A 72089-nucleotide genomic window follows, 5' to 3' on the forward strand; every position below is an offset into this window, starting at 1 on the left:
GAACAAGGAGAAAGGTAAGGTTGTTTGTGGGAAGGCCACAAGGGGCATGCCCACTATCATCAAGCCAAAAGAGTTCATGCCTCCATCCTATGTTCTTCGTAATACTAAGGATGGAGAAGTTTGTGCAAAGTTTGTTGGTCCTCGAAATGCATTTCGGTTTTATGCTATTTGGGTCCCTAAGACCCTTGTGACTAACTTGAGAGGTCCCGTTGCAAAATGGGTGCCTCTAACCAAGTAATAATTGTGTGTAGGTTGCCTTCTCCGGTGGAGTAAAATGGGTGATTGATAGTGGATGTACCAATCATATGACCGGAGATAGCAAGTTGCTCTACGATTTCATGGAAGCTATTCAACCATTTATGAGCATTATGTTTGGTGGAGGATCAAAAGGACAGGTACTCGGTTTGGGTAAGGTGGCTATCACAAATGACATGTCTCTTCCAAATGGCATGCTTGTCCAATCCCTTAAATACCATTTGCTTTCTGTTCGCCAATTGGCATCTGTTGGTTATGATACACTATTTGGACTAACGGATATGAAAGTCTTTAAGAGAGATACTCTCGAAGTGGCCTTTGTTGGAGAGTTGGATGGCAACCTTTACACGGTTGATTTCTCAAAAGAGAGCACATTCCATGCAACTTGTCTAATGGCCAAGGCTGACAAGGGGTGGCTATGGCATCGCCGGCTAGCCCATGTCGGCATGAGAAATCTTCAAGATCTCTTAAAGGGAAATCACATCCTTGGAGTAACAAATGTCTCTTTTGAGAAAGATCGTGTGTGTAGTGCATGCATAGCCGTGAAGCAACATCAATCAAAGCACCCACCCAAGAATATTGTGTCTACTTCAAGGCCTTTGGATCTCCTTCATGTGGATCTGTTTGGGCCTCCTTCATGGGATAGTCTTGGTGGGAAAAAGTATGGACTTGTCATTGTGGACGATTACTCAAGATACACATGGGTGTTTTTCCTCAAGTCCAAAGACGAGACGAAGATCACCTTCATTGATTTTGCCAAGCAAGCACAACACAAGTTTGACAAAGAAATCATGGCAATAAGAAGTGATAATGGTTCCGAGTTCAAGAATTACACCTTGGAAGGATTTCTTAGTGATGAAGGGATTGAGCATCAATATTCAGCTCCATACACTCCCCAACAAAATGGTGTTGCAGAAAGGAAGAACCGCACCCTTGTGGAGATGGCAAGGTCCATGTTGGATGAATACAAGTCGCCACATAGTTTTTGGGCCGAGGCCGTCTACACTTCATGTCATGCTTCAAACCAGCTCTTCCTCCGCACGATATTGGAAAAGACTCCATATGAGCTCCTGACCAGGAACAAGCCAAATGTCAAGTACTTTCGTGTATTTGGTTGTAAATGTTTCATCCTCAACAAAAGAGAGCGGTTAGGAAAATTTCAATCTAAAACTATTGAGGGCATATTTGTTGGTTATGGATCAAACTCTCATGCCTATAGAGTCTACAACAAATCCAATGGATGTGTTGTAGAAACTTGTGACGTGGTGTTTGATGAATTTAATGGCTCCCATGGGGAGCAAGTTGATCTAAGTGATGTAGGTGAAGAAGATTCTTCTCAAGATATCTTGACGATGGGTGTTGGTGCACTTCTTCCAATGGAACAAGACCCTCATGATGATGAAGAAGAAGATGAAGGCCTCACACACCATCAAACTAATTCCACACCCATACCACCACAAGCACCTATTAATCAATCAATGCCCTTAGTCCAAGTACAAGATGATGATCAAGTTCCTCTTCATGATAATCATCAAGAACAAGATCATCCTCAAGGGAAAGAAGAAGAAAGTGCAATCATTGACAATGAACCTCAACAGATGCAAGAAGAAGAAGAAGTTTTTCCACCACACTTTAATGATCCATATGTTGAGGACGTGGATGATGGACATGAAGTTGAACCTCGTGAAACCTTAACCTCCATCATGCCTCGAGTGGCCGGTCGTGTTGATATTGATAAAATCCTCACCGGCATATTGGAAGGTAGAGTCACTCGTAAACAATTGACAAAGTTTTGTGCTCACTTCTCTTTTGTGTCTAGTGTTGAGCCTCTCAAGGTACAAGATGCATTGATAGACAATGATTGGCTTATTGCTATGCAAGAAGAGTTGAATAGTTTTGAGCGCAATCAAGTGTGGTAATTAGTCAAGAGTCCAACTACGGAACACAACGTCATTGGAACAAAGTGGATTTTCAAGAACAAGCAAGATGAGAATGGCGTAATCATCCGCAACAAGGCAAGGTTAGTGGCACAAGGGTACTCACAAGTTGAAGGTTTGTACTTTGGTGAGACCTTTGCCCCCGTTGCCCGACTTGAATCCATTCGAATCTTACTTGCTTATGCTGCTTTCAATGGATTTACATTATATCAAATGGATGTGAAGAGTGCTTTCCTTAACAGTCCTCTACAAGAACAAGTATATGTATCACAACCACCTAGGTTCATTGACCCCGATCACAAAGACTATGTGTATAAACTTCATAAGGCTTTGTATGGCCTCAAACAAGCACCTCGTGCTTGGTATGATCATCTTAAGAAGTTTCTACTCGATGATGGTTTTGTGAGAGGGGTGATTGATCCCACTCTTTTTACTAAGAGGGACAAAGGTGATTTGATCTTATGCCAAATCTATGTAGATGATATCATTTTTGGTTCTCCTAACATTCATTTATGCAAGAAGTTTGCGGTATCAATGACCAAGAATTTTGAAATGTCACTCAATGCGGATTTGAAGTTCTTTCTCGGCTTTCAAATTCAACAATTTCAAGAAGGAATTTTCTTGTCCCAAGCCAAATAGCTCAAGGATATCCTAGCAAAAGTTGGCATGTCTGATGCCACCCCATGTAAGACCCCCATGCCAACCAAAACTGTACTCACTGAAGACTCAAACGGTATCCCCTTCGACCCATCTAAATACCGCTCTATGATTGGTTCATTGCTTTATCTTTGTGCATCTAGACCAGACATCATGTTTAGTGTTTGCATGTGTGCTAGATTTCAAGCTTCCCCTAGGGAAAGCCATCATAAGGCGGTTAAGCATATTCTTAGATACCTTGTTCACACCCCAAAGTTGGGTCTATGGTACCCCAAGGATGCTAAGTTTGATCTCATTGGGTACACGGATGCGGATTGGGCTGGAAACAAAGTGGATCGTAAATCCACCTCCGGTGGATGTCAATTTCTTGGACGCTCCTTAGTAAGTTGGTCCTCGAAGAAGCAAAATTGTGTTGCCCTCTCCACTGCCGAAGCTGAATATATTGCAACCACCAGTTGTGCAACTCAGTTACTATGGATGAGGCAAACTTTGAAGGATTACGGTATCACCTATAGACATGTGCCTCTTCTATGTGATAATGAAAGTGCCATCAATATTGCTGAGAACCCCAAAGATCATACCCGCACCAAGCACATTGACATTAGGTACCACTTCCTGAGATATCATGTGGAGAAGGGTGATATTGACATTGCTCATGTTGGCACAGATATGCAACTTGCAGATATTTTCACCAAGCCATTGGATGAGGCAAGATTTTGTCAACTTAGGCGTGAACTTGGTATCTTGGAGCTTGACAACATTATGTGAAAACTAGTACTCATGCATGCATTGTCACTCAACTCATGCGTTCTCTCACCCTATGAAATGCATAAAAAGAACAAACACTCTCAAAGCTACCATGTTAGTCTAACTATGGTGCTTTCAATGATGGGGTAGTGATTATGGACCCAAAGTTCAAATCTTTGCAGTGTCATGTCACGTATACTCATACATGGTGGCATCAGCCACCGCCTTGTCATTAGAACAACATGTGAGCAGTATGTGTGTTTATTATTGTTGGTTTAGGAAACTCATTGTTTCATCTAGGGTGTCCTTGCATCCTACTACATATTTCACTCATCATCTCTCCATCATTGTCATTATCACCAACTATGGCACCCTAGTCTTCCTCGAAAAGATATTAAATAAATAAATTAAAAAATGCCACCGGACGTCCGTCAGGACCGGGCGTCTGTCCAATCCTCTCTGGTGCCCTATTGCCGGTCGTCCGCTGTAACCGGACTTCTGTTAATTAAATGCCACTGGACGTCTGTCAGGACCGAGCGTCCGTCAAATCCTCTCCGGTGCCCTATTGCCGGTCATCCGCTGTAACCGGACTTCCGTTAATTACTGCTCTGTCTAAACGCGACGGACGTCCGTTTTTTGTCGGTCGTCCACTGCTTCTCGTATCAGTTTGCCCTCTCAGGTCTCGGACATCCGGTTCGCACCGGATGTCCGGTACGTTTCTCGCACGCCTATATATACTGGGGCATGCGATCCGGTCGTATCTAAAACCTAATTTCTCTCCTCTCGCCGCCGCCGCACTCTCTCCTTGCTGCGTTCACGGGCTGGGCCACTCGCCGCCGGGACCCCGTTCGGCCCTTCCGGTTGTCGTCGCGCCTCCGGCCGCCCTTCTCTCGACCCGGCCGGCTTCGGGGGAAACATCACATCTTCTCCTCGCCCTTCTGAGGTAGCAACTGCTATTTTCCTCCCCCCCATTGCTCTGACCTTCTTGATCCATGGCAATTGTTAAGATGTGGAGTCTCCTCCTTCCCTATGTAGCAATGCCACGGACAAAGCGCTCTGCTCGCAAGCAGGTCACCGCTGGGGGCTCTCGTCCGTCCCGTCGTGGTGGGTCCGATGATTCGCAGGAGTGCGCTCGTCCTCGGAAGCGTGTCGCTCACCCTCGCAGCTCCACTAGCGCCTCTTCGGCGAAAGAATCCGACTACGAGGATGAATTGGAAGAAATTGAGGAACCCGCTTATGTTGATTTTCGCACCACTGCACCCAAGCCTGGAACTCGTCGGCCCACATTCAAGCCTCCTCCTCCTCCGGTACAACCACAAGGTGCTGCCCGTCGCATCTCTCTTGAACCTCCACTCCCTCATGGCCGCATCGTTAAACGGTTCAATGAGGTTCCCGTTGCTTCTTACCTTAAGCTTCGTCGTGATGTAGATCAATTCACTGTTCTTAGCGATTCACAGGATGCTCGTTTTCGCACAAATGTCCAAGCCGACATTTTCACCACTATAATCATTCCTAAAGGTTTATCTATCCATATGTGCATCGACTTAGAACATATCCGCACTCATCCGGCGAAATATCCGGGAGCTATTGAGCTCATTGAGTCCTCCGGTCTTGCTGCACCATTTGAATTCCAGCATGATTTTAACCATGCTGCAATTCATCAATTCTATGCCACTTGTTACTTTGGTCCCGATAAAACTGTCACTTGGATGACCTCCGACACCATGCTCAAGGCATCATATGCTCAATTTGTTGCTGCTCTTGGTTTTCCTGACACAGGGTTCAAAATCCATAAGGATGACCCTAACCATAAGCCCAAGGGCATAGAGGTCTGTGCGGATCTTCTCAAACCCATAAGTGAAATGTCTGATCAGGAGAAACAAAAGGGCCTGAACCAAGTTTCAATTTGGCGCTCACCCTTCTACATCATTTTTCAGTGTGTTATTCGCACCATATATCCCAAGATGGGTGACAAGGGGTCATGTAACAGCTACTGCATTGATCTCATGCATCGCCTCTATGTGTCTCCCACAGGGAAGATAAATATCCCTCATTTTCTGTGGCATGAGATCCGTCTGGCCTGTTTTCAACACAAGCGAGCCTTTCCTCATGCCCCCTTTCTTCAGGCATTTATCGAGAGTGTTGCTCCGTTTCCCATTGCCCGCACTCACTTGCACGAACGGTGGGTCATTCCATCTCACATGGCGGATGATTGGGTTCCCAAGGACTCTTCTGCTCCTACTCATCGTACCCCGGCTAGTGTTCCCTCTTCCGCCACTCGATCTACTTCTTTCGGCTCCGCACCTTTTGGTCGCATCTCTCGCTTTCTTGGGAAAGCTCACTCTGCCATGATGAAGATGTTTACCTTTCATTTCTCTCAAAACCACGACATTGTCACACGCTTGGTCACCTCCAAGAATGCTTTGAAGGCTCGTCTGAGAGACTCCGGAGTTTACGATGTGAGTGACGATGAACGTCTTCCTGATGATCCACCTTCTGACTTCGGCTTTCCTTCGGGTCCTGAGTGGGCTGACTTCCTTGACGAGGCTGGTGGTAGTGGTGCTCATGATGATGATGACGATGATGCTCTTTGATGCTGTTATGACACCTCCTTTTGGGTATTTGCTGCCAAGGGGAGTAGGCACTTATTTATGTGATATGATGCTATGATACTATCTTATTATCTTGTTATCGAACTCATGTTATGTGATTAACCTGTTATTGAACTTATGGTATGTCTTGTATCGACCTATGTTATATGCTATGAGTGATGAATCTTTGTGAAGCCTATTCTAAATCTGATGTTATCTTGATTATCTTGTGTATGAGTTTCGGTTGTGTTGGTATCATATTGAGGGGGAGCTCACTTCATGCTTACCTATTAGTTATTGCACATATTGAGGGGGAGCTCCACAACAAATCCTTTGATATTCAATGCTTTTTAAATTCTTTCGATATTCAAAGTTTTATTCAAAAAAGTGCATGTATGTTGTCATCAACTACCAAAAAGGGGGAGATTGAAAGTGCAATCATGCCCTTAATCATATTTTGATGCTGATGACAACATGCATATTGGGACTAATCATGTTTATCGAGTATTTCCCAGGATTATGTCTCAAGGGCTATGTGTGTGTGTGGATCACGACTACGGACATAAAACATATATCACTCAAGAGCAGAGACACAAGACAAAGATAAAAAGCTTCGGCTCCTTGTTTTCAGTTTGCTCTTGAGTGTAGGGATCCCGCACTATTAAGAGGGGATCGATGGATTTCGCGAAAGAACTTGCTCAAAACCACAAAATTCCCTCTCACACCATCTCTAAATTCCTCCTCTAACTTGTGCAAAAATGGTAGTAGGTTTCTAAGCTAAAAGGTCCAACTTTCACCGGACGTCCGAAGTCTACGGACGTCCGGTCTCTCTCAACCAACCAGACATCCGACTCTCTCCAGTCGTCCGGTGAGTCTTCACGGAACTGAAATTAGCGGAAGATCGGTCACACCGAATGTCCGGTCACCGGACGTCCGCTCATCTCCGGATATCCGGTGCACTCCAACAGAACTACAATTAACGGATTTTCGACAACACCGGACGTCCGGGCTCCGGACGACCGGCGCCTTTCGGATGTCCGCTACCTGTGCTGTTTTCGCGGTCAGATTTATACTCCAGCGAGCGGACGACCGGCTGCCCGGCCGGACGTCTCGGTCCTATCTGTGTCACCGGTCGTCCGATACCCACCGGACGTCCGACAGCTCCTGAGCCTTAAGTGGCCAAACGGCTAGCTCTTCACTACCACCATATATAGGCTGTCTTCCCCCTCAGGATATGGTTGACCACTCACTTTGAACAAACCCTACAACACATTACTCTCTCTCTCTCTCACTCCTCCACACTAAATCTTAGATCCCCATGGGATTTGAGAGCATTTGAGAGAAGTTGTCCGGCCAAGTGATAGATCCACTCCTTCCCCCTCTTTGCACCAAAGGAATTTGTGACTTGAGCAAATCTTGAGCTTTTCCCATCATTCTTGTTACTCTTGGAGGTTGGAGACTCCTAGGCGGTAGGAGTCTTTCGGAGAGGAATCAACCCTTGTGATTACCCCCGGAAAAGTTTGTGAGGGTTTGGAGACCACCCCAAGGTCTACCACTAGTGGTTGAGAAACGCCTTAGTGGTGTTGTCTCAAAGAGAGAATAGGGTGAGCCTTCGTGGCGTTGGTGTGCCTTCGTGGTAACACCCGCCTCTCTAAACGGTGACGTAGCTTCCCTCCAAGGAAGTGAACATCGGCTTACATCCTCGTCTCTTGGAGTTGCGGTTATCCCTAACCTTAACTCTCTGCTTGTGGTTACTTGTCTCATCTGCACTTACCTAAATCATATTGTGTTAGCCTACTCATCTACTTGTATTACTTGATTATCTTGTTTAGCTCTTAGCATCACACTTGCAATTGTTAGGCTCACTTTCATATTCCGCACTATTGCCTAAAATTGCCAAGTAACAATTAAAATTTGTATTTGTACCTATTCACCCCCCCTCTAGGTCCATCTCGATCCTTTCACCATCGCAACTAGGAAGCTTAAAGGGGTTAATCGGGACAAAGGACACGAGAGGTTTTTATACTAGTTCGGCCCCTTACGATGAAGGTAAAAGCCTACGTCTAGTTGTGTTGGTATTGCTAGGGTTTCAATCACCAAGAGGCTCAACTCTCCGTATTGGTTCTCGATCTCTTGTTTCTTGCCCTAAGTCACCACCGGGTCGTCCCCTTATATACACGCGTTGACGCCTGGTGGCCTACAGTGTCCCGGCCGGCTCATAATCGTGCCCGGCTCGGTGACTTCCTTTACATGCCTTTCCTTACAAGTCTTTCCTTACATACGGCGGTTTATAATACCGGGCCTTAAGCCGCCTCCAGGCTTTTGGGCCTTCTATAAGATTTAATAAACTATCATCTTGAATGTTTACTGGGCTTCTTGTGTAACCCGCCATTGGGGCTGGCCCGGCCCTCCTGGGCGGGTCATAACTGATAGTTATATCCCCAATAGTTATTTCTAGCAATAATTCTTCAAAAGAAAAGAAAATATGTTTTCCATTGTTTGGCAGGAAATATCATATATAGAAGGAAACCAAAGGGAATTACGACAAATCAAGTCAAATGGAGCAACTTCCATGTGGAGAGCCAAGCCACCAGGCGCACCAGAGCAGAAAGACAGCCTTCCATGTGACCGTAAGCACTTGTATGAGCGATCGTATGAGGTGCCAACAGATCCACCACGTCTATACAAGACAATTTCATGAAGGGACCTAGGGGAGAAGAGAACCCTAGCCGCCACCACTACATCTAGAACAAAGAAGAGGAGATCCAAAGAACCTTTGGAGATCTTCTTAGTTTTGGTCCTTTCATCTCCATCATCATATCATTCTTCACTATTGTAAGAGGCATTCCAAGTTGTGAGAACAATTTTAACTCTATTCATTCTCATCCGGAGATCAAGACTATTTGAATTATTCATTTCATCATATTGTTGATCTTCGCGGTATTATCGATATGGTTTTCATGGGTTTAATCTCTGGTGTGATTGGTTTCTCTCTTATGATGCGTGAGTAATCCCCCGTAGGCGTGGGAGATGTAGGTGAGTGGTAAGATTCATTTGTGTCTAATCTATATGTCGTCATTTGTATCTGTAGTTTTATGATCTATCTAGAAAGTTGTTATTTTGTGGTGAAACCTATGCGTGTTGTCCAATTTAAGGGCCCACACAAACACGATCTCAAGACCTACATAGGTAACACATATTGTTTAGGGAATATGTGACCTCTGACGTGACAGGTGGAGATATCTATGAGGATCGAATACAATATGAGATAATGGTGATACACGAAACTTAATGCTTGGTTCCGGCCCAAGGACCTTAATTGTGGAGACGGCCACTCTATGGCAATAGCAAATCACAACCATAGAATGAAATGTTATTTACTTTCACTTTTATTTATGTTATTTACTTTTATGGGTTTTTCCTGTCATTGCTATAAACCTTTTATCCTTGTCATTTTGGTTTACTCGCCCTCTAGGACAGTAATAATATCTGCAGAAGCTCAAGCGGGTACTTCACACGAGAATTGTGACACCTTGTGTGTGATAGAAGCGCCACTATAAATACCCTCATCTGCTCTTCGTTGGGACGATAGCTAATTGGGATACTTCCACGAAAGTGCTACATAACCTTGTTTGGCTTGCAGGCACCAGCCCCTAGGGGGCATGACATGTAAGCTTGTGGGCCCATCATGGCTCCGTTTGACCTAATTCAAAGCCTATAAATTCCCAAATATTCCAAAACCCCCGAAGCTAGACCCGAAACAATTTTATCGCCGCCGCAAGCCTCTGTTCTTCTGTGATCCCATCTGGAGGCCTTTTCCGGTACTCTACCAGAGGGGGGCATTGGGGAGGCAATCTTCATCGACCTTGATGCCTCCATGATGATGTGTGAGTAGTTCCTTCACGACCTACGTGTCCATAACATTAGCTAGATGGATTTCTCTCTCTCTCTCTCTCTCTCTCTCTCTCTCTCTCTGGTCTTCAATACAATTATCTCTTCGGATATCTATTCGATGTAATTCTTACGGTGTGTTTATTGGGATTCGATGAATTGTGGGTTTATGATCAGTTTATTCATTTAAACTATTTGAGTCTTTTGAGAATTAATTGATGTGTGATTTTATAGCTATGTATGATTTCCAATCTGTAAGTCTTCTTTGGCCAATTAGACAAGTAGATCTTCAGAGGGAGTGATGCATAGTAGTGGGTTCGATCTTGCGGTGTCCTTACTCTGTGACAGGAGAAATTGCAAGGCACGTATTGTATTATTGATACTAAGGATAAAACGATAAGGTTCGAACATATTTTTTGGTCTCACTTTGTCTACATTATGTCATCTTGCTTAAAACGTTACTCTGTTTGTCATAAACTTAATACTTTGAGATGCATGTTGGATAGCGGTTTCGGGGTGGAATAATAGTATTAGATGCAGTTGGATCAACAGTCTACATTTCACGGACGTAATGCCTATATACGAATCATGCCATGAAGAATCATAATCATAACTATGTGTTATTCTGTCAATTGTCCAACACTATTTTGTTTACCCACCGATGTTATCCTTATGAGAGAGATGTCTCTAGTGAACCTATGGACCCTGGGTCCATTCTCCATTATTACTAAAACCTAAAATTGCTCGCTGTTTTTATTTGCTTTTATTTTATTTTATTTGCATACTTATCACTATCATATTTAATCCTTGCAATTGGCGAGAACAAGGGGATTGACAACCAACCCTCTTGCCTTCGTCGGGTGCAAGCATTTGCTTTGTGTGTGTGCAGATACGGTTCACGTTGTTTGTGTGTCATCTCCTTTTGGTTTGCTGAACCTTGGTTCTTAACTGAGAAAAATACTATCTGCTACTATAGTACTTCACACTTCCTCTTCAGGGAAGCCCAACAACTCTACAGAGAGTAGCGACAGCAAACATCCACGATGTGAGGCGGGAACCGCTCTTCGCATACAAGGAGGAGGAGACGTCGCCGATGACCAGGAGGTTGACGACTCCGGCAAAGGGTTCCTTGGCGTCATGATTTGGGTAGTTTCCTTTTTCTATATCTCGTTTTATCTTTGTACCATGTACTACATTGCACAAGGTTGTATGGAAATGAGGGTTTGCAAATGGGTTGGGGGGTCTGGTTGCCTTGGCGGACCAATGAGGGCATGTTGGCCCCTATTCGTTGACGCGTCTGCGGACATATACGGGGTCATATTTTCCCAATCCGGTTGGAGATACTCTTAGGACTTGGTCGGAGTCGTGTCCATGGAGCTCAACAACGTTGTCCTCATTCTTCACCACCACGAGTCCACAACCCCATGCCCTTCTCTTCCTTGTTCTCTCCGGCGTCGGATGCAAACTCCGGGTTATTCCGGATGCGGAAGGTGGTATAGAGCACGATGATGAGGACACCACCGGTGATCGAGAAGAGGAGGGCAACGAACAGTGCAGTTACAAGGCTGCATAGTGGAACGTGAAAGTAGATGAATTGCAAAAAACCACCACATTTGGGGCATCGATTGCAGAAAACCACCTAGTCCCTAATTTTGTGCAAAAATCACCGCGTTTCTAGTAAACTTTTTGCAAATTGCACTGATCAGATGATTTAGCCTGATTGATTACTTTCTAATAAGTGGGGCCGGATTGTAAGGAGATGATTTGGTAAAAAGTTGACACACAACTCCCTGGATTTCACAAAAATACCCTTATTCAAAAAATGAAAAAGCAATCGCCCCCCCATCCCGCGGCCTCCCGCGGCGGCGCGTCCGGCGGCTCCACTACCAGGTGAGCCCATCACCTCCTCCCTCTCCCTCCGCGCATAGGGCCGGCCGGCGCAGGCCGGCGAGGCAGGTCAGAGCAAGCGCAAGCGCGCACGAGCGGGGCCGGCAGCGCGCTCTAGCGGAGCGAGCGGGGCAGCTGCTTGCCGACGCGCGCGGGGGGGAGGCAGGCAGGGGCCGCGGCGTGGCTGTGGTAGTAGCGGGGGCGGGAGGTCCTTGGCGCTAGGCATTTCCCTAGGCGCGTGGTCGAGCACCAGCAGCGGCAGCAGCATGACATTTCCGTTGGTTTCCTGCTGCAGGAGCTCCGAGGACGAACGCGAGCTCGACGCCCGCACAGGGGGTGTGCTTCACGGACGCGCCTTCCTCCCCCTCGATTCCCCCGCCGCCAAATCCGAGGGTTTTTTTCCCGCCCCAAATGGAGGAGGTCAAAGCTCGAGCTCCATTCCTGCATCACACGGTCGGATGCAGAGGCATCGTGCCCCAGGATGCCGCCGCCGCTCGCCGAGACGCCGCCACCGGCCCGATCTACAGAAGCCCAGCCACGCGGACACGAAGGCATCGTGCGCTAGGACACCGCCGCCCGCGGCTGCTGCTGCTCGTCGTCGCTCCAGCATCCCCGGCCCAGCGCGAGCACGCCTCCTCCTGTGGCCCAGCGCGCCTCCGCCCACCGTCAGCCCAGCGCATCGCTCCGGCGTCCCAGGCAAAGCAGCGCGGTGGAGGCCAGGAACCCGACGCCCAGCGCGCCTCTGCGCAGGGGTGAGGGGCTGATTGCTTTTCTGTTTTAGATCAAGGGGTGTGTGTGTAAATTTTTTGCTCTTACAATCTGGCCCCACTTGTCAGAATGTTGTTAAATGAGACAAATCACCGTATCAGTGGAATTTGCAAAAAAGTTTACTAGAAACACGGTGATTTTTGGACAAAATTAAAGACTAGATAGTTTTCTGCAATCAATACCCTAAATGTGATGGTTTTTTGCAATTCACTCCGTGAAAGTAAGATAAATATTTCCATGGAGGGACGTAGCAAGAAAACGTGAGAGGGAGGTCAGACGAAGAGGAGCTAAACTAGAACACTACTTATTTTTTTATGTAGGAGAGATAACAGAGCTTATAATTATTATTTTTAGTGAAACCACAGCTTATAACACCGCTAACATGTGACACACGTGGTAAGCAATCCAAACTATTAAAAAGAGCTTATAACTCCGCTCGACAACTCTCTGCAGGCCGCACTGGGCTGACCCACACACACACCTAGCCCAATGCTCAATGAACTTAATGCACACCTAAGACCCAAACAGCTTGGCTAGCCAGCAGGGCAGTTGGAGCCTTTTCCTTCAGCTTATGGCTGCGCCGCCCCCATGTCCAAAGTAGCGGTGCTGACAAAAGCTTATCCAAATAGATATTTCAGACTTTCGGGCAATGTTTAGGCAGCCACACATACAGGAATACTTCGTTCACTGATGCTATTTTATCTCAATAACGAGCGTGTAAAATACTCTATTGACCTAACCCATCCTATAATATATGAAAATCTAGAGCTGACTAGAAATTGGCCTCACATATCAGCAAATAAGTGGTAGGTACTGGAATCCAGTATGATAAGCCTGAGCGCGGCGGCTGCAGCCGTGACCGACAACAAGCTGAACCCAACAACATTCAGCCAGTGCCAACCTTTCTGGAAGGCAGAAAGTTTGGGCCCCTTCACCATCAGGTACATGTGGTTCGCAAGAACGAACGTGAGGGGGAATGTGCTCAGGGCGCCGGTCAGGCTCATGAAGTCGCCAAGGAACGGGAGCATCGCAGCCACCAATGTGTTCACAGTCAGGTAGCCTCCTCTCACACCAACTCTGAACACAACATTATGGATTGCAAAAGGCCCACCGTGTCCGCTGCCGAATCTTGTGTCCAAGTACTCATACATTGGGCTTGCAAATATCTAGAAAAGAAACTCAAATGTTAGTTCAGCGAGGGGAAATATCAACTTTGAGATGGATTGCTTTTTGGACTATGAAGTACGAAGGTAGACCTACATGTAATGCTATGACAGTCTGAAGAAAGGCAGAGAGATTTGCCACAACTTTTATCCAAGCTGGACCATGGACGCTATTCAGTAGATAACTCGAGGTTGACGATCCGTAAGCCCAGTATCCCATAAAGGTCACAGCATACAGAGGCAACGAACCAACAGTGAATTGGAACCAGAGAGCTTTCTCCATGTTCTTGACCACAGGAGGCCTTATGGTTGCCTGCAATGTATATGAGTCACATAAGGTAATCTGATGGCACATAAACTAGTCGGTACCCTTCTGTGCTATTACAATGACTCACTTGAATTTCTGGTAGCATTCCAGTGTTGTACGCAAATACAAGATTTGCTACAGCACCTATCGTAGTGAAGACTCTAGTTGACTCTGATCCAGGAATACTGTAATCTTTTGCAGGTGCTGTTATGCCTTGAAAAAATCAAGTGATGAAACAAAATGTCATGTTGAAGAAACCTAAAGCATATTTATGGTATGTCAACAAATAGAATGCATACGAAATTATGGTACGAAATATGCCAAGACAGCTGAACAAGGCAGCAAAGGGTAATACCATCTCTAAGCGACAGCACAAATGCTATCACGATATAGATGAGACTGAAAACAGTGGAGAATCCCAACCAAATTCGGAGAGCAGATAGGTAAGGAATTCCAAATGCAAAAAGAGCACAGACAAACCCAGATAATGCTATGCAGTAGGGAAGTTTGAGAAGCCCGTCATCTCTAAAGAGTACGTATATTGCCTGAAGACAAGAAATCACATCACAAATAAGCCTTGGGAGGACAAAACATCACAAGTAACTTCGCACAACATAAGATCAACAATTTAACTGTTTTCCATGGAAAGAAATTCAACAGATGGATTCCCAGAAAATGTTTTGAATACAGATATTTTAACCAGAATGGTTAAGTTAGGTGCTAGTGGATACGCTATTCATACCTTCAGTGCTTGGCCAGCTAAGATGATAAAGCCAGTGTTGATCATGAAAAGATTAATATACTGCAGAGCCCATGTAAGCGCATACATTTTTCTTCCTGTAATCACCAAAAAAAAGGTAGACTAATTATGTTGGGACAAACAAATTGCATTTGAATTCCATCCAGATAAAAAAAATCCCAACTGGAGCGGTAAAAAGGGAAGTGGTGTCCAAATGGCAAACAAGTACTCCCTCTGTACCAAAATACTTGTAGTTGGGAGAGCTTGTACTAGTTTCCCCCAGCTACAAGTATTCCGGTACAGAGGTACTCCCTCCGTCCGAAAAAGCTTGTCCCTCCAATGGATGTATCTAGCACCAAGTTAGTGCTAGATACATCCATTTGAGAAAGAAGCTTGGGACAAGTTTTTCCGGATGGAGGGAGTAGTAGATTAGAACGAGGTACTATGTATCTTTGACCCAAACCTCAACAACCACAACATGCACTCTACAACTAGGACATATGGGTGTCCTCAAAATCAAATAGAGCAAACTCCAGTTTATTAAACGTTATGTCTATCTCATTAGAATGCAGGGAAAGAGTGTATGAATATGTACCATATATATGTCCAGCAAGATCTCTGTATCTAATATGGCGTTTCCCGCCAACTTCATGAAGGCGACCAAGCAGAGCATTTGCATACATCGAGATTGCAGCAGCCAGGATCAAGCCGCATGTTCCACCAATCCAGCCCAAAGGGACCATAATCGACCCAGAGTATCCAAGAACATATGCACTATTGACCCCTGTTGTCAGGACAAATCCAACTTGATACCAAGGATCTGAAAACAAGCAGGATCTTTCGTGTGTTAATTAGTCACAGATACAAGAACTGCAAGAAAACGATTCATGCGCATAACATTTTAAGGTTCTGAACCCTGATCAGAGGAAGCAGTGAGACGGGGCATCACCTAAAATGCAGATTAAATCAGCATTTATTTTTTTATTTTATGTCTTCTCATGATCAAAGTATGATGAATGTAAAAAACCCTTGGAGCGTTACAGAAATCAGTTGGGTTAACATGGTATTAATTTGATAGCAGAAGATACTATTGATAGGCATTTGAGTTGATGGCAACAGAGTGATCAAGATGCAGAGGGAGTATCAGAGACACATAGCCGACAACCAGTTTGGTGAGCTATCCTTGTTGTTATCACGGAGGGAAGAGTGAGGTAGAAATGGTTACCAACGCTAATCTGGTGGGCCGTATCATCAGAAACGTCAACCCTGTCGACCTTTTCATCGTCGGCCATCTTGCAGGGCAGCAGCGGCGCCCTGTCTGTGTCCCCTGAGCCAGGCAAGCAAGAGGAGGAAGAGGTTGACGCCCAGGAAGAAGAAGCTGGAGGAGAAGAGTTGGAGAGTGCTTCCTCGTCGTGCTGTTGCTGCTGCCGCTTGGTGGCCTATAAAAAGGAAGCCGCAGACGTCAGAAAAGTAGCATCCGACAACTGAATTTGGGGATTTTCTTTCTTCTAAGAGAGAAAAACTTGATTAATTTCTCCTTTTCACTCCACATCCATAAGAAAAACATGGATATCTATATTAATAATCTATTAAATTCCTCCTTTGTGGTACTACACATGATCCATAGCACACTTTGTGAAAAATAATTAAAGTAGCACTCCATGTCAGAATATTAATAATGATCACAACAATAATAATAACAGCAATATCAGTAATATTAGTAATAATAATAATAATACAACTAATCTTTCTGAATGAAAAATCTATAATACAACACCTGCTATTCAGCTATTTACATTACATACTAATAATTAGTATTATTATTATTATACTATTGAAGCGATCAATCCATGTCAGAATAAAGGCATTAGTCCATTCATCCGATTCTGTAGCAGAATAGGTTCGTTCGTTCTGTGCGCCGAGCTATCTATACTATGTAATCTGGTAAAAGTAGTGGAAAGGGGGGAATGAAAGAAAGAGAATCCCCACTCACATCCATGTGAAAGGCAGCCGGGCGGGGCTTCCTTTTGGATTTGTTATTAATGCCTTCCTCCTTTGATTTCAATCTGAAGAGAAAAAAAGAGAAGGGAATGGAATCGATCCCCTCCCCCTCCCCACTAACTCGACCCCTTTAATTCTCCGCCGACGGTGCCGGCTATGATGATTGATGGCAGCAGCTGTGGCAGAGGAGGCCGCGGCTTGAGATTAGAATAGGGCCGCGGCAGCAGCAACCGCTCGCCGTAGCTGGCTAGTGCTGCACCGCCGCGGCTCTACCTAGGTAGCTAGTGCTATATAATAGGCCGAGGGGGAGGGGGAGGGGGAGGGGGCGAGGGAGGAAGAAGAGGAGGGAGGTTGTGCCCGTCTACTGGACTCTCCGTTTGTTTATCAAGACCACGAGGAGGATCGAGTCGAGTTGCTTCATTTGTTAGTTGGTCGCGATTTTTCTGGCAACGTACCAGCAAGCGGTTAGTTTGTTACCGCGAAAAGATCCCAATATCACTTACCGTAACATATCTATATCTATCTATCTACGAGAGAGGGATTATCTCCCTACAACTTCACATAACCCGTCTTAGAGCATCTCCATTTGGTGGGCATAAACACATTTTAGAGCAAAAGGGGGGTAAAAATGCTGCTCCACAGGTGCCCTACTTAGGGCATGTACAATGATTCTATTATAGCAATGTCACGTAGGATAAATGATGAGGTTGAGGAAAGGAAAATCATAAAAGAAGGCTTGTCTTTTCTTATTTAAGAGAAGACCAGAGATGATCTCTTAGTACAATATGTCTTACCACATTTTAAGGAATAGCTAGTTATTGAAGATAAAGCTAAGAGATGACCCATTGTAGACATATTTTTTTGTCATCTCTAAATTACATGCAAGATTTAAGATAAAACTATTTTATCAACCATTGTATATGCCCTTACAAACTTTTTTACTCTGATTCTAATTTTAAGGCAGGTGCAAAATACAGCACTAAGTGTTGCGACTGTTGTTGCAAAACAAAAAACAGCCTCGCGGGTACCCACCCACCGTATTGAACGTTTCCCTTCCTATTCCCGCCTGACCGGCATCACCATCGTGCCGCCGCCTCCAAAGTCGCCAAATCCCTCCCCCCCTCCCCCGCGCGGATACACCCATGTTAATTGTTGCAACTGAACTTTCCCCTCCCTCATCCCTGCGCGACGGACACACCACCTCCGTGCCGCCGCCGCCTCCAAAGTTGTTAAATCCCACTTGTTGCCGGATCCGCCTACATCGGCCATTGCCACCTGCCACACTGAACTCCCACCTCCACCCCTGCGCGATTGCCGCACCACCTCCGCGCCGCCACCGCCTCCAAAGCCGTTGAATCCCACCTTGTCGTCGGATCCGCCTACATCGGTTGTTACCACCTGCCACACTGAAGTCCCCCCTCCATTCCCCGCGTGACCAACACACCACCTCCGCGCCGTCGCCGCCTCCAAAGCCGTTGAATCCTACCCCGCCGCCGGATCCGCCCAAGTCCGTCGTTTCCACCTGCTTCACTGAACTTTCCCCTCCCCATCCATGCGCGAATGTCGCTCTGCCGCCTCCAAATACGTTGAATCCCACGCCGTCGTTGGATCCGCCTACATCGGCCGTTGCCACGCGCCACACTGAACTTTCCCCTCTCCATCCCCGCGTGACCAACACACCATCTCCGCGCCGTCGCCGCCTCCAAAGCCGTTGAATCCTACCCCGCCGTCGGATCCGCCTAAGTCCGTCGTCACCACCTGCTTCACTGAACTTTCCCCTCCCCATCCCTGCGTGGTTGTCGCACCACCTCCGCGCCGCCGCCTCCAAAGTCGTTGAATCCCAGGTCGTCATCGGATCCGCCTACATCGGCTGTTGCCACGCGCCACACTGAACTGTCCCGTCCCCATCCCTACGGGACTGACGCACCACCTCCACTCTGTCGCCGCCTCCAAAGTCGTTGAATCCTGCCCCGCCGCCGGATCCGCCCAAGTCCATCGTTACCACCCGCTTCGCTGAACTTTCCCCTCTCCATCCTTTCGCGGTTGCCACACCACCTCCATGTCGCTGCCTCCAAAGTTGTTGAATCCCATCCCGCCGGCGAATCCGCCCACGTTTGTCAACGCTGCCCGCCGCACCGACCAAATTAGGCACCGCTCGTGCCCATCACGATGCATCACCACCTACACACCGCCACCACAGCCGCACCAACCAAATCTATCCTTCACGGTCATCTGGTCGCTGCGTCGTGGCCGCAGCGACCGAATCCGTCCACCACCATCGCTTCGTCACCGTGTCATGGCCGAACTGCCCAAATTAGGCCTCCACGCCGCAACCATAGCACCCCACCGCAATCTGTCGTCTCGGCCTTGCCCCTACATCGTCGCTACACCCCCGCCGCCGCCATGCCGCCAAAGCTCAAGTCGAATAGTAAGTCAACCTTCAAGGGCGTGCGGCAGCAGGACTCCGATCGGTTCGGCGTGGAGTTCTAGTGCGACGGTAGTCGCTACTGGCTCGACACATTCAAGACAGTCGAACTCGCCTCATGAGCCTATGACATCGCCGCTTGGCGGTTCAGCCGACCACGAGAGGAGATGAACTTTCCATAGATCGCATCCCGGGAGGATGCGGAGTTCATCGGTCCATTGATGACCATGTTGGGGAACGTAGTAATTTCAAAATTTTCCTACGCACACACAGGATCATGGTGATGCATAGCAACGAGAGGGGAGTGTGTGTCCACATACCCTCGTAGACCGAATGCGGAAGCGTTAGCACAACGCGGTTGATATAGTCGTACGTCTTCATGATCCGACCGATCCAAGTACCGAACGCACGGCACCTCCGAGTTCTGCACACGTTCAACTCGATGACGTCCCGCGAGCTCCGATCCAGCAAAGCTTCACAGGAGACTTTCGTCAGCACAACGGCGTGGTGATGGTGATGATGATGCTACTGACGCAGGGCTTCGCCTAATCACCGCTACGATATGATCGAGGTGGATTATGGTGGAGGGGGCACCGCACATGGCTAGGAGATCAGTGTGAAGGAAATATGCCCTAGAGGCAATAATAAAGTTATTATTTATTTCCTTATAATCATGATAAATGTTTATTATTCATGCTAGAATTGTATTAACCGGAAACATAATACATGTGTGAATACATAGACAAACAAAGTGTCACTAGTATGCCTCTACTTGACTAGCACGTTAATCAAAGATGGTTATGTTTCCTAACCATGAACAAATGAGTTGTTATTTGATTAACGAGGTCACATCATTAGTTGAATGATCTGATTGACATGACCCATTCCATTAGCTTAGCACCCGATCGTTTAGTATGTTGCTATTGCTTTCTTCATGACTTATACATGTTCCTATAACTATGAGATTATGCAACTCCCGTTTACCGGAGGAACACTTTGGGTACTACCAAACGTCACAACGTAACTGGGTGATTATAAAGGAGTACTACAGGTGTCTCCAATGGTACATGTTGGGTTGGCATATTTCGAGATTAGGTTTTGTCACTCCGATTGTCGGAGAGGTATCTCTGGGCCCTCTCGGTAATGCACACCACATAAGCCTTGCAAGCATTACAACTAATATGGTAGTTGTGAGATGATGTATTACGAAATGAGTAAAGAGACTTGCCGGTAACGATATTGAACTAGGTATTGGATACCGACGATCGAATCTCGGGCAAGTAACATACCGATGACAAAGGGAACAACGTATGTTGTTATGCGGTCTGACCGATAAAGATCTTCATAGGATATGTAGGAGCCAATATGGGCATCCAGGTCCCGCTATTGGTTATCGACCTGAGACGTGTCTCGGTCATGTCTACATTGTTCTCGAACCGTAGGGTCCGCACGCTTAACGTTACGATGACAGTTATTATGAGTTTATGCATTTTGATGTACCGAAGGTTGTTCGGAGTCCCGGATGTGATCACGGACATGACGAGGAGTCTCGAAATGGTCGAGACATAAAGATTGATATATTGGAAGCCTATGTTTGGACATCGGAAGTGTTCCGGGTGAAATCGGGATTTTACCAGAGTACCGGGAGGTTACCGGAACCCCCCGGGAATCATATGGGCCTTAGTGGGCCTTAGTGGAAAGGTGAAAGGGCTGCCCATAAGGGCTGCGTGCCTCCCCCCCTCCCCTAGTCCTGTTAGGACTAGGAGAGGTGGCCGGCCACCGCTCTCCCTCTTTCCCCCTTGGGAATCCTAGTTGGAATAGGATTGGGGGGGGGGGGGGGAGTCCTACTCCCGGTAGGAGTAGGACTCCTCCTGCGCCCTCCTCCTGGCCGGCGCACCTCTCCCCCTTGGCTCCTTTATATATGGAGGCAGGGGGCACCTCTAAACACACTAGTTGATCATTGAGATCGTTCCTCAGCCGTGTGCGGTGCCCCTTGCCACCATATTCCACCTCGATCATATCGTTGTAGTGCTTAGGCGAAGCCCTGCGTCGGTAGAACATCAAGATCGTCACCACGCCGTCGTGCTGACGGAACTCCTCCCCGAAGCTTTGCTGGATCGGAGCCCGGGGATCGTCATCGAGCTGTACGTGTGCTAAGAACTCGGAGGTGCCGGAGTAACGGTGCTTGGATCGGTCGGATCGGGAAGAAGACGTACAACTACTTCCTCTACGTTGTGTCAACGCTTCCGTTGCGATCTACAAGGGTATGTAGATCAGACTCTCCCCCTCGTTGCTATGCATCACATGATCTTGCGTGTGCGTAGGAAATTTTTTGAAATTACTACGTTCCCCAACAGTGGGATCCGAGCCTAGGTTATTTATGTTGATGTTATATGCACGAGTAGAACACAAGTGAGTTGTGGGCGATATAAGTCATACTGCCTACCAGCATGTCATATTTTGGTTCGGCGGCATTGTTGGACGAGACAACCCGGACCAACCTTATGCGTACGCTTACGCGAGACCGGTTCCCTCGACGTGCTTTGCACACAGATGGCTTGCGGGCGACTGTCTTTCCAACTTTAGTTGAACCAAGTATGGCTACGCCCGGTCCTTGCGAAGGTTAAAACGGAGTCTATTTGACAAACTATCGTTGTGGTTTTGACGCGTAGGTGAGATTGGTTCTTGCTTAAGCCCGTAGCAGCCACGTAAAACTTGCAACAACAAAGTAGATGACATCTAACTTGTTTTTGCAGGGCATGTTGTGATGTGATATGGTCAAGGCATGATTTGTATTGAGATGATCATGTTTTGTAACCGAGTTATCGGCAACTGGCAGGAGCCATATGGTTGTCGCTTTATTGTATGCAATGCAATCGCGATGTAATGCTTTACTTTATTACTAAACGGTAGCGATAGTCGTGGAAGCATAAGATTGGCGAGACGACAACGATGCTACGACGGAGATCAAGGTGTCGCGCCGGTGACGATGGTGATCATGACGGCGCTTCGGAGATGGAGATCACAAGCACAATATGATGATGGCCATATCATATCACTTATATTGACTGCATGTGATATTTATCCTTTTTATGCATCTTATCTTGCTTTGATTGACGGTAGCATTATAAGATGATCTCTCACTAAAATTATCAAGAAGTGTTCTCCCTGAGTATGCACCGTTGCCAAAGTTCGTCGTGCCCAGACACCACGTGATGATCGGGTGTGATAAGCTCTACGTCCATCTACAACGGGTGCAAGCCAGTTTTGCACACGCAGAATACTCAGGTTAAACTTGACGAGCCTAGCATATGCAGATATGGCCTCGGAACACGGAGACCGAAAGGTTGAGCGTGAATCATATAGTAGATATGATCAACATAACGATGTTCACCATTGAAAACTACTCCATCTCACGTGATGATCGGTTATGGTTTAGTTGATTTGGATCACGTAATCACTTAGAAGATTAGAGGGATGCCTATCTAAGTGGGAGTTCTTAAGTAATATGATTAATTGAACTTAAATTTATCATGAACTTAGTCCCTGATAGTATCTTGCTTGTTTATGTTGATTGTAGATAGATGGCTCGTGCTGTTGTTCCGTTGAATTTTAATGCGTTCCTTGAGAAAGCAAAGTTGAAAGATGATGGTAGCAATTATACGGACTGGGTCCGTAACTTGAGGATTATCCTCATTGCTGCTCAGAAGAATTACGTCCTGGAAGCACCGCTGGGTGCCAGGCCTGCTGCTGGAGCAACACCAGATGTTATGAACGTCTGGCAGAGCAAAGCTGATGACTACTCGATAGTTCAGTGTGCCATGCTTTACGGCTTAGAATCGGGACTTCAACGACGTTTTGAACGTCATGGAGCATATGAGATGTTCCAGGAGTTGAAGTTAATATTTCAAGCAAATGCCCAGATTGAGAGATATGAAGTCTCCAATAAATTCTATAGCTGCAAGATGGAGGAGAACAGTTCTGTCAGTGAGCATATACTCAAAATGTCTGGGTATAATAATCACTTGATTCAATTGGGAGTTAATCTTCCAGATGATTGTGTCATTGACAGAATTCTCCAATCACTGCCACCAAGCTACAAGAGCTTCGTGATGAACTATAATATGCAAGGGATGAACAAGACTATTCCCGAGCTCTTCGCAATGCTGAAAGCTGCGGAGGTAGAAATCAAGAAGGAGCATCAAGTGTTGATGGTTAACAAGACCACTAGTTTCAAGAAAAAGGGCAAAGGGAAGAAGAAGGGGAACTTCAAGAAGAACAGCAAGCAAGTTGCTGCTCAGGAGAAGAAACCCAAGTCTGGACCTAAGCCTGAAACTGAGTGCTTCTACTGCAAGCAGACTGGTCACTGGAAGCAGAACTGCCCCAAGTATTTGGCGGATAAGAAGGATGGCAAGGTGAACAAAGGTATATGTGATATACATGTAATTGATGTGTACCTTACTAGAGCTCGCAGTAGCACCTGGGTATTTGATACTGGTTCTGTTGCTAATATTTGCAACTCGAAACAGGGACTACGGAATAAGCGGGCACTGGCAAAGGACGAGGTGACGATGCGCGTGGGAAACGGTTCCAAAGTCGATGTGATCGCGGTCGGCACGCTACCTCTACATCTACCTTCGGGATTAATATTAGACCTAAATAATTGTTATTTGGTGCCAGCGTTGAGCATGAACATTATATCTGGATCTTGTTTAATGCGAGACGGTTATTCATTTAAATCAGAGAATAATGGTTGTTCTATTTATATGAGTAATATCTTTTATGGTCATGCACCCTTGAAGAGTGGTCTATTCTTATTGAATCTCGATAGTAGTAATACACATATTCATAATGTTGAAGCCAAAAGATGCAGAGTTGATAATGAAAGTGCAACTTATTTGTGGCACTGTCGTTTAGGTCATATCGGTGTAAAGCGCATGAAGAAACTCCATACTGATGGACTTTTGGAACCACTTGATTATGAATCACTTGGTACTTGCGAACCGTGCCTCATGGGCAAGATGACTAAAACACCGTTCTCCGGTACTATGGAGAGAGCAACAGATTTGTTGGAAATCATACATACCAATGTATGTGGTCCGATGAATATTGAGGCTCGTGGTGGATATCGTTATTTTCTCACCTTCACAGATGATTTAAGCAAATATGGGTATATCTACTTAATGAAACATAAATCTGAAACATTTGAAAAGTTCAAAGAATTTCAGAGTGAAGTTGAAAATCATCGTAACAAGAAAATAAAGTTTCTATGATCTGATCGTGGAGGAGAATATTTGAGTTACGAGTTTGGTGTACATTTGAAAAACTGTGGAATAGTTTCGCAACTCACGCCACCCGGAACACCACAGCGTAATGGTGTGTCCGAACGTCGTAATCATACTTTACTAGATATGGTGCGATCTATGATGTCTCTTACAGATTTACCGCTATCATTTTGGGGTTATGCTTTAGAGACGGCCGCATTCACGTTAAATAGGGCACCGTCAAAATCCGTTGAGACGACACCTTATGAACTATGGTTTGGCAAGAAACTAAAGTTGTCGTTTCTTAAAGTTTGGGGCTGCAATGCTTATGTGAAAAAGCTTCAACCTGATAAGCTCGAACCCAAATCGGAGAAATGTGTCTTCATAGGATACCCAAAGGAGACTGTTGGGTACACCTTCTATCACAGATCCGAAGGCAAGACATTCGTTGCTAAGAATGGATCATTTCTAGAGAAGGAGTTTCTCTCGAAAGAAGTGAGTGGGAGGAAAGTAGAACTTGACGAGGTAACTGTACCTGCTCCCTTACTGGAAAGTAGCACATCACAGAAAACTGTTTCAGTGACACCTACACCAGTTAGTGAGGAAGCTAATGATAATGATCATGAAACTTCAGATCAAGATACTACTGAACCTCATAGATCAACCAGAGTAAGATCCGCACCAGAGTGGTACGGTAATCCTGTTCTGAAAGTCATGCTACTAGATCATGATGAACCTACGAACTATGAAGAAGCGATGGTGAGCCCAGATCCGCAAAGTGGCTAGAAGCCATGAAATCTGAGATGGGATCCATGTATGAGAACAAAGTATGGACTTTGGTTGACTTGCCCGATGATCGGCAAGCAATTGAGAATAAATGGATCTTCAAGAAGAAGATTGACGCTGATGGTAATGTTACTGTCTACAAAGCTCGACTTGTCGCGAAAGGTTTTCGGCAAGTTCAAGGGATTGACTACGATGAGACCTTCTCACCCGTAGCGATGCTTAAGTCCGTCCGAATCATGTTGGAAATTGCCGCATTTCATGATTATGAAATTTGACAGATGGATGTCAAAACTGCATTCCTGAATGGATTTCTGGAAGAAGAGTTGTATATGATGCAACCGGAAGGTTTTGTCGATCCAAAGGGAGCTAACAAAGTGTGCAAGCTCCAGCGATCCATTTATGGACTGGTGCAAGCCTCTCGGAGTTGGAATAAATGCTTTGATAGTGTGATCAAAGCATTTGGGTTTATACAGACTTTCGGAGAAGCCTGTATTTACAAGAAAGTGAGTGGGAGCTCTGTAGCATTTCTGATATTATATGTGGATGACATATTATTGATTGGAAATGATATAGAATTTCTGGATAGCATAAAGGGATACTTGAATAAGAGTTTTTCAATGAAAGACCTCGGTGAGGCTGCTTACATATTAGGCATAAAGATCTATAGAGATAGATCAAGACGCTTAATTGGACTTTCACAAAGCACATACCTTGACAAGATTTTGAAGAAGTTCAAAATGGATCAAGCAAAGAAAGGGATCTTTCCTGTGTTACAAGGTGTGAAGTTGAGTAAGACTCAATGCCCGACCACTGCAGAAGATAGAGAGAATATGAAAGATGTTCCCTATGCATCAGCCATAGGATCTATCATGTATGCAATGCTGTGTACCAGACCTGATGTGTGCCTTGCTATAAGTTTAGCAGGGAGGTACCAAAGTAATCCAGGAGTGGATCACTGGACAGCGGTCAAGAACATCCTGAAATACCTGAAAAGGACTAAGGATATGTTTCTCGTATATGGAGGTGACAAAGAGCTCACCGTAAAAGGTTACGTTGATGCAAGCTTTGACACTGATCCGGACGATTCTAAATCGCAAACCGGATACGTGTTTACATTAAACGGTGGAGCTGTCAGTTGGTGCAGTTCTAAACAAAGCGTCGTAGCAGGATCTACATGTGAAGCGGAGTACATAGCTGCTTCGGAAGCAGCGAACGAAGGAGTCTGGATGGAGGAGTTCATATCCGATCTAGGTGTCATACCTAGTGCATCGGGTCCAATGAAAATCTTTTGTGACAATACTGGTGCAATTGCCTTGGCAAAGGAATCCAGATTTCACAAAAGGACCAAACACATCAAAAGACGCTTCAATTCCATCCGGGATCTAGTCCAGGTGGGAGACATAGAGATTTGCAAGATACATACGGATCTGAATGTTGCAGACCCGTTGACTAAGCCTCTTCCACGAGCAAAACATGATCAGCACCAAGGCTCCATGGGTGTTAGAATCATTACAGTGTAATCTAGATTATTGACTCTAGTGCAAGTGGGAGACTGAAGGAAATATGCCCTAGAGGCAATAATTAAGTTATTATTTATTTCCTTATAATCATGATAAATGTTTATTATTCATGCTAGAATTGTATTAACCGGAAACATAATACATGTGTGAATACATAGACAAACAAAGTGTCACTAATATGCCTCTACTTGACTAGCACGTTAATCAAAGATGGTTATGTTTCCTAACCATGAACAAATGAGTTGTTATTTGATTAACGAGGTCACATCATTAGTTGAATGATCTGATTGACATGACCCATTCCATTAGCTTAGCACCCGATCGTTTAGTATGTTGCTATTGCTTTCTTCATGACTTATACATGTTCCTATAACTATGAGATTATGCAACTCCCGTTTACCGGAGGAACACTTTGGGTACTACCAAACGTCACAACGTAACTGGGTGATTATAAAGGAGTACTACAGGTGTCTCCAATGGTACATGTTGGGTTGGCATATTTCGAGATTAGGTTTTGTCACTCCGATTGTCGGAGAGGTATCTCTGGGCCCTCTCGGTAATGCACACCACATAAGCCTTGCAAGCATTACAACTAATATGGTAGTTGTGAGATGATGTATTACGAAATGAGTAAAGAGACTTGCCGGTAACGATATTGAACTAGGTATTGGATACCGACGATCGAATCTCGGGCAAGTAACATACCGATGACAAAGGGAACAACGTATGTTGTTATGCGGTCTGACCGATAAAGATCTTCATAGAATATGTAGGAGCCAATATGGGCATCCAGGTCCCGCTATTGGTTATCGACCTGAGACGTGTCTCGGTCATGTCTACATTGTTCTCGAACCGTAGGGTCCGCACGCTTAACGTTACGATGACAGTTATTATGAGTTTATGCATTTTGATGTACCGAAGGTTGTTCGGAGTCCCGGATGTGATCACGGACATGACGAGGAGTCTCGAAATGGTCGAGACATAAAGATTGATATATTGGAAGCCTATGTTTGGACATCGGAAGTGTTCCGGGTGAAATCGGGATTTTACCAGAGTACCGGGAGGTTACCGGAACCCCCCGGGAATCATATGGGCCTTAGTGGGCCTTAGTGGAAAGGTGAAAGGGCTGCCCATAAGGGCTGCGTGCCTCCCCCCCTCCCCTAGTCCTGTTAGGACTAGGAGAGGTGGCCGGCCACCGCTCTCCCTCTTTCCCCCTTGGGAATCCTAGTTGGAATAGGATTGGGGGGGGGGGAGTCCTACTCCCGGTAGGAGTAGGACTCCTCCTGCGCCCTCCTCCTGGCCGGCGCACCTCTCCCCCTTGGCTCCTTTATATATGGAGGCAGGGGGAACCTCTAAACACACTAGTTGATCATTGAGATCGTTCCTCAGCCGTGTGCGGTGCCCCTTGCCACCATATTCCACCTCGATCATATCGTTGTAGTGCTTAGGCGAAGCCCTGCGTCGGTAGAACATCAAGATCGTCACCACGCCGTCGTGCTGACGGAACTCCTCCCCGAAGCTTTGCTGGATCGGAGCCCGGGGATCGTCATCGAGCTGTACGTGTGCTAAGAACTCGGAGGTGCCGGAGTAACGGTGCTTGGATCGGTCGGATCGGGAAGAAGACGTACAACTACTTCCTCTACGTTGTGTCAACGCTTCCGTTGCGATCTACAAGGGTATGTAGATCAGACTCTCCCCCTCGTTGCTATGCATCACATGATCTTGCGTGTGCGTAGGAATTTTTTTGAAATTACTACGTTCCCCAACACAATGATCAATTGTTATGTCTCCAAGGGGTGCCCCTCTCCCCGTATATAAATGAGTGGAGGAGGGAGAGGGCCGGCCCTCTCTATGGCGCGCCCTAGGGGAGTCCTACTCCCACCGGGAGTAGGATTCCCCCTTTCCTAGTAGAACTAGGAGCCCTTCCAAGTAGTAGGAGTAGGAGAGAAGGAAAGGGAAAAGAGAAGAGAAGGAAGGAGGGGGCGCCGCCCCTCCCCCTAGTCCAATTCAGACTAGGCCTTGGGGGGGCGCAGCCTCTCCTCTATCTTTCCCCTAAAAGCCCAATAAGGCCCATCTACTCCTCGGCGAATTCCCGTAACTCTCCGGTACTCCGAAAAATACCCGAATCACTCGGAACCTTTCCGATGTCCGAATATAGTCGTTTAATATATCGATCTTTACATCTTGACCATTTCGAGACTCCTCGTCATGTCCCCGATCTCATTTGGGACTCTGAACTACCTTCGGTACATCAAGACACAAAAACTCATAATACCGATCGTCACCGAACTTTAAGCGTGCGGACCCTACGTGTTCGAGAACTATGCAGACATGACTGAGACACGTCTGCGGTCAATAACCAATAGCGGAACCTGGATGCTCATATTGGCTCCCACATATTCTATGAAGATCTTTATCGGTCAAACCACATAACAACATACGTTTTTCCTTTGTCATCGGTATGTTACTTGCCCGAGATTCGATCGCCGATATCTCAATACCTAGTTCAATCTCGTTACCGGCAAGTCTCTTTACTCGTTCTGTAATACATCATCCCGCAACTAACTCATTAGTTACAATGCTTGCAAGTCTTATAGTGATGTGCGTTACCGAGTGGGTCCAGAGATACCTCTCCGATAATCGGAGTGACAAATCCTAATCTCGAAATACGCCAACTCAACAAGTACCTTCGGAGACACCTGTAGAGCACCTTTATAATCACCCAATTATGTTGTGACGTTTGGTAGCACACAAAGTGTTCCTCCGGTAAACGGGAGTTGCATAATCTCATAGTCATAGGAACATGTATAAGTCATGAAGAAAGCAATAGCAACAAACTAAACGATCAAGTGCTAAGCTAGCGGAATGGGTTAAGTCAATCACATCATTCTTCTAATGATGTGATCCCGTTAATCAAATGACAACTCATGTCTATGGCTAGGAAACATAACCATCTTTGATCAACGAGCTAGTCAAGTAGAGGCATACTAGTGACACTGTGTTTGTCTATGTATTCACACATGTACTAAGTTTCAGGTTAATATAATTCTAGCATGAATAATAAACATTTATCATGATATAAGGAAATATAAATAACAACTTTATTATTGCCTCTAGGGCATATTTCCTTCAGTCTCCCACTTGCACTAGAGTCAATAATCTAGTTCACATCGTCATGTGATTTAACATCAATAGTTCACATCTTTATATGATTAGTTCATATCTCCATATGACTAACACCTAAAGGGTTTACTAGAGTCGATAATCTAGTTCACATCGCTATGTGATTTACACCCAAAGAGTGGTCATGTTTTGCTTGTGAGAAATTTAGTCAACGGGTCTGCCACATTCAGAGCCGTATGTATTTTGCAAATTTTCTATGTCTACAATGCTTTGCATAGAGCTACTCTTTGCTAATTGCTCCCACTTTCAACATGTATCTAGATCGAGACTTAGAGTCATCTAGATCGGTGTCAAAAGCTTGTATTAATGTAACTCTTTACGACGAACTCTTTTATCACCTCCATAACTGATAACCCGCAAGTATAGGGGATCGCAACAGTTTTTGGGGGTAAAGTATTCAACCCAAATTTATTGATTCGACACAAGGGGAGCCAAAGAATATTCTCAAGTATTAGCAGCTGAGTTGTCAATTCAACCACACGTGGAAACTTAGTATCTGCAGCAAAGTATTTAGTAGCAAAGTAATATGATAGTAGTGGTAATGGTAGCAAAAGGTAACAGTAGTAGAAGTAATGTTTTGGTATTTTGTAGTGATGATAGCAATAGCAACGGGAAAGTAAATAAGCAAAGAACAATATATGGAAAGCTCGTAGGCAATGGATCGGTGATGGAGAATTATGCCGGATGCGGTTCATCATGTAACAGTCATAACCTAGGGTGACACAGAACTAGCTCCAGTTCATCAATGTAATGTAGGCATGTATTCCGAATATGGTCATACGTGCTTATGGAAAAGAACTTGCATGACATCTTTTGTCCTACCCTCCCGTGGCAACGGGGTCCTTATGGAAACTAAGGGATATTAAGGCCCCCTTTTAATAGAGTACCAGAACAAAGCATTAACACATGGTGAATACATGAACTCCTCAAACTACGGTCATCACCGGTAAGTATCCCGATTATTATCACTTCGGGGTTAACGGATCATAACACATAATAGGTGACTATAGACTTGCAAGATAGGATCAAGAACTCTCATATATTGATGAAAACATAATAGGTTCAGATCTGAAATCATGGCACTCGAGCCCTAGTGACAAGCATTAATCATAGCAAAGTCATAGCAACATCAATCTCAGAACATAATGGGTACTAGGGATCAAACCCTAACAAAACTAACTCGATTACATGATAAATCTCATCCAACCCATCACCGTCCAGCAAGCCTACGATGGAATTACTCACGCACGGCGGTGAGCATCATGAAATTGGTGATGGAGGATGGTTGATGATGACGATGGCGACGGATTCCCCTCTCCGGAGCCCCGAACGGACTCCAGATCAGCCCTCCCGAGAGGTTTTAGGGCTTGGCGGCGGCTCCTTATCGTAAAACGCGATGAATTCTTCTCTCTGATTTTTTTCTCCTCGAAACACAATATATAGAGTTGGAGTTGGAGTCGGAGGAGCTCCAGGGGACCCACGAGGTAGGGGGGCACGCCCTAGGGGGGCAGGCGCGCCCCCCACCCTCGTGGACAGGTGGTGGGCCCCCTGGCCTTCATCTTTTGCAGGTATTTTTTATATTTTCCAAAAATTTGCTCCGTGATGTTTTAGGTCATTCCGAGAACTTTTGTTTCTGCACATAAATAACATCATGGTAATTCTGCTGAAAACATCGTCAGCCCGGGTTAGTTCCATTCAAATCATGCAAGTTAGAGTCCAAAACAAGGGCATAAGTGTTTGGAAAAGTAGATACGACGGAGACGTACCAACTCCCCCAAGCTTAAACCTTTGCTTGTCCTCAAGCAATTCAGTTGACAAACTGAAAGTGATAAAGAAAAACTTTTACAAACTCTGTTTGCTCTTGTTGTTGTAAATATGTAAAGCCAGCATTCAAGTTTTCAGCAAAGATTATAACTAACCACATTCGCAATAACGCTTAAGTCTCAAGTTTACTCATATCAATAGCATAATCAACTAGCGAGCAATAATAATAAATCTCAGATGACAACACTTTCTCAAAACAATCATAATATGATATAACAAGATGGTATCTCGCTAGCCCTTTCTGAGACCGCAAAACATAAATGCAGAGCACCTTTAAAGACCAAGGACTGACTAGACATTGTAATTCATGGTAAAAGAGATCCAATCAAGTCATATTCAATGTAAACTAACAATAATGAATGCAAATGACAGCGGTGCTCTCCAACTGGTGCTTTTTAATAAGAGGATGATGACTCGGCATAAAAGTAAATAGATAGGCCCTTCGCAGAGGGAAGCAGGGATTTGTAGAGGTGCCAGAGCTCAGTTTTGAAATAGAGGTGAATAATATTTTGAGCGGTATACTTTCATTGTCAACATAACAACCAAGAGATGGCAGTATCTTCCATGCTACACACATTATAGGCGGTTTCCAAACAAAATGGTAAAGTTTATACTCCCCCATCCACCAACAAGCATCAATCCATGGCTTGCTCGAAACAACGAGTGCCTCCAACTAACAAGAGTCCCAGGGGGAGTTTTGTTTGCAATTATTTTGATTTAGTTTGCATAAAGCATGGGACTGGGCATCCCGGTGACCAGCCACTTTCTCGTGAGTGAGGAGTGGAGTCCACTCCTCTTGAGAATAACCCGCCTAACATGGAAGATACAGACAGCCCTAGTTGATACATGAGCTATTCGAGTATACAAAACAGGATATTTATTTGAAGGTTTAGAGTTTGGTACATACAAATTTACTTGGAACGGCAAGTAGATACCGTATATAGGTAGGTACGGTGGACTCATGTGGAATAACTTTGGGGTTTATGGAGTTGGATGCACAAGCAGTATTCCCGCTTAGTACAGGTGAAGGCTAGCAAAAGACTGGGAAGCGACCAGCTAGAGAGCGACAACAGTCATGAACATGCATTAAAATTAATCAACACCGAATGCAAGCATGAGTAGGATATAATCCACCATGAACATAAATATCATGAAGGCTATGTTGATTTTGTTTCAACTACATGCGTGAACATGCGCCAAGTCAAGTCACTTAAATCATTCAGAGGAGGATACCACCCTATCATACCACATCACAACCATTTTAATAGCATGTTGGCACGGAAGGTAAACCATTATAACTCATAGCTAATCAAGCATGGCACAAGAAACTATGATCTCTAGTTGTCATTGCAAACAAGTTTATTCATAATAGGCTGAATCAGGAACGATGAACTAATCATATTTACAAAAACAAAAGAGGTCGAGTTCATACCGGCTTTTCTCATCTCAGTCAGTCCATCATATATCGTCATAATTGTCTTTCACTTGCACGACTGAACGATGTGAATAATAATAATAGTGCATGTGCATTGGACTAAGCTGGAATCTGCAAGCATTCAATAAACAGGAGAAGACAAGGCAATATGGGCTCTTTTGTCAGATCAACAATTATGCATACAAGAGCCACTTCAACAATTTAATTAAGGTCTTCTCCTATCGACCCCAAGGAAAAGAAAAGAAATAAAACTATTTACACAGGAGAGCTCCCAATAAGTAAAAGAAGAACAGGGAATCTTTTTAGGTTTTCTTTTTAATTACTACTACAAGCATTGGAAGTAAACTAATTAGAAGCTACAACTAATTTTTTTGGTTTTTTCTTAAGGTTTATTAAACACACAAAAAGAAAGCATAAAAAGAAAATAAACTAGCATGGATGATACAATGAAAAAGTATGAGCACCGACATCTTGCAATGAGTGTGTGAGCATAAATGTAATGTCGGTGGGAAATACGTACTTCCCCAAGCTTAGGCTTTTGGCCTAAGTTGGTCTATGGCCACGGCTGGCCTGGCGGATATCCATAATAATAGCTGGGGTCGTACTGAGATACAGCGGCTATCGCCTCCTGAGCTGCAGGGTGGCAACGAGCGGCCTCCGCTCTCTTCTCGTACTCATCTGCCTCCTCTCCGGTAATAACATATCTTCCTTTTGCCTGATGATCAAAGAAGGCAGGAGCAGGGAGAGTAATATGGGCAGCACGGCGTCTGTCAAAGATTAGTCGATACTGGAGGGGTGATTCATTCCTCTCGACAAGCTGGTGGTGAACCATAGCATTAAAGTCTAGGTAAGCAGGGGGTAATTTAATATCATCTTCGCGTATGGCTACACCAAGAAAATTAGCTATGCGGGTTGCATAAATTCCTCCAAAGAAATCTCCATTAAATCTATTAAGATGCAACCTACGTGCAACAATGGCTCCCAAATTATAAGATTTATCTCCTAACACAGCACTCCTAAGAATACTGAGGTCAGGGACACACATATGACATGCCTCATCTTTACCATTAATGCATCTACCTATGAAGAGAGCAAAATAATGTATAGTAGGAAAGTGAATGCTCCCTATGGTAGCTTGTGTAATATCTCTAGATTCTCCCACAGTTATGTTAGCAAGAAAATCTCTAAATTCATATTTGCGAGGATCCCTTATACTACCCCATTGTGGAAGTTTGCAAGCAGTGGTAAAATCCTCTAAGTCCATAGTATAAGAATTTTCTTTAAGATCAAACAGGACAGTTGAAGAATTACGTGAAGATGAAAATTCAAACCTCCTCACAAAGGAACTAGTGAGATTGTGATACTGGCTGCACTTCTCTTCCTCGAAGCTCACAAGATCAGCGTTAAGCAAATATGCGTTGAATTCTTCCTTAAATCCCACTCGATCCATAAAGTTTTCAGAAGGCCACTCACAAGGACACACTGGAGCGTCTCTTGGTGGCTCATCATCAGCATCACGCATTGCAAGTCTGGGTCCTTGCTTCCTTGAGGAACCACCTTGGAACATTTTCCTAAGCATTTTTCTTCCTCTGAAAAAATTCTGAAAATTTTAGTAACTTCAAAATAAAAGTAAACCAAACTCAATAATATTGATAGCAACTACTCCTACAAGTGCCTAGGGCCTATATCATGCATCAAAACTACTTTTGACCATATAAATTTGACATGCAAGCTCAAGAACAGGGTCACCTAAGTAGCAAAAATTTGCAATGAATAAAGCACTAGAACAAAAACTAATTGGACCAATGGAGGAGTCACATACCAAGGAACAATCTCCCCAAGCAGTTTTGTGAGAGGTGCTTTGAGCAAGGAGATCGAAAATGGCAGCAAAATGAGCTTGGACTCAGGTTTGAGCTGGATATTCGTGTTTGAGGGAGGAATAAGGAGTGTGTGGGTGAAAGGATAAGTGGAGGAGGGCCACCATGGGCCCACGAGGTAGGGGCGCGCCCTCCACCCTCGTGGGCAGGTGGGTGACCCCCCTGTTGTGTTCTCAGTGCCAAATATTCTCAAATATTCTAGAAAAAATCATATTTAAATTTCAGGGCATTTGGAGAACTTTTATTTTCAGAGTATTTTTATATTGCACGGATAATCAGATAACAGACAAAAAGTACTTATTTTTATTTTACTTAATATAAATAACAGAAAGTAAAAGGAGGGTACAGAAGGTTGTGCCTTCTAGTTTCATCCATCTCATGCTCATCAAAAGGAATCCACTAACAAGGTTGATCAAGTCTTGTTGATGAACTCATTCCGAATAACATGGAACTGGAGAAATTTCGAATAACACTATGTTACCTCAACGGGGATATGCACATCCCCAATAATAAGAATATCATATTTCTTCTTGACAGTAGGAAGAGGAAATTCAAAACCTCCAAATATAATCGATGGAATTTTTCCAATAGAGTTGATACTGTGAACTTGGGGTTGTTTCCTCGGAAAGTGTACCGTATGCTCATTACCATTAACATGAAAAGTGACATTACCTTTAGTGCAATCAATAACAGCCCCTGCAGTATTCAAAAAGGGTCTTCCAAGAATAATAGACATACTATCGTCCTCGGGAATATCAAGAATAACAGAGTCCGTTAAACAACAGGCACATCCTCACAAATACCGACAGGTATAACAGTTGATTTATCAGCCATTTGCAAAGATATTTCAGTAGGTGTCAACTTATTCAAATCAAGTCTACGATATAAAGAGAGGGGCATAACACTAACACCGGCTCCAAGATCACATAAAGCAGTTTTAACATAGTTTCTTTTAATGGAGCATGGTATAGTGGGTACTCCTGGATCTCCAAGTTTCTTTGGTATTCCACCCTTAAAAGTATAATTAGCAAGCATGATGGAAATTTTAGCTTCCGGTATCTTTCTTTTATTTGTAACAATATCTTTCATATACTTAGCATAAAGATTCATTTTGAGCATATCAGTTAATCGCATACACAAAAAGATAGGTCTAATCATTTCAGCAAAGTGCTCAAAATCCTCATCATCCTTTTTCTTGGATGGTTTGGGAGGAAAATGTAACGCCCCGGACACACCCGCCGGTGGTCGTTACTCCTGGCGGGATCTAGACTGGCCCCACAGATCAATACTAGTCTTTTCTGCGCACTTTGTCCTCACTCGTGTGCACCCGGGAGCAACTTCCCGGTCGGTCACCCATCCTGACACTACTCCAAGCTGAGCACGCTTAACTTTGGAGTTCTGTCCGAATGGGCTCCCGGAAAAGAAGGAATTCCTTATTGATATGAGTAGTCTATCATCCCTAATAAGCCAGGCCATCACATACACCCCCACTCAGAGGAACCGACGTCCTCGTCGGGCCACAGGAACGTTCCCTCTTGGCACAAACGTCTGTGCTTCCAGTCCGGTACATGTGCCATGCCGGGTGCCACGACGAGTCACAAACGTCATGAACAACATGACCATGCACCTGTCCGCAACCATCCGTGTAACCGCGAGGGTCGGATCTGATACCAACTTGTAACGCCCCGGACACACCCGCCGGTGGTCGTTACTCCTGGCGAGATCTAGACTGGCCCCACAAATCAATACTAGTCTTTTCTGCGCACTTTGTCCTCACTCGTGCGCACCCGGGAGCAACTTCCCGGTCGGTCACCCATCCTGACACTACTCCAAGCTGAGCACGCTTAACTTTGGAGTTCTGTCCGAATGGGCTCCCGGAAAAGAAGGAATTCCTTATTGATATGAGTAGTCTATCATCCCTAATAAGCCAGGCCATCACAGAAAAGGCATGGGTTTCTGAACCCATGGTTCTCTTTTTTTACCATGTTTCCTAGCAACAAAGTCTTTCTTATCATAACGTTGATTCTTTGATTGTGGGTTATCAAGATCAACAGCATGTTCAATTTCTATATCATTATCATTACTAGGTTGAGCATCATCATGAACATTATCATTAACATTATTACTAGTTTCAGGTTCATTGCCAGATTGAGTTTTAGCATCAGAAATAGAAATATCATTTGGATTCTCAGGTGTTTCAATAACAGGTTCACTAGAAGCATGCAAAGTCCTATCATTTTTCTTTTTCTTCCTTTTAGAAGGACTAGGTGCATCTATATTATTTCTCTAAGAATCTTGCTCAATTATCTTATGGTGGCCTTCAGGATACAAAGGTTCTTGAGTCATTCTACCAGTTCTAGTAGCCACTCTAACAGCATAATCATTATTCTTACTATTCAATTCATTGAGCAAATCATTTTGAGCTTTAAGCACTTGTTCTACTTGAGTGGTAACCATAGAAGCATGTTTACTAATAAGTTTAAGTTCACCTTTGACATTAGCCATATAATCACCCAAGTGTTCAAGCATATTTGAATTGTATTTCAATTGTCTACCAAAATAAGCATTAAAATCTTCTTGCTTAACCATAAATTTATCAAACTCATCTAAGCATGGGCTAGCAAACTTAGTAAATGGGATTTCAGCTTTATCATATATATAGAGAATTTACCTTTACTACCCGTGTCGGGTTATCAAGACCATAAGTTTCTTCAATAGGTAATGGATTAAGATCATATGTTTCTTCACTAGGCGGTAAATTAAGACCATGTATTTCTTCAATAGGAGGTAAATTCTTAACATCTTGAGCTTTAATACCTTTTTCTTTCATAGATTTCTTTGCCTCTTGCATATCTCAGGACTGAGAAATAGAATACCCCTGTTCTTCAGAGTTGGTTTAGGAATAGGCTCAGGAATTGGCTCCGGATGTGTCCAATTATTTTCATTTGTCAACATATTATTCAATAGAATTTCAGCTTCATCTGGTGTTCTTTCCCTGAAAACAGAACCAGCACAACTATCCAGGTAATCTCTGGAGGCATCGGTTAGTCCATTATAAAAGATATCAAGTATTTAATTTCTCTTAAGAGGATGATCAGGCAAAGCATTAAGTAATTGGAGAAGCCTCCCCCAAGCTTGTGGAAGACTTTCTTCTTCAATTTGCACAAAATTATATATATATCCCTTAAAGCAGCTTGTTTCTTATGAGCAGGGAAATATTTAGCAGAGAAGTAATAAATCATATCCTGGGGACTACGCACACAACCAGGATCAAGAGAATTAAACCATATCTTAGCATCACCCTTTAATGAGAACGGAAATATTTAAGGATATAAAAGTAGCGAGTTCTCTCATCATTAGTGAACAGGGTAGCTATATCATTTAATTTAGTAAGATGTGCCACAACAATTTCAGATTCAAAGCCATGAAAAGGATCAGATTCAACCAAAGTAATTATATCAGGATCAACAGAGAATTCATAATCCTTATCGGTAACACAGATAGGTGAAGTAGCAAAAGCAGGGTTAGGTTTCATTCTAGCATTTAGAGATTGCTTATTCCATTTAGCTAATAACCTCTTGAGTTCGTATCTATCTTTGCAAGCTAAAATAGCTAAAGAATCTTTATCAAAAACATAACCCTCAGGAATAACAAGCAAGTCTTCATCATCAATTTCATCAGTATTATCAGATTTAATATTTTCAATCTCTCTAGCCCTAGCAAGTTGTTCATCAAGAAATTCACCAAGTGGCACAGTAGTATCAAGCATAGAAGTAGTTTCATCATAAGTACCATGTATAGCAGAAGTGGCATCATCAATAACATGCGACATATCAGAATGAATAGCAGAAGCAGGTTTAGGTGTCGCGAGCTTACTCAAAACAGAGGGTGAATCAAGTGCAGAGCTAGATGGCAGTTCCTTACTTCCCCTTGTAGTTGAGGGATAAATCTTGGTTTTTGGATCTCTCAAGTTCTTCATAATGATAAGCAGGTATAAATACCAAGTGACTCAAAGAATAGAGAAATGCTCCCCGGCAACGGCGCCAGAAAATAGTCTTGATAACCCACAAGTATAGGGGACCGCAACAGTTTCCGAGGGTAAAGTATTCAACCCAAATTTATTGATTCGACACAAGGGGAGCCAAAGAATATTCTCAAGTATTAGCAGCTGAGTTGTCAATTCAACCACACCTGGAAACTTAGTATCTGCAGCAAAGTATTTAGTAGCAATATGGTAGTAGTGGTAACGGTAGAAAAAGGTAACAGTAGTAAAAGTAATGTTTTTGGTATTTTGTAGTGATGATAGCAATAGCAACGGGAAAGTAAATAAGCGAAGAACAATGTATGGAAAGCTCGTAGGCAATGGATTGGTGATGGAGAATTATGCCGGATGCGGTTCCTCATGTAACAGTCATAACCTAGGGTGACACAGAACTAGCTCCAGTTCATCAGTGTAATGTAGGCATGTATTCCAAATATAGTCATACGTGCTTATGGAAAAGAACTCGCATGACATCTTTTGTCCTACCCTCCCGTGGCAGCGGGGTCCTTATGGAAACTAAGGGATATTAAGGCCTTCTTTTAATAGAGTACCGGAACAAAGCATTAACACATAGTGAATACATGAACTCCTCAAACTATGGTCATCACCGGTAAGTATTCCGATTATTGTCACTTCAAGGTTAACGGATCATAACACATAATAGGTGACTATAGACTTGCAAGATAGGATCAAGAACTCTCATATATTGATGAAAACATAATAGGTTCAGATCTGAAATCATGGCACTCGGGCCCTAGTGACAAGCATTCAGCATAGCAAAGTCATAGCAACATCAATATCAGAACATAGTGGATACTAGGGATCAAACCCTAACAAAACTAACTCGATTACATGATAAATATCATCCAACCCATCACCGTCCAGCTAGCCTACGATGGAATTACTCACGCACGACGGTGAGCATCATGAAATTGGTGATAGAGGATGGTTGATGATGACGATGGCAACGGATTCCCCTCTCCGGAGCCCCGAACGAACTCCAGATCAGCCCTCCCGAGAGGTTTTAGGGCTTGGCGGCGGCTCCGTATCATAAAACGTGATGAATTCTTCTCTCTGATTTTTTCTCCCCGAAACACAATATATAGAGTTGGAGTTGGAGGAGCTCCAGGGGGCCCACGAGGTAGGGGGGCGCTCCCTAGGGGGGCAGGCGCGCCCCCACCCTCGTGGACAGGTGGTGGGCCCCCTGGCCTTCATCTTTTGCAGGTATGTTTTATATTTTCCAAAAAGTTGCTCCGTGAAGTTTTAGGTCATTCCGAGAACTTTTGTTTCTGCACATAAATAACACCATAGTAATTCTGCTGAAAACAGCGTCAGTCCGGGTTAGTTCCATTCAAATCATGCAAGTTAGAGTCCAAAACAAGGGCAAAAGTGTTTGGAAAAGTAGATACGATGGAGACGTATCAATTACCGAGAAATATTTCCTTAGTCCTCTAAGGATAATTTTGACCGCTGTCTAGTGATCTACTCCTAGATCACTATCGTACTTCTTTGCCAAACTCAGGGCAGGGTATACAATAGGTCTAGTACATAGCATTATATACTTTATAGAACCTATGACTGAGGCATAGGGAATGACTTTTAATTCTCTTTCTATTTTCTGCCGTGGTCGGGTTTTGAGTCTTTACTCAACTTCACACCTTGCAACACAGGCAAGAACTCCTTCTTTGACTGTTCCATTTTGAACTACTTCAAAATCCTATCAAGGTATGTACTCATTGAAAATATATCAAGCGTGTTGATATATCTGTATAGATCTTGATGCTCAATATGTAAGTAGCTTCACCGAGGTCTTTCTTTGAAAAACTCATTTCAAACACTCCTTTATGCTTTCCATAAAATTCCACATTATTTCCGATCAACAATATGTCATTCACATATACTTATTAGAAATGTTGTAGTGCTCCCACTCACTTTCTTGTAAATACAGGCTTCACCGCAAGTCTGTATAAAACAATATGCTTTGATCACTTTATCAAAGCATATATTCCAACTCTGAGATGCTTGCACTAGTCCATAGATGGATCGCTGGATCTTGCTCACTTTGTTAACACCTTTAGGATCGACAAAACCTTCTGGTTGTATCATATACAACTCTTCTTTGAGAAATCCTTTAAGGAATGCAGTTTTGACATCCATTTGCCAGATTTCATAAAATGTGGCAACTGCTAACATGATTCGGACAGACTTTTAAGCATCAATACGAGTGAGAAAATCTCATCGTAGTCAACACCTTGAACTTGTCGAAAACATTTTGCGACAGTTCGAGCTTTGTAGATAGTAACACTAATATCAGTGTCCGTCTTCCTCTTGAAGATCCATTTATTCTTAATGACTCACCGATCATCGGCCAAGTCAATCAAAGTCCACTTTGTTCTCATACATGGATCCCATCTCAGATTTCATGGCCTCAAGCCATTTTGCAAAATCTGGGCTCATCGTCGCTTACTCATAGTTTGTAGGTTTGTCATGGTCTAGTAACATGATTTCCAGAAAGGATTACCATACCACATTGGTGCGGACCGTACTCTGGTTGACCAATGAGGTTCAGTAGTAACTTGATCTGAAGTTTCATGATCATCATTATTAGCTTCCTCACTAATTGGTGTAGGAATCACTGGAACTGATTTCTATGATGAACTACTTCCAATTCAGGAGAAGGTACAATTACCTTATCAAGTTCTACTTTCCTCCCACTCACTTCTTTCGAGAGAAACTCCTTCTCTAGAAAGGATCCATTCTTAGCAACAAATGTCTTGCCTTCGGATCTGTGATAGAAGGTGCACCCAACCGTTTCTTTTGGGTATCCTACGAAGATGCAATTTTTCCGATTTAGGTTTGTGCTTATCTGGCTGAAACTTTTTCACATAAGCATCATAACCTCAAACTTTAAGAAACAACAACTTAGGTTTCTAGCCAAACCATAGTTCATACGGTGTCATCTCAACGGATTTAGATGGTGCCCTATTTAACGTGAATGCAGCTGTCTCTAATGCATAACCCCAAAACGATAGCGGTAAATCAGTAAGAGACGTCATAGATCGCACCATATCTAGTAAAGTGTGATTACGACGTTCGGACACACCATTACGCTGTGGTGTTCCAGGTGACGTGAGTTGCGAAACTATTCTGCATTGTTTCAAATGAAGACCAAACTCGTAACTCAAATATTCTCCTCCACGATCAGATCGTAGAAACTTTATTTTCTTGTTACGATGATTTTCCCCTTCACTCTAAAATTCTTTGAACTTTTAAAATATTTCAGACTTATGTTTCATCAAGTAGATATACCCATATCTTACTCAAATCATCTGTGAAGGTCAGAAAATAATGATACCCGCCGCGAGTCTCAACACTCGTCAGACCGCATACATCAGTATGTATTATTTCCAATAAGTCAGTTGCTCGCTCCATTGTTCCGGAGAACAGAGTCTTAGTCATCTTGCCTATGAGGCATGGTTCGCAAGCATAAACTGATTCATAATCAAGTGATTCCAAAAGCCCATCAACATGGATTTTCTTCATGCGCTTTACACCAATATGACCTAAACGGCAGTGCCACAAATAAGTTGCACTATCATTATTAACTTTTCATCTTTTGGTTTCAATATTATGAATATGTGTATCACTACGATCGAGATTCAATAAACCATTCACCTTGGGTGTATGACCATTGAAGGTTTTATTCATGCAGACAGAACAATAATTATTCTATGACTTTAAATGAATAACCGTATTGCAATAAACATGATCAAATCATATTCATGCTTAACGCAAACACCAAATAACATTTATTTAGGTTCAACACTAATCCCGAAAGTATAGGGAGTGTGCGATGATGATCATATCAATTTTTGAACCACTTCCAACACACATCGTCACTTCACCCTTAACTAGTCTCTGTTCATTTTGCAACTCCCGTTTCGAGTTACTAATCTTAGCAACTGAACTAGTATCAAATACTGAGGGGTTGCTATAAACACTAGTAAAGCACACATCAATAACATGTATATCAAATATATCTTTGTTCACTTTTCCATCCTTCTTATCCGCCAAATACTTGGGGTATTTCTGCTTCCAGTGACCAGTCCCTTTGCAGTAGAAGCACTTAGTCTTAGGCTCAGGTCTAGACTTGGGCTTCTTCACTTGAGCAGCAACTTGCTTGCCGTTCTTCTTGAAGTTGCCCTTCTTCCCTTTGCCCTTTTCTTAAAACTAGTGGTCTTGTCAACCATCAACACTTGATGCTTTTCTTGATTTCTACCTTCGTCGATTTCTGCATCACGAAGAGCTTGGGAATTGTTTCCATTATCCCTTGCATATTATAGTTCATCACTAAGTTCTAGTAACTTGGTGATAGTGACTAGAGAACTTTGTCAATTACTATCTTATCTGGAAGATTAACTCCCACTTGATTCAAACAATTGCAGTACCCAGACAATCTGAGCACATGCTGACTGGTTGAGCTATTCTCCTCCATCTCTATAGGCAAAGTACTATCAGAGGTCTCCTACCTCTCGACACGAGCATGAGTATGAAATAATAATTTCAACTCTTGGAACATCTTATATGCTCCGTGGCGTTCAAACATTTTTGAAGTCCTGGTTCTAAACCGTAAAGCATGGTGCACTAAACTATCAAGTAGTCATCATACGGAGCTTTGCCAAACGTTCATAACGTCTGCATATGCTCCTGCAATAGGTCCGTCACCTAGCGGTGCATCAAGGACATAATTCTTCTGTGCAGCAATGAGGGTAATCCTCAGATCTCGGATCCAATCTGCATCATTGCTACTAACATCTTACAATTTATTTTTCTCTAGGAACATATCAAAAATAAACGGGGAAGCTATGTGCGAGCTATTGATATACAACATAGATATGCAAATACTATCAGGACTAAGTTCATGATAAATTTAAGTTCAATTAATCATATTACTTAAGAACTCCCACTTAGATAGACATCCCTCTAATCATCTAAGTGATCACGTGATCCATATCAACTAAACCATGTCCGATCATCACGTGAGATGGAGTAGTTTTCAATGGTGAACATCACTATGTTGATCATATCTACTATATGATTCATGCTCGACCTTTCGGTCTCAGTGTTCCGAGGCCATATCTGCATATGCTAAGCTCTTCAAGTTTAACCCGAGTATTCTGCGTGCGCAAAACTGTCTTACACCCGTTGTAGATGAACGTTGAGCTTATCACACCCAATCATCATGTGGTGTCTCAGCACGATGAACTTTGGCAATGGTGCATACTCAGGGAGAACACTTTTACCTTGAAATTTAGTGAGAGATCATCTTATAAAGCTACCGTCGAACTAAGCAAAATAAGATGAATAAAAGATAAACATCACATGCAATCAAAATATGTGACATGATATGGCCATCATCATCTTGTGCTTTGATCTCCATCTCCAAAGTACTGTCATGATCTTCATTGTTACTGGCATGACACCATGATCTCCATCATCTTGATCTCTATCAACGTGTCGTCACATGGTCATCTCGCCAACTATTGCTATCGCATAGCGATAAAGTAAAGCAATTATTTGGCGCTTGCATCTTATGCAATAAAGAGACAACCATGAGGCTTCTGCCAGTTGCCGATAACTTCAACAAAACATGATCATCTCATACAACAACTTATATCTCATCACATCTTGACCATATCACATCACAACATGCCCTGCAAAAACAAGTTAGACGTCCTCTACTTTGTTGTTGCAAGTTTTACGTGGCTGCTACGGGCTGAGCAAGAACCATTCTTACCTACGCATCTAAACCACAACGATAGTTTGTCAACTTAGTGTTGTTTTAACCTTCGCAAGGACCAAGCATAGCCACACTTGGTTCAACTAAAGTTGGAGAAATTGACACCCGCCGGCCACCTGTGTGCAAAGCACGTCAGTAGAACCAGTCTCGCGTAAGCGTACGCGTAATGTCGGTCCGGGCCGCTTCATCCAACAATACCGCCGAACCAAAGTATGATATGCTGGTAAGCAGTATGACTTGTATCGCCCACAACTCACTTGTGTTCTACTCGTGCATATAACATCTACGCATAAACCTGGCTCGGATGCCACTGTTGGGGAACGTAGTAATTTCAAAATTTTCCTACGCACACACGATCATGGTGATGCATAGCAACGAGAGGGGAGAGTGTGTCCACGTACCCTCATAGACCGAATGCGGAAGCGTTAGCACAACGCGGTTGATGTAGTCGTACGTCTTCATGATCCGACCGATCCAAGTACCGAACGCATGGCACCTCTAAGTTCTGTACACGTTCAACTCGATGACGTCCCGCGAGCTCCGATCCAGCAAAGCTTCACAGGAGAGTTTCGTCAGCACAACGGTGTGGTGACGGTGATGATGATGTTACCGACGCAGGGCTTTGCCTAAGCACCGCTACGATATGATCAAGGTGGATTATGGTGGAGGGGGGCACCGCACACGGCTAAGAGATCAATGATCAATTGTTGTGTCTCCAAGGGGTGCCCCTCTCCCCGTATATAAAGGAGTAGAGGAGGGAGAGGGACGGCCCTCTCTATGGCGCGCCCTAGGGGAGTTCTACTCCCACCGGGAGTAGGATTCCCCCTTTCCTAGTAGAACTAGGAGCCCTTCCAAGTAGTAGGAGTAGGAGAGAAGGAAAGGGAAAAGAGAAGAGAAGGAGGGGGCGCCGCCCCTCCCCCTAGTCCAATTCGGACTAGGCCTTGGGGGGGGCGCCAGCCTCTCCTCTCTCTTTCCCCTAAAGCCCAATAAGGCCCATCTACTCCCCGGCGAATTCCCATAACTCTCCGGTACTCCAAAAAATACCCGAATCACTCGGAACCTTTCCGATGTCCGAATATAGTCGTCCAATATATTGATCTTTACGTCTCGACCATTTCGAGACTCCTCGTCATGTCCCCGATCTCATCCGGGACTCCGAACTACCTTCGGTACATCAAAACACAAAAACTCATAATACCGATCATCACCAAACTTTAAGCGTGCGGACCCTACGGGTTCGAGAACTATGCAGACATGACCGAGACATGTCTCCGTCAATAACCAATAGCGGAACCTGGATGCTCATATTGGCTCCCACATATTCTACGAAGATCTTTATCGGTCAAACCGCATAACAACATATGTTGTTCCCTTTGTCATCGGTATGTTACTTGCCCGAGATTCGATCGTCGGTATCTCAATACCTAGTTCAATCTTGTTACCGGCAAGTCTCTTTACTCGTTCTGTAATGCATCATCCCACAACTAACTCATTAGTTATAATGCTTGCAAGGCTTATAGTGATGTGCATTACCGAGTGGGCCCAGAGATACCTCTCTGACAATCGGAGTGACAAATCCTAATCTCGAAATACGCCAACTCAACAAGTACCTTCGGAGACACCTGTAGAGCGCCTTTATAATCACCCAGTTATGTTGTGACGTTTGGTAGCACACAAAGTGTTCCTCCGGTAAACGGGAGTTGCATAATCTCATAGTCATAGGAACATGTATAAGTCATGAAGAAAGCAATAGCAACATACTAAACGATCAAGTGCTAAGCTAACGGAATGGGTCAAGTCAATCACATAATTCTCCTAATGATGTGATCCCGTTAATTAAATGACAACTCATGTCTATGGCTAGGAAGCATAACCATCTTTGATCAACGAGCTAGTTAAGTAGAGGCATACTAGTGACACTTTGTTTGTCTATGTATTCACACATGTACTAAGTTTCCGGTTAATATAATTCTAGCATGAATAATAAACATTTATCATGATATAAGGAAATATAAATAACAACTTTATTATTGCCTCTAGGGCATATTTCCTTCAGTCTCCCACTTGCACTAGAGTCAATAATCTAGTTCACATCGTCATGTGATTTAACATCAATAGTTCACATGTTTATGTGATTAGTTCACATCTCCATGTGACTAACACCTAAGAGTTTACTAGAGTCAATAATCTAGTTCACAGACCATTGTGCCCTGTGAGGAGGAGAAGAAGAGGGACATACTCATTGTTCCGATGAGAGTGATGCGGAGGCAACGGAGAATCTGCAATACATACAGTACGAGGCATAATTCTTGTGGAAGCGAGATTATATGAAGGAGGAGGACGAGCTAGGCCCTTGACGATGATGAAACTCGAGTCGGAGGAGGAGTTGAACTCCTCTAAGGAGGAGACCATAGCGCTTTGGAACTCCATTGCCACCGACTACGTGTCGGACGAGTAGGATCTTTATGTTTAGGTGATCAAGTAGTAGTGATCTTTTATGTTTTAGAGTGATCAGGTATAAGGATGAACTTTATGTTTAGTGCAATGTTTGGATATTTTAAAATGTTTAGAACCAAGTATGCAATATGCTTTCAAAAAATTGTTTGCATGTTTGGAAGTGCTCTATTTTAGGGTAGCTGTTGGAGATGGACGATTTTTGGTGACCTAAAAAGCACTTTTTGGTATTAAATTTTTACTCCAAGCCAGCTTTGGTGCCCTAAAGTAGATGCCCCATATCCTCCCTAAACGCCCGGGCGGCCTGCCCAGATAGAAGAAAGCCACCCAACCGGCCGCCACAAACGCAACCTAAACGTTCTGGCTGATCAGCAACCCCCATATCCAGCCCATCTGTGGGATGGAAAAGGGGACGCTAGGGCCACCATGGCCCATCCAAATCCCACATATATTCATCCATATCCGCACTCTAGACCAAACCCTAGACACTACACTCTACTCCCTCCCCAAGCTCTTGTCCGTCGAACTTCGATCTTCTCCGCCATGACGGATAGTAAACCCGACTCCGAGATGTCCGGATCCACCAACTGGGACCTCGTCCCATGCAAGGACGATGAGGAGATGGTCGTCCACTACTCCAGGGAGGAGTGTGCCCGACCGTGGTCGGAGTCAATCTGGCAGGAATTCATTGTGTCTGCTCAAATGGTGCTTGGGTTCGCTGGTGCGTGTGGCTCCAAGCACGTGACTGACATGAGTTGCTCGATGCCAAGTTTGTTGATGTATTTGAACAAACTCATCAAATGTGGACATTTCTTCTCTGAAAATTTGATAGGCTCACCCATGTTCTCAAATTCAAGAGTTGTGACAGCATCCCCAATCTCATCCTTCACGGTCATGGTGTGCATGATCACACAACATGTCATCACCTCCAACAAGGTCTCTGGATCCCATTCTTTAGCAGGTCCACAAACAACTACAAAATGGGCCTACAGAACTCCAAATTCCCTCTCAACATCCTTTCTAGCTGCTTCTTGTTTGGGGACAAAGTGAGACTTTTTTTGATCAACTGGCTCTGAGATGGTCTTGACAAAGGTAGCACACGGAGGATAGATATCATCGACCAGATAGCAGCCCATGTTGTATTCATGACCATTAGCATAGTGGCAAGGAGGAGCTTTCCCTTCAACCATCCTAGCAAACAATGGTGATCTCTTCAGCACATTGATGTCATTGTGAGACCCAGGCATGCCAAACAAAAGTGTGCCAAATCAAGATCATGTGATGCAACTGCATCAAGAATGATGGCGGGCTTCTTAACATGACACTGATATTGCCCTTGTATAGCTTTTGGCAGTTCTTCCATCTCCAATGCATGTAGTCAAGAGATTCGAGCAAACTTGGCTACGCTCTTGCTTCAGACATTGCCAAGATCTTCTTGGTGTCTACGGCAGTTAGTTTTATCATGAGTTGCTCGATGCTGAGTTTGTTGATGTATTTGAACAAACTCATCAAATGTGGCCAGTTCTGCTCTGGAAATTTGATAGGCTCACCCATGTTCTCAAATTCAAGAGCTGTGGCAGCATCCTCAACCTCATCTTCCACGATCATGTTGTGCATGATCACACAGCATGTCATCACCTCCGGCAAGGTCTCTGGATCCCATTCTTTAGCAGGTTCACAAACAACTACAAAATGGGTCTGCAGAACTATAAATGCCCTCTCAACATCCTTTCTAGCCGCTTCTTGTTTTGGGACAAAGTGGGACTTTTTCTGATCAACTGGATACAAGATGGTCTTTACAAAGGTAGCACACGGAGGATAGATATCATCGACCAGATAGTAGCCCATGTTGTATTCATGACTATTAGCATAGTGGCAAGGAGGAGCTTTTCCTTCAGTCATCCTAGCAAACAATGGTGCTCGCTGCAGCACATTGATGTCACTGTGGGACCCGGGCATGCCAAACAAAAGTGTGCCAAATCCAAAGATCATGTGATGCAACTGCTTGAAGAATGATGTGGGCTTCTTAACATGACACTGATGTTGCCCTTGTAGAGCTTTTGGCAGTTCTTCCATCTCCAATTGTCAAGAGATCCAAGCAAACTTGGCTACCCTCTTGCTTCAGACATTGCCAAAATCTTCTCGGTGTCTACGGCAGTTAGTTTTCTCATGTACTGAGCTCCAAACACCGAGATCCCAACTGTAGCAAATCTGACCATGACGTCTCCTCATGTGCTCTAAGACATCCATAGGTATTCGTCCCACAAATTAGCGACCATGCCATATGCAAGCACCCTCAATGCGGCAATGCTCTTGTAACTAGAGAACTCGATCCTTCCTATGGCATCCTTCTTCAAGATGGAGTAGTCATCAAAGGACCGACGCCATGGTAGAGAATATTAAAGACATTTTTCACATCCGAAAGCGTCGGCGAAAATTGTCAGTGAATAGGGCATCGGGGGAAAAGTAGTCATCCATCAACATCAAATGGTAGTGTGCCATGTTGCGATTGACCACCCGATGACCCTTGATCGATCCCTTGAAATTGAGAACTTTCTCTTACGCACGCTCTACGTCTGCCAGGACCTCCTACACAATCGCCGTCTTATCCGTGTTGTCCTCGTCGGATGAGTCATCAGATGACTTAACATAGTACTAGTATATGTACTCCGTATCCGAATCCATTGCTTCAAAGAAGAAGGGACAAAAAATTAGGAGGGGCATTTAATGGAAGACTTGTCGGGCATGGTGACTACCGTAGGGGCGAATGTTACTTGCGCGACGGATGGAGGAGAGGTGTGAACCTATGGTGGAGGACAAGCGGAGTGGAGCCCTAGTGTAGCGGTGGAGGTGACGAAGTCGCGAAGTTCCGGGAAGGGTGGGATGAGGGGCGGCCGAGGTGGTGGAGTGATGACGTCAGTAACAGAGTAAACAGATGCAAAGGAAGATGGAAGGATAGAGGCATGGGGTCCGAGAGGGGTTATCGGTGGGGCAGGGGTGTCAGAGTCCGATGTGGCTACTGTCCGGACTCCCACAAAGCCCCCCCCCCCCTCGCTTCTAGTTTGCGGGTAAAAGGACATCTGAACCGGCCTGTAGATGGATACACACCCGCCTTGGATGTCAAAACATGTTCAGACCATGCAGCCTAAACAGTTGTGGGCGGTTCCGAGATCTGCTTTAGAGATGACAACAACTCGCAAATTTCCTCCCGGACCCGTATGCGAACGCGGGGGGGGGGGGGGAGTCCACGCACACGGATGCGGGAGGCTGCCATCGAACCATAGTCATATACATTTCAACCCGCATTTAAACAAACTGGACATATTCATGCAAACCGCCTGGTATTCATCAAAGTTCGGATAGAAAATAACACAGATCATCCATACATAGCATGCAAATTAAGTCTAGTACAAGAATGTCTCAAATTCAAATATATTCCGGATGTCTAACAAGTTCTTCATCAACGGATCATGTCGTTCCACACATACTCAACCCTTCAGCTTCATCCAACAGTGTATGCGCGTAAATGGTTGTCCCTCTGTCCCGTGGCAGACCACGGCAGCGCGTGCGTGCTACATATAATTTGTAGATCAACATTGAGTGAATGAATCAATCAACAACTTGAGCAAGAGGAAGCAAAACTTATGATCTCATCATTTGCCGCGTGCAATTGCTACCCTGCCTCGAGCCGACGAACCACGTCGACAGAGTGCCAGCGATACGACAACGACCTCACGTCGTGTTGTTGAATGATGTACTTGTCGTAGGACGCAATGTGCTTTCGTGCATGAAACGTTTCATGCACTTGCTGCCAGAAGCCCCCCCCCCCCTCTGCTCCTGCCTACGAAATCTGCGGATACGACCAACCACGCATCGCATAACAACTCATCCCCCATGGTCGAGTAGCTGACCATCCTTCGTATTCTAAAAAACGACACAACATTTGAAAATAAGCTCAATGACATTTGACCGAACACCTGTCGGGCGTGGTGTCCGCCATGGAGGTTGTCGACAGGGGGACGGAGTGTACCTGGGTACAAACGGCTCCAGGGTGGAGAGCTCTGTCGTAAAGGCGAGCGGGCACGTCGGTGTTGGTTGCGGACATTCGGCAATGCCTCTGTGGCGGCCGGAGACGCACAACACCGGCGGCGGAGATGGAGGATACAGATACAAAGTAAAGGGAAGAAGGGATGGAGCGGAAGAAAATGAGACCAAAAGGGAGATTAGGTGGGCCAGGGGTGTAGGAGTCCTACGTGTCTGCTATCTGGACTCTTGCAAACCTCCCCTGCTTTGTTTCCAATTTGCGGGAGAAAACGCATCTGCACCGTCCCGTAAACCGATACATGACCGCGTTGGATGGCTTTCGCGGTCTGCACGGATGTGGACGGTTTGCGGGTTGGTCTTGAAGATGCCCTTGGTAGTATTTAAAATCGTCTTTCTTCCGGATGCGCTAAAATCCCATTGATTGATCAACAGTTTTCTTATTATTTTCCTGTGGCCATAATCATAATGGCGTGCACGGCAACATAGTAGTGTTGCCTTTTTGCTGACCAATCAAACGAAAAAAGCTTTAACTATGCAAGATTCAGCCGACGACTCCTGAAAGCATCAGCAACATCCTTTTCTCGTGTCTCTCGTTCCAATCAGCGACACGAGCACCGCAATGCAAATATCTCTCTTGTTCGATTCTGCCCCTAATCACCTACGTAGCTAAGCACAGTCTGTCCACTTTGACACTCACAACCAATCACCCATGTACAAATCTCCTCATGAAATGATTGAAAGGATGTTTGGATACTCTCTAGTCATGTGACTAGTAGTAGTCAGACTAGAAATTTTAATCAGGCCCTGTTTGGAAGGTGACTACTACTAGTCAGCATTAAATGTCCCTTGTGCAACACCAATTAGAGGAGAGAGAGGGGGACTTTAGTCAGTAAAAGTCAGGGGTGTTTGGAGGTTTACTGACTAAAGATGACTACTACTAGTCTCTAGTCAGTAAAAGTTGGGGATGGGATGACTAGGGACTAAATTAGTTTTAGTCACCCACTAGTCAGGGATGTTTGGAGGTTTACTAACTAAAGGTGACTACTACTAGTCTTTAGTGATCCAAACACCTTCTGACTCTTTGTTAGTGCAGCAAGCGGCGTCATATGCCCTGTCTGCTGTCCGCAGCCAACGAACGGGCTGGAGAGAGAACCAGCGGAAGCACTGCCATCAGTACTCCACGGGATTATTTCAGATATCTCTTCCGCTCTAAAACGACAAGAATTTGTTCATGCCAACTCTAAAATGCAATCTTAAAAGGCCCCATTGCTGAAACCAAACTCTAAAAGGCACCCGTCACAGAGAACAAATCCCAGAATCTGCCCAAACCCATTGCCTGGGACATAATCATATTCAGTAGGTTGTTGGCATATATGGGCTCAAAGAAACGGGAAAAAAATCAGAAGAGAAGTTCAAAATAAAAGCACTTGGAAATTCATGCTCAAGCAAGATCTTGCACTTCGTGAATACACGATCAAGCAGAAAATTTTGACAGCTTTAAAGGACTAGATTTGGTCTCACCTAGGGTCATGACACCAGACGATCAACTTTTTCTATATCAATTGATGATCCCCAAAGCTGGAATTGGATAAGTTTATGTTGCTTTCTTTTATTTTTGTTTCTTTTGCATGTACATATTATTTTAGTTATGTCTATAAAAATACCGTAGAGCAATTGTTTTACGGTTTGCGGCTCAAAAGAAAAACAAAGCCCCACGACGACATGTTTTGTGTCGTCAAAAAAAGGAAATCAAGACATGCATATACAGCAGTGAATATGTATATCAAAAATGCAATGTTGACCAAACTCTGAAACGCACCCATCACAAATAAATAACAATGCCGGCATCTTTTGTCTGGTCATAAAAACTTGGCGCTCATATACAGCAGTGAGTAAGGAGTATATATGCTATCAAATGAATGACAAACCCAGTAAGTTTTATGAGGACAAAGCAGGTTACAGCTTCTATATCATTCTACGGAGGGACATATCAAAACCCACAACACTTTTAACTTACTTCCTGCAACAAATCATCAATCACAGCTATTTTCCTCTAGAAAAAAAACTACCGTAGTACTACCAATTACTAAGGCAGTCCAGATGTTTACAATACAAAATCACTAATCAGATGCCAATGAATTCTTACTTCTTGCAGGTTTCGTCCATCATGGGCACCCTAAACTGATTAATAGCACATGTGATAGCCTTTTTTTAGTGGAGCACATCTGATATCTGAATTATAGTACTACAGAAGACTCATAGCATCACAGCGTGTTAACCATATTAGTCACTCACAAAGAAAAGCCTATATTATAGTCATTTTCCAAAGTAGGACATCTTTTATATACTCCTCCTAAGAGTATGTGCTTCCACTTGTTCAGTACTACACCTCTTAAACAAACCTGCTTATATATGAAAATTACCAAGATGAACAGTGGATGCACGTGCTCTTAGGAGGAGTATATAGAAACTAGATTATATATGGGACGGTGGGAGTATATATGAAAATTATCTAAAAACTAGATGATACACCCTGCGTTGCTATAGGAATTAGTTGTGATATATTTCGGTAAGAGATAGTGGGATAAACTATTTAGGTGGGATAATGAGGTGGCATGTGTGCATTTTGCGAGAATTAGAGATAGTGGGATAACTATTTAGGTACTACTCCCTCCTTTCCGAATTACTTGTCGCAGGTATGGATGTATCTAGATGTATTTTAATTCTAGATATATCCATTTATATGACGAGTAATTTGGAATGGAGAGAGTAGTATATAGGATGTACCAATGATATTTACCATAGTACTACTAATAAAGTATATTAAAATGATAGAGAGAATAATTAATTCATCCGTGGTGAAGTGCGTTTGAAAAGCTTGAGCTAACTAATGAACGTATATCCCCGCGGGCGGCCCGGGCGAAACCCTAGCCGCCACACCAGCCCCCTCCCAGATCTTCCCCTCCCCTCGCCGCCGCCGGGCAAAGCCCGCACGGCGTCGGGGCGACGGGGCCTCCCTTTTTCCCTCTCGCGAGGCCAGGGTAGCGCGGGGTCTCTCGGCCAAGGAGAGGAGCGGGGGCGCGGCGAGCAGGCGCGGTGAGCGCGGGTGGCGCAACGAGCAGGCGCCGACGGGCGCGGTGGGCGCGACGCGCAGGCGCCGGCGGGGCGCGGCAGGCGCGGCGGGCGCAGAGCACGGCGGGCGTGGCGGGCGGCGAGCATGGCGGGCACAGCGGCGCGGCGTCTGCGGACGCGTCGGCGCGCTACGGGAGGCCGGGGCGGCCCCTGTGCGGATCTGGCGCATTCGCGCGTCTTGCGGACCTCATCGTGGTTGTGCCCGATCTGGTGCGCCCGCGCCCGGATCTCTCTGCCCATGTCGCGCTGGTGGTGGTTGTGCGGTGGGGTCGGCGGCAGCTGGCTGGATGGCGGCGAGGCGCTACCCTCCGGGAGCTGGCAGAGCTGGGGGTGCGGCGGTTGTCGGTGTGCTGGCCGGCAGTGCCCGGAGTGCGGATCCGGGGATTTTGTCCCGGATCTGGTGCGTCGTCGGCGTTGGCCGGCGTCCTTGGGGTGCTCACGGCAGGGGGTGCGGCGGTTGTCTCCGGATCCTTGCGTGAAGCGTAGCAGGATGGAGGGTGTAGGTGGTGCACCGACACTGGCGGTGGCGGCGGTGCGAGCGCAGCCATGGCGGCGGCGGCGCTGCGAGGCCTTGCCAGGAAGGGTCTTGGCGGGCAGCGGGCGTTCGGTTGCTGCCGTGTGAGGTGGGCGGCGATGCCTCGGCGGTGTGGGTGCCGGAGTGTGGTCGGAGGTGCGGGTCAGATCCAGTCTGGTGGCAGTCCCCTGGCGCGGGTGAAGGCCACCGTGGCGGATCTGGCTTTGCATCGCTCGGTGGTTGCCGCGGCTCCTAGTCGATGTTGAAGGTGATGGCTTTAGGCGTGCTCCCTCGGCAGTGAGGGGGGCTTCGATGGCAAGTTGTTGCGGTGGCGGCGGTGCGAGACATCCGATCGGGACTGGTCGGGATCTTGGAGACGTGGAGATGTGCAACGCTACGGATGAAAATCTTGTTCGGTTGTGGCCGGACCAACGTTGATGGCACCTGTGGGTGTCATTCACCTTCCTGAAGGCTTCGCCGAGTGCAACGCTATCTTCCTCGCGACCTCGTATCGGCAGCTGTCTCCGGGGCGAAAGCCTTGATTCATAGGATCGGCATGATGGCAACGTCTTTGAGGCTGTTACTCTGTTGGGAGCATTGTGCTGGGAGACTCGAGGTCCCATGATGCGCTCCTCCGGTGTTCACCGCTGCCTGGATCTTTCTTCTCCGGCGCCATGTACGGTCGTCGCTGGCTATTCCAAGAAAGCTGGAGTTGCTGTTCTTCGGAGGTCTTCAGTGTTGGCTGAGACGCGGCGAGGGGCTCGGTGTTGGGTAGGCATTTTGTGTCGTAGTTGTGTTGTTGTGTTTGGTTGTCCTTGTACTAACCGGGTGTGGAGTTGGTCGCCTTCGTTGTTCGCAACGAGTGGTAGACGTTGTTGTATGTCTTATTTCTCTCCTTCTATAAAGCTAAGGTACGCAATTTGCGTACCCTGGAAAAAAAAACTAATGAACGTATTACTAAAAATGATCGTATATTATAATAACTTGCCGTCTTTACATTTTTCAAGATGCAACTGGTCAGCCAAAAATAGCATCATGTTCCAGGATACAACTAACCTAAAAGTAAAGCAAACCCTGGAATCCTGGATGCCATAATACAGCTAGTGGTTCCTAACTGAAAGTAGCAATGGGCATATAGCATGCTCCTAGATCTCCCATAATGATTTCAGCACTCTCGTGCACATCTACAATATTAATGCAAAGTGGCTTTGGCTAACTGAATTGCACCTAGCAGCATCTTGTTAAGCAACTTGGCACAGACCCATGACACCAAACTGCAACAAGAGTCTCCCGCAAGTTGAAGCTGCCGAAGAAGAAACTGCGAATCTACTAATGCAGGAGTAAATTAAACAGCAGCGGTGAAGTGCGTTTGAAAAGAACAGGTGCATTATTGAGGGGGAGCAATCACCAAAGCAAGCAACTCTGCAAAGCACAAGCGCATAAATTGAGGAGGAGCAGTCACTAAAGAACCCGGTGGATGCATTCAGTATCTGGGGATTGAGCAGAAATCGGGTGGAGTTGTGAAATTTTACCTATATTTTGGAACAAACCGCGATACTAATATATCATGCCTCAATTTGTCATCAGCTATATTATTTGCATTCGCCGAAAAAACAAACATCATGTTACTCTGTCCATTAGAGATGATAAGAGAGCTCTTGAATAGTACTAGGACATGGACTAATAAGCATACAAAGAAGAAGTGGTAGCAGTGGTGGATAACATGACAATTGACAAGTTACAATTTAGAAAGAGCAATCCTAATCCCGGTGGGAAGTGCAGAATTTGCGTTGTTCGCTTTGCCGGCAAAATCTGCATTTTCCACCGCGCTTGCTAGCAACAATTTCCTACTTACAGTTACAGGAGCACACTTGCAGTAGAATCTAGAGGAGAGGATAGCGGCTACTTGTGAGCAGCTGCGGTGACATCGGCAGGGAGGTCCTTGACTCCGACCAGCACAATCTTCTCGTAGACGATGTCGGAGGAGGACGGGTGCATGGGGTACTCCACCGGCGCGACCGGGCGGCGCTTCCCCATGGAGTACCAGACGAAGAGCACGACGAATGTGAAGACGGCGCCGCACGCGGCCGCCAACAGCAGCGAAACCCAGGGGTAGCGGTTGCCCGGGGGAGCGCGGGGGAGGCGGTGTGGCAGCGGCGTGGTGAGCGATAAGCCGGTGGGATTGAGTGGCTGGGAGTGCATGAGGTAGGGAGGCCCGTGGTTGGCCCTGAAGGCCCAGCTGAAGAGGCTGCAGTTGGCGTGGGAGGATGCGAATCCGGCGAGCATGGGCTTGGTGCTGCGGAGGAGGAGGGCGGAGTGGAGATGGAGCGGGTGGGAGAGCAGCGCGCGCGGCGGCTTGGGGAGGCGCGAGGCAGAGAGACGGACCTGGAGCGTGGCGGATGTGGCGTTGTAGTCTATCCATGAATGCAGCTTTTTGGGGATGCCGCGGGGGGCGGTCTGGGCGGCCGTTTCACCGGCGAGGTCGATTTGGACTCGGATGTGGCTGGAGTCCGCGGCGGCGAAGACGACGGCGAGGGCGTTAACGGCGGGCGAGGGCGCGGCGGGCGTTAGGAAGAAGGCGATGGAGGCGGCGTGAGATTTGGGGCTAGGGTGGAGAGAGAAGGAGAAGTAGGTTGAGAAGCCGGTGGCGACGGGGGCCAAGTGGATGGGTTTGTGGTACTGTACCCGGGCGCGCGGGGAGCGCATGGAGATGTCGCCGGCGGAGGTGGCGTTGGCGCCGGTGAGAGCGAGCTGCGCGATGGCGCCGTCGCCAGGGAAGAAATCGAGGGCGAAGGAGGAGGACTGGCGGGCCTTGCCGGCCACGGCGGCGGACGGCAGGAGCAGGAGGAGGAGCAGCAGGTGGAGCGGCATCGTCCCTCCTAGTCCTGGCACGGGGAGAGTGGTGAGAGCCGTCGATCTTGCGTCGCCTGCTTGCTTGGCTTCTCACCCTAGCTCATGTCGACTTCAAATTCCTTGCTTCCCCAGGCCCAGATAGATAGATTTACAGTGGAGTGAAGTGGAGTAGATTGGCGAAAGGGGGCGTAGTGGGTGCTGCCGGAGCTAGCTGGTCGCTTTTGTTCGCTCGCTCGCTAGCTTTTCCCCTGTCGTCCCGTTGCTTTCCCCTCAGCTCTCTCTCTCTCTCTCATCACTTGTCACTCACTCGGGAGGCTCACCCATTCATTCATTCATTAATGGGGAGGGGTGTGGGGCGCGTGTTCCACTAGCAGTGCAGAAGCAGCAGCGTGTCATTAATTAAGCTGCAGGAGAGGAGAGGGCAAAGCACAAACACAAGAAACACAACAAGAGTCAGTCAGTGGCAGCAATTCCAGCGCTAGTTACGACTCCACCTCCAGCGGGAGTAAAATACACGCATCCGGCCTTCCTCCGAAAAGAAATACTGTACGCATGCGTGCGTGCACTCTTTTTTCGGTGGTCACCACGTCGTTTAATCACCTCTAGCTCCTCAAAAGAGAGAAAAGTGTGCCATACCACCCAGCACCATGGAGCCAAAAGCCGTGCCATCACCAGCCTGCCGGCCTGCTACCATCACTCTCTCTACCCCCAAAGCGATAGGTTACACGATCTTATTCCAAAGCACAACCCCAAATCGTCGGCTCGCGTCCGTTTAATGTAAACGAACACCAACCATGGCCCAACGCGTGGAAGCAAATAGACAAATGTTCATTTTTGACCCATTTTCGGCCCAAGTTTGGATCACGTTTGCGGCCGAACGGACACGCGTGGACAGGCGCGACGCATGCCCTTGTTTGCCCCTGGCCCGCCGTCATTGACATAACCCCTTTTCTTCCCCTTTCCTCGCTCCGCCCTTGGCCCCTCGCCATCACTGCCGCCATGCCCGTCGTCCATCTTGCTTTGCTCATCGGTGGAACAACCCCTTTTCTTCCTCCCCTATCGTCGCTCCGCCCTCCGCCTGCGGTCGTCCACCTTGCTGCCTACCAACGGGCTCGACCCTTTCTGGCCGCGTCTCCACCACGACCGCAAGGTACCATGGATAACGGAGATGAGTACTTCTTTCACAACTTCATTTGTTCATCAGATGATTCGTCCTCGAACGATGAGCACATAGTGGTGGCAGCATTGGTCGTCCATGACCACATCAGTAGAATGCGGCCTCGGTTTAGGGGATCAATCCCCGGCCATGCTCCGTCCTTGAACCGCACTCTACAAACCACATCAATTTCGTCGCCACTTCCGAATGAGGAGGCATGTGTTCAATCGTATTCGGGAAGTATTGGTTGCATATGACCCATACTTTGAATGCAAAGAGGATGCCCTTGGGAAGCTTGGCTTCTCTTCTTACCAGAAATGCACTGCAGCTGCTCGTATGCTTGCATATGGAATTCCCAGTGATCTTGTGGATGAGTATGTGCGTATGAGTGAGTCTACATATCTCCTCTCAATGTATAGTTTCTGCCAGGCCATGGTGGCAGTGTTCGGTCCTGAATACCTGAGAGAACCAAATGTCGCTGATACAGAGAGGTTGTTGACGATTAATGCCGAGAGGGGCTTTCCAGGCATGCTTGGTAGTATCGACTGTATGCATTAGAAGTGGAAGAACTGTCCATCTGCTTGGTAGGGGCAGTACAAGGGACATGTGAAAGGTGCCATTGTCATACTTGAAGCTTTGGCTTCACAAGATCTGTGGATATGGCATTGTTTCTTCGGCATGGCTGCTTCTCACAATGATATTAGCGTTCTTCAGCATTCTAGTGTTTGCAAGGCTTACAGAAGGCCACTGCCTGTAGATCAACTTTGAGATCAATGACCACCATTACAACACAGGATGTTACCTAGCTGAAGGTATCTATCCCTAGTGGTTCACTTTTGTGAAGACCATACCCAATCCGCAAGGAGAGAAGAGACAGAGGTTTGCCCAAATGCAGGAGAGTGCTAGGAAAGATGTGGAGCGTGCATTTGGTGTGCTTCAGTCTCGATGGAGTATTGTTCGAAACCCTGCATTGGCATGGAGCACTCAGAAGCTTTGGGAGGTGATGACTGCTTGTGTGACCATGCACAACATGATCGTTGAGGATGAGCGTGATGGTAGCATCTATAACCAAGGGGTCGATTTCCAGGGTGAGAATGTTGAGCCTGAGCACCCACCTCCTGCAACCTTTGAACAGTTTGTCCAATTTCATCGTGAGATGCGTGATCGGAACACTCATACGCAGCTTCAAAATGACTTGGTTGAGCACATGTGAGATCACATTGGCAATCAGTAGATCTATCAGTTTAATTTATTTTCGTGTGCACAAACTTTGAGTGGTTTTGTAAGACTATTTAATATATTTTTTAAATGAATTTGATTGTAATAAAAGACTATTTTGAACATGTTGTTATGTTTGATTTAAACTAATTTTGTTATGCTTGATTCTATTGTACTTTGGCCTCCCACGGACAAGATAGGGCATAAGATCGGTCGCGCGTTGGGCGCCCGACTAGCACAAACACAAATTTGGACGGACACGACCTTATTGTCACCTCCAAACGGACAAAATCCAAACAAAATAGACGTCCGCTTGAGGTCGTGCATTGGAGTTGCCCTTAGAGCAACTCCAGCGCCGCGACCCAAACGGACGTGCGCTTTGTTCGTTTTTCGTCCGTTTGAGCCAAAAAGGCAAACATACGCGTCTGCTTTTTGATTTGGGTTTACAAGCGCACCCAATGGGAGGCATAGCCGTTTTCGCCCACGTAGCCGAAACAAAGTTAATGAAGGATAATTATACATAAATGGCCGGTCAACCGTCGGCCAAAGTCCACTGAAACATAATTAAACATTAAAAAACTCTAAACGCCCGCACCCTGCCCTAGTAGACCGCCTTGCCCTTACCCTTGCCGTCGTCATCACTAGTGAGATCAATGAAGACGGGAGGTGGCCCAACCCAACCGAACGCGGCTTGATAGGCTGCCAGGACAGCCTCCTCCGGTGTCTGCTGCGACGGCGGCATAGCGGCAAGGCGGGCGCGCTCCTCCTCATCCTCCTCCTCGCAAGCCACAGTGCCTCCTCGTTGTGGCGCAGCAACTGCTACCGGCGCATCTGCTGCTCGCCGTCGGACTCCTCCTCGCGAGGCAATGCGCCTTCCAGCGCTCAAGGTGGATCGCCTCCTCTTCCGGCGTGGAGGCGTAGTAGCAGGGAGGCGCGCTCATCCACTCGCAAAGCTGGCCGGTCCACAAATAGGACTCCTCGGGCCAAGTGGGGGGCGGTCGTGACCGCTTCTGCGTGGGCGTTGGCTCGCGCTCCAGCTTCGGCTTGGTCTTGGGCTCGACGATGGGCGGCACTGGGGTCGGTGGCGAGACGAACATGGGTGCGCAGACGGAGTCCCCCTTCGCGGACAAGGCAAGGGCGTGCTCCAGACCATCCTAACGGGCGTCATCCTCGAGTCGGCTCGCCTCCAGCGCGTGCTGCAGAGCATCCTCCTCGAGTCGGCTCGCCTCCAGCGCGTGCTGCAGGGCCTCCTCGAGGGCGGCTTGGTACTCCGCCTCCGCCTCCTCATCTTTCGTCAATACCTGCGGGGGCGACGGTGGAACGCCGTGGTCGATGTGGATGCCACGACGACGCTCCTCCTCATGCTCTCGCGCAAACTAGCGCTCCCAGTGGAGGGATCTGACGCATAGGCACGCATGGCGCGTTGCTCCAGCCTGCGCGGATCGCGGCGCCGCCGGGATGGGGATGGGCTACGGGTCCAAATGCCAGCCGTGCGGCAAGTTCATATCCGGGTACTGTAGGGGCTGGCGGTACTCCCAGTGCCACCGCGCCTGGTGGACTGGGATGTACAACCGCTTTCGCTTCCGCGGTGGCGTGTCGCGTCTAGCCGGCGGCGGTGGAGGAGGAAGCCCGCGGGAAGAGCTCGCCCCGGCGCTGAACCTTTCCTTCCCCTCCCGTTCCCGCTGAAGAAGCCCACGCTTTGCTAAGGTTTCGGGCGGGCTAGCTGGCTAGGATTTTATGGCCGCCGGCGAGGGAGCAAAGGTGGCGAGATGTGAACGAAAATTGGATGAGGCCAGCCCCACCGCACGCGTCCATTAAAAAGGACGGGCACACGCCCGTTCCACACACAGCTAGGCGGGCCCTCAGTAGGTGGCCGCGTTAATTAGGACCGCTTGGGGTGGTTGGCCGGCGGACATGTAGGGCTACAGCGGGCACCGAAGGGACACGCGGCGCGTTCGCTTCGTTGTCGCACCGGCGCATTTCAGGTGAAATTTAATCCTGAGATGCGTCGGTGTGGACATGAAACGGACACATTTTGCATTTGGGTCGGTGCATGGAGTCGGTGTTTTTTTCCGCAACGATTCAAACTGACGTGGACGCACGAAATAGATCGCTCGGTTGAAGTTGCTCTTAGGCGTCTACAGCCGTTCTTTGGCGTGAAAATCCCTCGGATGAATACGCTAACATGGACTGGTAACCTGCTGGATGGTGAGTTTATAAACAGGGACGATGCGGCTGTAATTATTTTTCAGTCATATGGACGGTTTGGGGCAGTAGGAACAAATATACACATAGTGAGTTACAATACCAACCCATTAAATCCATGAAAATCATACGAGAGCTGATTAGAGCTCTAGATGTGCCTGCGAAGACACCTGTGTCACACCAACAGCAAGTGTTCTGTAAACCATCTATACTGGGTTAGGTATAGATAAATACTACTCCCTCCGTCTCATAATATAAGAACGTTCTCTAATGTTGAAAACGTTCTTATATTATGGACGAAGGGAGTAGTACAGATGCTGCTTTGGATGTGATAAATAGGAATGCAGGAGCGCCCTTGGTGGTGGGAGGTCATGATGGGCCCTTTGTGGCCGCAAGATTCACTAATCACAAGGGCATAACCAGTCCTTTTGTTGGTGAAGCATTAGCTTGCCGAGATGCAATGATTTTAGCTATGGAACAAGGGTGAAGCAAGATCGAAATTGAAACAGACTGTCAAAACTTTGCGAAAGATTGGAAGGAACGGAGGGACCGGTCTGAGAGCATCTATAGCCGTGCGCCTCAAATTATTCTCAAATGCCCGGACGAGCTAACCGATCACAAAAAATCGACCTAGCCGGACGTGTCAAACGAGACTCAGACGTCCGAACTGACCGGCACCCCTCATATCCAGCCCAATTCTAAGACGGATATGAAGCGGTCAGGGCATGCCCGGGCCGTCCGCCTGAAAAGCCCAGTCCACCATCGACCCTATGGCTGTCCTACAAAAAAAAACCATCCGACTTCGACCTTCGAACCCTAGCTCATTCCGCTCGCCTCTCGCTCTGTCCTGTCCACTCCCTTCCGCATTCCGATCCAATCCAGAGCAATGTCGAGCTCCGACAACGACTCTGGTTCCGACCTGAACTACGATGAGGAGTTGGCCCTCCGCATTGCCTTGGAGCGGTCCATGGTGAACACCGGGGGCAGCTCCAGATCTGCAGTGTCGCCGCAGCTCCCGCGCCGGTGCAGCGCGGACGCCGGAGCAGGACCCTCCCGACCCGTGCTCAGCTCCGAGAGGACAGTGCAGTCCGCACCGTCCACGCGTCGTCCCCTTCCCCCCGCCGCTGCTCCTCCGCATAGGCCGCGGTGGGTGCTAGTCCGTGCGCTGCCAGCCGGCATGCGCACTCCGAAAGCGGAGGCGCCCGCCGCCCGCCACGTGAGGCAGCGGGCAAGGGAGAGGGAAGCGCCGGAAAGGTCCATGCGCCGTCGCCGCGGGATGCCACCGGAGCCCAACGAGGACGAGCGACTCCTCGCATGGTTCTGCTATCGGTCGCTCACGCGGCGGAGACGGACGCTCGCTGCCTCCGGCAAAAAAACGCAACGGCCCTCTGGCTAGCCATAGAGCAGTCGGAGCAGGAGGCGAAGGACGCAGCGTCGCAGGCGGCTCGGCTCGCCAAGCTGAAGTGGAAGCAGGACAAGGCCATCTGCCGGATGAAGGGGATGATCGTCATGTCCTCCCCCTCCTCCTCCAACGGCGACGACGACAACTCCACCTCCCTCGATAGCGACCAAGATCCTCTACCAGCCGCAGACGCCTACAGCTGCGCCGGCGATCGAAAGGGCAAAGGCCTGCTGCGAGTGGTGATCCCGCACCTCCTCTTATGTTTATATCGTTTTTAGTTGTTGATGTTTAAGAACTTGTCCGACGATGAACTCAGATGATCTTTTGGATGATGTCAAGCTCGTTTGATGTCTGTTTGTAGCCAATTTTCTTGCCCAATCATTAATCACGTAAAGTAGCTCAGGCTGCATGCATAATATAGATATAAGGTGTTGGATACGAGATACGCGGATGTGAAGAGCGAAATATAAGGCGTGCCTGGTCAGTGTCTGCGGACGCGCTCGGGCACGTCCGTTGGTGTTTGAGGGGCCGAATCTACCTATCACGGTTGTAGATGCTCTGAAGGAGGTCCAATTCTAAGAGAGATCCAGACTTATCTCTCGTTTTTCTAGGATGTTGAACTAAAGTTCAGAGGAAGAGAAGCAAATGAGGTGGCCCACAAGCTAGCTAGACATGCTATGAGTTCTGCATGCAAGATGTAACTTATAGTTCTATTCCTGATTTCTTGAGCGACATTTTGCACTTAGACAATGTACCGTGGATGAATGAATAAAAATGCGCTGAGAGGCGCTGTACCAAAAAGGAGAGCGTCTACAGCGGCGAACACCAAATCCCGCATGTCAAATGCCACGTTGGCAGTGACTGGTCACATCTCAATTTTTTCTTTGCACAATCGAATATCTCAATTATAGCAAACCTCAAATCCATACAAACACAAATCATATGGCTACTACATCAGCACATGCTATCAAACTATCAAAATTGGCATGTTCTACCTACATACTCCATGGTTGCCCTTGCCCTTCCCAGTGCCCTTGCCATCTTTGTCGCGGAAGTAGCGCTCGGAAACGCGAAATGGATCAAGCCGGATCTGCTCATCGTCAGAGTTGTTTGAGCCAACGTTGTCCTCATTCTCCTCTTTGAGAGGAAGTCTGGCCATGGTATGAACTGCCCGATTTTGCTCTCAAGCAAGAGCTCGCATGTTCCTCCACTGTTGTTTCTTTAGGATGCGGGCACGAATGACTTCCTCATGTGCGGCAGCGTGCCTCCGCCTCCGTTATGTCGGCAGCGAGGCAGACCTCGGCCACCCTCATCCTACCCTTTCCATGGCGGGCATACTGATGGCCTGCAAATGCACATGATTCAGTTGTAGCTTTTTTAAAGTAAGAGTATCGATCCCATAAGGAGCACATGGATCAGCCTTTTTCCTCTTGTAAGGTTCAAGTAGCAGTGCCCGTGAGTTAAGTGAAATCCGGAGCAATAGTCATATGGGTGAAAGTGACGTAGCAAATGGAAAAGTAAAGTACTGGAATAAAATGTTGGGGAACGTAGTAATTTCAAAAAAATTCCTACGCACACGCAAGATCATGGTGATGCATAGCAACGAGAGGGGAGAGTGTTGTCTATGTACCCTCGTAGACCGAAAGTGGAAGCGTTAGCACAACGCGGTTGATGTAGTCGTACGTCTTCACGATCCGACCGATCAAGTACCGAACGCACGACACCTCCGAGTTCAGCACACGTTCAGCCCGATGACGTCCCTCTAACTCCGATCCAGCCGAGTGTTGAGGGAGAGTTTCGTCAGCACGATGGCGTGGTGACGATGTTCATGTTCTACCGATGCAGGGCTTCGCCTAAGCACCGCTACAGTATTATCGAGGTGGACTATGGTAGAGGGGGGCACCGCACACGGCTAAAAGACGATCAACTTGATCAACTCATGTGTCTTTGGGGTGCCCCCTGCCCCCGTATATAAGGAGTGGAGGAGGGGGAGGGCCGGCCCTCTCTATGGCGCGCCCTAGGGGAGTCCTACTCCCACCGGGAGTAGGATTCCCCCTTTTCTAGTAGAACTAGGAGCCCTTCCAAGTAGTAGGAGTAGGAGGGAAGGAAAGGGAAGGGAAAAGGAGAAGGAAGGAAGGGGCGCCCCCCTCCCTAGTCCAATTCGGACCAGCCCATGGGGAGGGGTGCGGCTACCCTTTGAGGCCTTTCTCTCCTTTCCCGTATGGCCCATTAAGGCCCAATACGAATTCTCGTAACTCCCCGGTACTCCCTAAAATACCCGAATCACTCGGAACCTTTCCGATGTCCGAATATAGTCGTCCAATATACCGATCTTTACGTCTCGACCATTTCGAGACTCCTCGTAATGTCCCCGATCTCATCCGGGACTCCGAACGCCTTCGGTACATCAAAACACATAAACTCATAATATAACCGCCATCGAACTTTAAGCGTGCGGACCCTACGGGTTCGAGAACTATGTAGACATGACCGAGACACGTCTCCGGTCAATAACCAATAGCGGAACCTGGATGCTCATATTGGTTCCTACATATTCTACGAAGATCTTTATCGGTCAAACCGCATAACAACATACGTTGTTCCCTTTGTCATCGGTATGTTACTTGCCCGAGATTCGATCGTCGGTATCTCAATACCTAGTTCAATATCGTTACCGGCAAGTCTCTTTACTCGTTCCGTAACACATCATCCCGCAACTAACTCATTAGTTGCAATGCTTGGAAGGCTTATAGTGATGTGCATTACCGAGTGGGCCCAGAGATACCTCTCCGACAATCGGAGTGACAAATCCTAATCTGGAAATACGCCAACCCAACAAGTACCTTCGGAGACACCTGTAGAGTACCTTTATAATCACCCAGTTACGTTGTGACGTTTGGTAGCACACAAAGTGTTCCTCCGGTAAACGGGAGTTGCATAATCTCATAGTCATAGGAACATGTATAAGTCATGAAGAAAGCAATAGCAACAAACTAAACGATCAAGTGCTATGCTAACAGAATGGGTCAAGTCAATCACATCATTCCCTAATGATGTGATCCCGTTAATCAAATGACAACTCATGTCTATGGCTAGGAAACTTAACCATCTTTGATTCAACGAGCTAGTCAAGTAGAGGCATACTAGTGACATACTGTTTGTCTATGTATGCACACATGTATTATGCTTCCGGTTAATACAATTCTAGCATGAATAATAAACATTTATCATGATATAAGGAAATAAATAATAACTTTATTATTGCCTCTAGGGCATATTTCCTTCAGTCTCCCACTTGCACTAGAGTCAATAATCTAGTTCACATCGCCATGTGATTTAACATCAATAGTTCACATCACCATGTGATTAACACCCATAGTTCACATCGTCATGTGACCAACACCCAAAAGGTTTACTAGAGTCAATAATCTAGTTCACATCGCTATGTGATTAATACCCAAAGAGTACTAAGGTGTGATCATGTTTTACTTGTGAGGGAAGTTTAGTCAACGAGTCTGCTACATTCAGATCCGTATGTATTTTGCAAATTTCTATGTCAACAATGCTCTGCACGGAGCTACTCTAGCTAATTGCTCCCACTTTCAATATGTATCCAGATTGAGACTTTGAGTCATCTGGATCAGTGTCAAAACTTGCATTGACGTAACCCTTTACGACGAACCTTTTGTCACCTCCATAATCGAGAAACATATCCTTATTCCACTAAGGATAATTTTGACCAATGTCCAGTGATCTACTCCTAGATCACTATTGTACTCCCTTGCCAAACTCAAGGCAGGGTATACAATAGGTCTGGTACACAGCATGTCATACTTTATAGAACCTATGGCTGAGGCATAGGGAATGACTTTCATTCTCTCTCTATCTTCTGCCGTGGTCGGGTTTTGAGTCTTACTCAACTTCACACCTTGTAACACAGGCAAGAACTCTTTCTTTGACTGTTCCATTTTGAACTACTTCAAAATCTTGTCATGGTATGTACTCATTGAAAAACTTATCAAGCGTCTTGATCTATCTCTATAGATCTTGATGCTCAATATGTAAGCAGCTTCACAGAGGTCTTTTTTTGAAAAACTCCTTTCAAACATTCCTTTATGCTTTGCAGAATAATTCTACATTATCTCTGATCAACAATATGTCATTCACATATACTTATCAGAAATGCTGTAGTGCTCCCACTCACTTTCTTGTAAATACGGGCTTCACTGCAAGTCTGTATAAAACTATATGCTTTGATCAACTTATCAAAGCGTATATTCCAACTCCGAGATGCTTGCACCAGTCCATAGATGGATCGCTGGAGCTTGCATATTTTGTTAGTACCTTTAGGATTGACAAAACCTTCTGGTTGCATCATATACAACTCTTCTAATAAATCCATTAAGGAATGCAGTTTTGTTTATCCATTTGCTAGATTTCATAAAATGCGGCAATTGCTAGCATGATTCGGACAGACTTAAGCATAGATACGAGTGAGAAATTCTCATCGTAGTCAACACCTTGAACTTGTCGAAAACCTTTTTGCGACAATTCTAGATTTGTAGATAGTAACACTACTATCAGCGTCCGTCTTCCTCTTGAAGATCCATTTAATCTCAATGGCTCGCCGATCAATGGGCAAGTCAATCAAAGTCCATACTTTGTTCTCATACATGGATCTCGTCTCAGATTTCATGGCCTCAAGCCATTTCGCGGAATCTGGGCTCATCATCGCTTCCTCATAGTTCGTAGGCTCGTCATGGTCAAGTAACATGACCTCCAGAATAGGATTACCGTACCACTCTGGTTCAGATCTCACTCTGGTTTACCTACGAGGTTCCGTAGCAACTTGATCTGAAGTTACATGATCATCATCATTAGCTTCCTGTTGGAAATATGCCCTAGAGGCAATAATAAATTAGTTATTATTATATTTCCTTGTTCATGATAATGTTTATTATCCATGCTAGAATTGTATTGATAGGAAACTCAGATACATGTGTGGATACATAGACAACACCATGTCCCTAGTAAGCCTCTAGTTGACTGGCTCGTTGATCAATAGATGGTTACGGTTTCCTGACCATGGACATTGGATGTCTTTGATAACGGGATCACATCATTAGGAGAATGATGTGATGGACAAGACCCAATCCTAAGCCCAGCACAAAGATCGTGTAGTTCGTATGCTAAAGCTTTTCTAATGTCAAGTATCATTTCCTTAGACCATGAGATTGTGCAACTCCCGGATACCGTAGGAATACTTTGGGTGTGCCAAACGTCACAACATAACTGGGTGGCTATAAAGGTACACTACAGGTATCTCCGAAAGTGTCTGTTGGGTTGGCACGAATCGAGACTGGGATTTGTCACTCCCTGTAAACGGAGAGGTATCTCTGGGCCCACTCGGTAGGACATCATCATAATGTGCACAATGTGATCAAGGATTTGATCACGGGATGATGTGTTACGGAACGAGTAAAGAGACTTGCCGGTAACGAGATTGAACAAGGTATCGGGATACCGACGATCGAATCTCGGGCAAGTATCGTACCACTAGACAAAGGGAATTGTATACGGGATTGATTAAGTCCTTGACATTGTGGTTCATCCGATGAGATCATCGTGGAACATGTGGGAGCCAACATGGGTATCCAGATCCCGCTGTTGGTTATTGACCGGAGAGTTATCTCGGTCATGTCTGCATGGTTCCCGAACCCGTAGGGTCTACACACTTAAGGTTTGATGACGCTAGGGTTATAGGGAATAGATATACGTGGTTACCGAATGTTGTTTGGAGTCCCGGATGAGATCCCGGACGTCACGAGGAGTTCCGGAATGGTCCGGAGGTAAATATTTATATATGGGAAGTCCTGTTTTGGTCACCGAAAAAGTTTCGGGTTTTATCGGTAACGTACGGGGACCACCGGGAGGGTCCCGGGGGTCCACCAAGTGGGGCCACAAGCCCCGGAGGGCTGCATGGGCCAAGTGTGGGCCAAGTGTGGGAGGGGACCAGCCCCAGGTGGGCTGGTGCGCCCCCCACAAGGGCCCAAGGCGCCTAAGAGGAGGAGGGGGGCAAACCCTAAGGGCAGATGGGCCTTAGGGCCCATGCCTGGTGCGCCTCCCTCTCCCCTCCACCTGGCCGCCACCCAGATGGGATCTGGGGGCTGCCGCCACCCCTAGGAAGGGAACCCTAGGTGGGGGCGCAGCCCCTCCCCTTCCCTTATATATACTTGAGGTTTAGGCTGCCCAATACACACAAGTTCCTCTCCTTCTTGGCGCTGCCCTACCCCTCTCCCTCCTCGTCTCTTGCGGTGCTTGGCGAAGCCCTGCTGGAGTACCACGCTCCTCCACCACCACCATGCCGTCGTGCTGCTGCTGGATGGAGTCTTCCCCAACCTCTCCTTCTCCCCTTGCTGGATCAAGGCGTAGGAGACGTCACCGGGCTGTACGTGTGTTGAACACGGAGGTGTCGTCCGTTCGGCACTAGGATCATCGGTGATTTGGATCACGACGAGTACGACTCCATCAACCCCGTTCACTTGAACGCTTCCACTTAGCGATCTACAAGGGTATGTAGATGCACTCTCCTTCCCTTCGTTGCTAGATTACTCCACAGATTGATCTTGGTGACACGTAGGAAAATTTTGAATTTCTGCTACGTTCCCCAACAGTGGCATCATGAGCTAGGTCTATGCGTAGTTTCTATGCACGAGTAGAACACAAAGTAGTTGTGGGCGTTGATTTTGTTCAATATGCTTACCGTTACTAGTCCAATCTTGATTCGGCGGCATTGTGGGATGAAGCGGCCCGGACCGACCTTACACGTACTCTTACGTGAGACTGGTTCCACCGACTGACATGCACTAGTTGCATAAGGTGGCTAGCGGGTGTCTGTCTCTCCCACTTTAGTCGGATCGGATTCGATGAAAATGGTCCTTATGAAGGGTAAATAGCAATTGGCATATCACGTTGTGGTTTTTGCGTAGGTAAGAAACGTTCTTGCTAGAAACCCATAGCAGCCACGTAAAACATGCAAACAACAATTAGAGGACGTCTAACTTGTTTTTGAAGGGTATGCTATGTGATGTGATATGGCCAAGAAGAATGTGATGAATGATATGTGATGTATGAGATTGATCATGTTCTTGTAATAGGAATCACGACTTGCATGTCGATGAGTATGACAACCGGCAGGAGCCATAGGAGTTGTCTTTATTTATTGTATGACCTGCGTGTCATTTAACAATGCCATGTAATTACTTTACTTTATTGCTAACTGGTAGCCATAGTAGTAGAAGTAATAAGTTGGCGAGACAACTTCATGGAGACACGATGATGGAGATCATGGTGTCATGCCAGTGACAAGATGATCATGGAGCCCCAAGATGGAGATCAAAGGAGCTATATGATATTGGCCATATCATGTCACTGTTTTTTTGATTGCATGTGATGTTTATCATGTTTTTGCATCTTATTTGCTTAGAACGACGGTAGTAAATAAGATGATCCCTCATTAAAATTTCAAGAAAGTGTTCCCCCTAACTGTGCACCGTTGCGAAAGTTCGTCGTTTCGAAGCACCATGTGATGATCGGGTGTGATAGATTCTTACGTTCACATACAACGGGTGTAAGCCAGATTTACACACGCGAAACACTTAGGTTGACTTGACGAGCCTAGCATGTACAGACATGGCCTCGGAACACAAGAGACCGAAAGGTCGAGCATGAGTCGTATGGTAGATGCGATCAACATGAAGATGTTCACTGATGATGACTAGTCCGTCTCACGTGATGATCGGACACGGCCTAGTTGATTCGGATCATGTATCACTTAGATGACTAGAGGGATGTCTATCTGAGTGGGAGTTCATAAGATGAACTTAATTATCCTGAACATAGTCAAAAGGTCTTCGCAAATTATGTCGTAGCTCGCGCTTCAGTTCTACTGTTTAGATATGTTCCTAGAGAAAAATTAGTTGAAAGTTGATAGTAGCATTTATGCAGACAGT

General features: G+C 46.0%; 3 protein-coding genes and 1 non-coding gene across 5 annotated transcripts; 1 reads left to right on the forward strand and 3 right to left on the reverse strand.

The window, feature by feature from the left end:
- Nucleotides 1-11379: 11379 nt before the first annotated feature.
- On the forward strand, nt 11380-12908 carry LOC125537599 (uncharacterized). Of its 2 annotated transcripts, none has more exons than XR_015616600.1 (2): nt 11380-11968; nt 12261-12908. It is a non-coding gene; the product is annotated as an uncharacterized LOC125537599 (transcript). The 2 variants fall into 2 exon arrangements; XR_007295996.2 differs by lacking the exon at nt 11380-11968 and adding an exon at nt 12012-12154.
- A 222-nt stretch (nt 12909-13130) lies between these two features.
- LOC125537598 (putative proline transporter 2) lies at nt 13131-17306 on the reverse strand. Its single transcript, XM_048700918.2, has 8 exons — nt 16936-17306; nt 16168-16381; nt 15538-15762; nt 14946-15040; nt 14559-14748; nt 14292-14416; nt 13994-14209; nt 13131-13899 (listed from the first exon to the last, which is right to left on the reverse strand). Exons 1-8 carry the CDS (start codon nt 16939-16941, stop codon nt 13519-13521), a joined length of 1452 nt encoding a protein of 483 aa, XP_048556875.1. The 5' UTR covers nt 16942-17306; the 3' UTR covers nt 13131-13518.
- Nucleotides 17307-48954: 31648 nt separating this feature from the next.
- Nucleotides 48955-49629, reverse strand: LOC147985318 (uncharacterized). Its single transcript, XM_087541512.1, has one exon. It carries the CDS (start codon nt 49627-49629, stop codon nt 48955-48957), a length of 675 nt encoding a protein of 224 aa, XP_087397638.1.
- Nucleotides 49630-56880: 7251 nt separating this feature from the next.
- Nucleotides 56881-58418, reverse strand: LOC125537597 (uncharacterized). Its single transcript, XM_048700917.2, has one exon. The coding sequence runs from the start codon at nt 58112-58114 to the stop codon at nt 57146-57148; it is 969 nt and encodes a 322-aa protein (XP_048556874.2). The 5' UTR covers nt 58115-58418; the 3' UTR covers nt 56881-57145.
- Nucleotides 58419-72089: the final 13671 nt, after the last annotated feature.

This window comes from Triticum urartu, chromosome 2A (assembly GCF_056163025.1).
Source record: "Triticum urartu cultivar PI428250 chromosome 2A, HENAU_Tu73, whole genome shotgun sequence".
NCBI classification, from domain to species: Eukaryota; Viridiplantae; Streptophyta; class Magnoliopsida; order Poales; family Poaceae; genus Triticum; species Triticum urartu.

Bases quoted from the DNA above. Each gene is read 5' to 3' on its own strand.
- LOC147985318 (XM_087541512.1), bottom strand. From the start codon at position 49,629: ATGGAAGAACTGCCAAAAGCTCTACAAGGGCAACATCAGTGTCATGTT.
- LOC125537597 (XM_048700917.2), bottom strand. From the start codon at position 58,114: ATGCCGCTCCACCTGCTGCTCCTCCTCCTGCTCCTGCCGTCCGCCGCC.
- LOC125537598 (XM_048700918.2), bottom strand. The intron at 15,763-16,167 runs GTAACCATTTCT...GCTTGTTTTCAG, and splicing joins GGCCCACCAGATTAGCGTTG to ATCCTTGGTATCAAGTTGGA. The intron at 14,749-14,945 runs GTATGAATAGCG...TCTTGTCTTCAG, and splicing joins TAGCTGGCCAAGCACTGAAG to GCAATATACGTACTCTTTAG.